The sequence below is a fragment of the Dama dama genome, chromosome 26 (genome assembly GCF_033118175.1).
Source record: "Dama dama isolate Ldn47 chromosome 26, ASM3311817v1, whole genome shotgun sequence".
NCBI lineage: Eukaryota > Metazoa > Chordata > Mammalia > Artiodactyla > Cervidae > Dama > Dama dama.
Window position 1 is genome coordinate 56,050,737 of NC_083706.1, and position 68,452 is coordinate 56,119,188.

The 68,452-nt window shown below is 59.9% G+C and overlaps 2 protein-coding genes across 6 annotated transcripts; one reads left to right on the plus strand and one right to left on the minus strand.

Moving 5' to 3' along the window:
- Positions 1–270: 270 nt before the first annotated feature.
- KIF25 (kinesin family member 25) lies at positions 271–27,711 on the plus strand. The gene is made up of 9 exons (XM_061130245.1): positions 271–290; positions 3,102–3,138; positions 16,497–16,571; positions 19,110–19,259; positions 23,532–23,708; positions 24,855–25,027; positions 26,066–26,260; positions 26,624–26,779; positions 27,512–27,711. Exons 2-9 carry the CDS (start codon positions 3,134–3,136, stop codon positions 27,649–27,651), a joined length of 1,071 nt encoding a protein of 356 aa, XP_060986228.1. The 5' UTR covers positions 271–290; positions 3,102–3,133; the 3' UTR covers positions 27,652–27,711.
- A 4,828-nt stretch (positions 27,712–32,539) lies between these two features.
- Positions 32,540–46,875, minus strand: FRMD1 (FERM domain containing 1). 5 transcript variants are annotated; one of them, XM_061130526.1, is made up of 14 exons: positions 46,781–46,875; positions 46,328–46,431; positions 46,032–46,144; positions 41,592–41,682; positions 40,809–40,888; positions 40,441–40,523; positions 39,451–39,637; positions 38,859–39,014; positions 38,543–38,608; positions 38,373–38,441; positions 37,593–37,767; positions 36,962–37,273; positions 35,647–35,729; positions 32,542–35,391 (listed from the first exon to the last, which is right to left on the minus strand). In XM_061130526.1, the coding sequence occupies exons 3-14, from the start codon at positions 46,098–46,100 to the stop codon at positions 35,188–35,190; spliced, it is 1,575 nt and encodes a 524-aa protein (XP_060986509.1). In that variant the 5' UTR covers positions 46,101–46,144; positions 46,328–46,431; positions 46,781–46,875; the 3' UTR covers positions 32,542–35,187. The 5 variants fall into 5 exon arrangements, with proteins under 5 accessions (XP_060986507.1, XP_060986506.1, XP_060986505.1 ...); XM_061130525.1 differs by having other exon boundaries at positions 46,032–46,147; XM_061130523.1 differs by lacking the exon at positions 46,781–46,875 and having other exon boundaries at positions 32,541–35,391; positions 39,455–39,637; positions 46,328–46,702.
- Between the last annotated feature and the right edge of the window lie 21,577 nt (positions 46,876–68,452).

A 68,452-nucleotide genomic window follows, 5' to 3' on the forward strand; every position in this document is an offset into this window, starting at 1 on the left:
GGGATGGTCTGGGTAACGAGCCGCATTTCAGAAGTCTTCTCAAATCCCTGAGAGATTAACCTGGGGTGCTGTTACACGTTAGTGACTTGATGCACACAACCCAGTGGTAATCATTTGCCACGTGAGCAAATGTAAGAGTGAATAAATGGTCCCTGGGTTCCGCGTGCTCCCAGGCTCATGGTAAACCACCTCCTGCTTCAGGAGCTGAAGGGCAACATCAGAGTCCACTGTCGGATCCGCCCTCTGCTGCCCTTCGATGATGAGGCTCAGGAGCCGGTCTCACAGAACAGGTAATCTGCTTCTGCACTGTGTGTGTGTGCATGTGCACGTGTGAGTGTGCACACATCTGTATGTGCATATGTGTGTGCACATGTATATTTATGTGTGTGCCTACATGCATGTGTGTGTGTGGTATGTGTATTATGTACACATGTGTGTGTGGTGTTGAAAGGTTATTGCTGAACCACGAAAGACGCCAGGATTCTTGACTTCTGGAGGAGAAGAATTCAATCTGGGGCCAGAGACAAGGCTTGATCACGCAGAGCTTTTGTGTGATGAAGTTTTATCAGAGTATAGAAGAGATAGAGAAGGCTTCTGACATAGACATCAGAAGGGGGCAGAAAGAGTGCCCCCTGCTCGTCTTTAGCCGGATGTTATACAGCTACTAGCAGGCTGCTAATTGGAGAAAGGAAATGTCTCAGAACTCAGAGTGGCACCAGGCCCCTCACTCACAACATGCTTTGAGCTAACATTGGCACAAGATAAGTCATCCCAGGCCATAAAACAATTGACATGAATCTTGAAAAAAAGGCAGGTTTCCATACAAATATTTAGTTTTATTAGCATAGATTAGGAGAACAATGTATGAGTGTAACACACTGGTTTGTCAAGTCCGTTCTGACCCTTTAGGTGGGACTGACTTGAAGACAAGAGTCTAGGGTAAATACATAGTACATTAACATAGCTTGAGACAAACATTTCCATAAGAAAGATGCATTGGTTACCTCAAGATTTGAGAAAAGTTAAGTTCAGGTGGAACCAGGTGTCATTATGGCAACACAAAATTTTAAGAGAAACCTCTTTTTAAATTTGTATAGAGAAGGGGAAAAAATATAACACTAGTTTGTTTCCTTCTGCCGCTTAAGAGAGAGAGAAAAACTGTGACACTTGCAGCCTGTTTCCTCCGTTTGGAGGCTCCTAGCCTTCCTGCCTGTTACCCTTTCAGTGTGTATGTGTATTGTGCACACACGTGTGGTGTGTATGCATATTGTGCACACACATGTGTGGTGTGTGGTGGTCTGTGTATGTGTATTGTGTGCACATGTGTGTTGTGTGTGGTGTGTGCACATGTGTGTTGTGTGTGTGTTGTGTGCACACGTGTGGTGTGTATGTGTATTATATGCACATGTGTGTGGTCGGTGCATGTTGTGTGCACATGTGTGTGTTGTGTGTTGTGTGTACGTGTGTATGGTGTGTTGTGTGCACATGTGTGTGGTGTGTGCACACGTGTGTGTGGTGTGGTGTCTGTGTGTGTTGTGTGCACACGTGTGTGGTGTGTGTTGTGCGCACATGTGTGACATGTGTGTTGTGTGCACACATGTGTGTGTTTAGGGACGAAGCACAGAAATGGCACCCCCCCCTCCTATGTTCTGGTCTCTGGATGAGGCCCTCTTTTCTGGATGGAGCTGATTTGCCAAGATGAGTGATTGGCAGTCGCTCTGGAATGTGCCTGAACATGGCCAAAATACCTGAGCAAGAAAGAGAGGGGTCGCAGGAGCCCGCTGCCCAGGCGGCCGTCGGTGGTGCAGGCCAGCTCTTGCTGGTCCTTGCCCTCTGATTCCCCCCAGAGGCCCCTCAGAGATCAGGGGGTGGTTACTGCTGACTCAGTACTCCTGACTGAGAGAAAGTGTCTGTGGTGATGAATGACACAAAATTACCTTAAATTCATTTCCTTGAAAATCATAATCCTGACTTTTCCTTCTCTCTCCGATGAAACAAATGCCCCGTGGTCGTCTCCACTGGGCGGCCCGTCGGAGCAGCTCCCGGCTCTGGGCCTCACCCGGCCCGTGTCCCGCTCAGCCCGCAGTGGCCCCTGCTCCACTGGGTCAGGCCAGGCCCACCCGGGGGCTCGAGGTGACCGCTCCCGCCCGCCCCGGTGACTGCGCTCACCTCAGGGCCCACCCCGTGCCCTGCCCACACTTGGTTCTTCTGTGAAGGCCCGGTCCACTCTCTCCTCTCTGCACATGCTACAATGTCGCGCTTGGCTTTGGAGGGCCTTTAGAAAGCCCTGGTCAGTCCTGTGGTGTGAAACAAGTCTTGGCAGTGGGGCGTGCCTAGCTCTGCAGTGCGGTCCAGCAGCCAGCGGTCCTGAGACGTGGTGTCTCCGTGAACGTGCTCCTGGGGTGGTGTTTGCAGGTGGCCGCGTCACATTCTTAATCTGCCTCTGTGCGCCCTGACAGGGTCACTTCCTGCCACACGTGGTCCTGTGACTAAATGAATTAAAGTTAAGTGATCTGGACGCGTAGCTGCTCAGCTGCTCCGGCCGCGTCTCAGGCGCCCTGCTGGACAGTTCATCATCGCAGAAAACTGTCAGACGGCACTGCCTGGGGATGCCCAGCCTGGCAAAGCTTCCCGAGAGGCGTCATAAACCATGTCTCCTGTTCTTCTTTCATTTACAGTTACTTACTTTTAGCTCTGACACGTGTCGCCTCTCTCTGGATTCACGATCGCATTCCAATACTGCCGCTTCCGAGGGCAGAGACCTTGGCAGGCCTTTCTTTCTGTCTCAGTCACCCCCAAGCTCCTAACCTCAGGCTGTGTGTGGGGGAGGTATTTACACATAGACGTATCTGTCACACAACACAGCTAGAGAATGCAGAAGTACCAAAGAGGGCGGAGGTATGCGAGGAAAATGTGCCAAGATAAGGTCAGAGGGAGGGAGGGGGGGTGGAGGTGAGGAAAGGATAGAAAAATGGAGACCAAGATGCAAGATGCCAGGGACCAGAAGAGAGGGAGCTGGAAATGAGCCCGAAGTCTGAGAGACTGGGACGTGCGGAAGGAGCTCCATCATAATGTGTCTTCAATGTTGTTTTATCCCTCAGCTCCGTGTCCGGAGGCGTGGTCCACGCAGTCGATGACGTGAGTAAATTCTCCTTACACTTTGTATCTGGGAGCGTTCCGTTTGACGGTTCACATATCCCACACTGAGTGGGTCAGAGGCTGAGTGAATAAGAAGCAATCTCCTCCTTTTTTATGCTTTCTTAGTTACTGTTTCTGTTTCTTGATTCTATCAGACGTGGGATTTGTGAGGCGTTGGGTGCCTTTCCCATGCTAGCCCATAAGTCTGCTCGCCTGCAGCTCTAAGGGAGGGAAGCCACCCCCCTTTCATTAATTCTCCAGCCCCCACGTCAACCCGTGCACGCTGAGTCCTAATATCTGCAGCACAAGGAAAGAAATGCACGTATAAAGCAAATAGAGGTAAGCATGAACTTAGTGTACATTTGAAACAGATACCTCTGTTATGAATGCATGCATGTGTTTTCCCTTTAAAGCCCCATTTTCCTTATATTTGAGCTTCCCTGGTGGCTCAGCTGGTAAAGAATTCGCCTGCAATGCGGGAGACCTGGGTTCAATCCCTGGGTTGGGAAGATCCCCTGGAGAAGGGCTACCCACTCCAGTGTCCCGGCCTGGAGAATTCGATGGACGGTGTAGGCCATGGGGTCACTCATGTCCGACTCTCACTTCACTTTCTCTGCTCACATTTATCTGTCGAAAAGGCCGAGAAGCAGCAGTGGGTGCAGGGCAGTGGGGTTCCTTGAGCGGTCGTGGGTCACGGGTCCCGACGAGCCCGGGGCAGGGGAAAGGGAAGGGTCGGGACTTCCTGTCAGAGGACTCAGAGCCTATTTAACAGAGCGCCCATGGGTGTCAGACGGATCGATGGAATTTAGGAAGTGAAGGACGCAGATCAAAATAACATACTCCCATGAAAACCTTCAGTTCATAGCTGTTATTATTTTTAGATCTCGTTGATCAGCTTGTGAGAATGCTGCGTGTTGGTCGTTTATTCTAAGACATGATAAAGAAAGAAGGAAACCTCGTGTGGCCCTTCCTGATGAAACACGTTTCAGGGCAAATGCATCACTGATGAGGGAAAGTTCTTCTTTATGGGAGATTCTAGTAAATAAACCCAGAAAGTGAAAAGCATCAGTCACATCTGACTCTTGTGACCCCATGGACTGTAGCCTGTCCATGGAATTTTCCAGGCGAGAGTACAGGAGTGGGTAGCCTTTCCCTTCTCTCGGGGATCTTCCTGACCCAGGGATTGAACCCGGGTGTCCTGCATTGCAGGCGGGTTCTTTACCGTCTGAGCCACACAGAAACCCAAAGATGCTGGATGAGGGTCCTTTATCCTGCCTCATCCAACTTTGTGTGTGTCTGAAAGTCTCCGTAAATAAAAGTTTTAAAAGATGTTCTAGCTGTATTATGACCATCACAAAATGAATTGCTCCAGTTTTAGCTCCTTTATTGATCATTTTCAGTGAACATGAAAGTCCAGGCCCTTTGGAACAGTGACCTCTTGGAGGGTGACCCTGGGTTGCATCGATTGCTGTCAATCTCGGCGCTTGTCCGCCAGGCCCGTTGTCTGAATCAGTCTTATTGTGATAACATATTGTAAACTTGAGCAACCCTTTTTGCTTTCCTTTTATTTTATTATTTTAAAAATAATCTCCTTTTTTTTTTTTTGGCCTCACAGTCAGGCATTCGGAATCTTAGTTCCCTGACCAGGGATGGAACTCTGCTCCCTGCAATGGAAGCACAGAGTCTTAACCCCTGGACTGATAGGAAGTCCCAGCTTTAAACTTTTTAAAGTAGTTTCAGTTAACGGAGTGATACCTTAATTTTTTAAAATAAAGAAACCATGAAAATTGTTGTAGCTGATTATAAAATTCCATATAAAATAAGCATTTTAAAAATTCCATGCTTTTCAGTACTTTTCCTTCTATTGTTCGGTGCCTTGTAGGCTGCCTTTAGGATGAGTGTCATGGGGTTGAGCAGACCAGCTCATCCTCATTATTAGGAGTGTGAGTAAAAGGGAGTCCTCGGGACCACGCCACTGCCCCCACCTCTGTTTCTAAGTGGTTAAGTTACTGCCTTTCCTGCGTCTCCCCAGCTCTGAGGGCATCTGGTCCATGCGGGGAGTTTCCTGTGGGGGGACATCCGCCCCCAGTGACGGGGCTCCCCCCTGTGGCTTGCTTACATCTTCATCCTCTCATGGTCCCCGCCCGTCCTGGCAGATTCCACTGAGTCTTCACACACGGAACTTCGAGGGTTTAGGAAAATGTTTTACCCATCAAGATGAGATAAAATTTCTTTCCATTGGGTCATTTCGGATTGTGCTTTAGGAAAGCAGCAGAATCCAAGTCATTTTTTCAACTTCACTTGACCCGTCTGTTAAAGGACTTCCTGTCACTGAATGTGCTGAAGACGCGAGTGGTCTGCCCTGCGACCCTGGAACTCTGGGCTCCCGCGTTGTGCTTTTATTTCCAGGAGTCTAACGAGGGTTTGCGTTTGTCCTGGTCGCGTAACGCAGCTCTGCGTTTCTTTTTTCTGGCTGCACTGGGTTTTTGTTGCGGCTCGTGGGTTTAGTCGCCCTGCAGCAGGTGGGATCTTGGTTCCCGGACCAGGGATCGAGCCCATCTCCCCTGAATTAGAAGGTGGACTCTTCACCGCTGGACTGCCAGGGAAGTCCTTTAGCGCTTGATTTTGATTTGCGATCCGATTCCACATTGCAGGGTTCTGGATTCAGCCTACAAATAAAGCTGGAAGTGTTCTGGATTCAGCCTATGAATAAAGCCCGTCTCAGACGGGAGTCGGCTTCTGTGCCAGCTCTGGGTCGCCAGGGCTGCCCATTGCGTCTTTGGTTTGGTTTGTTTGTTTGATAATCAGATGCAGAGGAAGAAATGCTGGCTTGGCCGGGAGTGTGAGATGGCCCATTTGCGTCTCAAACACAAATGCTCCAGAGCGGCTTCTCATCAACCCTCCGATGGCTGTCAACCCCACCCCGCGCTGCCTCAGGGCCTGGCACACGCCCTTCCATCCTGATGCCCCCCCGCCCTCTCCCGGCTCATCACCTACCCATTCTCAGCACGCAGTGTGAGCATCACGGCCTCAGGAGGGCCCTTCCTGCCGTCCGGCCCAGCGAGGACGCTCTCCCTTGCAGTCTCATCGCATCTGTGTTTCTCTTTGAGGTTCTTTGTGGTATTTCAGGCAGTTCCATGGTGAAGTCCGTCTTTGTCTGAGGTTCTTTGTGGTATTTCAGGCAGTTCTGTTGTGAAGTCTGTCTGTGTTGCCAGACTGCTGGCCCAGGCAGGCGCACGTCCCTTTTGTTCGCTAGAGGCTCCATTCAGCTTCCGGCTTGGGCAGTTCTCCAAACATACTTATCGTGAGGGAATAAAAAGGTGAAAGCATGTTTCTAGCTTGATTTGTTTCTGGGCAGATTGTATTCAGAGACTGAGATGGTTTTTTGCCAATAATTGACTTAACCCAGGTTCACCGTGGGAATGAAAGTGGTTTCATAAGCCCTTTGCATACAGGACAATGTCTCTTAAAAAGTCAATTAAGGAGTAACACTGCAAGGGTGTCCCTGGAGGCTCAGTGGTAAAGAACCTGCTTGCCAACACGGGAGACACGGGTTTCATCCCTGGTCTGGGAGGATCTCACGTGTCTCAGAGCAAATAAGATAGATTAAAAAAAAAAAAAAGTAACATATTACAAATATGACAGACTGATCACGGGTTGTTCCAGGCAAGGGGGAGGAAAGGAAGGAAGTGCAGCGGGAGCGGAGGTCAGCCTTGCTGTCTCCAGCGAGGCGGCTCCCCAGCCACGCGCTGGTCCAGCTCCTCCAAACCCGCCTGTCGGACCCGCCGGGTTCTGGGTCCCCGTGCTGTCTGCCCGGGGCACCTCCCCCAACCCCACGGCTGAGTCTCGCCCGCGTTCAGGGGCGTCCTCGAGCCTTTGATTCTCCTCCGTCGTCTCCCCTCTCCCCGACTGTTTGTCTGCCCAGCAGTCTCGGCCCAGGGCCTGGGCGTCTCCCTCCGTCCACCCGACAGCGAGTCCTCTGCCGCCCAGCGCACCGCCGTGTCTTCTGCGCGTCTGAGTGGACCTCGGGACCCCAGGCTCGGCCGGGCAGCTCGACCCCAGGAGGCGGGGGCCCTGGGGGGGCCCTGGGGGCGGCAGCGCGAGGATGCGGAGGGCGGGGGTCGGGGCTGCGGGCTCTCCTGGAGCCTCTGACCGAGCCGCTGTGCCCATCCGCCAGGGACGGCGGATGACGCTCCGCTCCTCCCTGTAACCGACCGGCTCTCAAGCCGAGAGGCGGCTCCTGGCGTCCTGAGGCCACCGGTGAGTCCTGCTGAGGTCGCGAGCCTGCGGAGGGAAGCGTGTCGGTGGGTTTTCATGCGCTGCTGGCCTCCTGGGACCTAAACAGTCCGTCTCCGCCCACCGGGAGCTGCTTCAGGTCCCGCACCGTCCAGGCCCAGGGAGGACCCTGTCGCTGCCGTGGATTTACCCCCGGCTCACGTCCAGCCGACCCCACCCACCCCCTCAGGGCCTGCAGGTCGGAGGGAAGCCTGTCTCTCACTTTTATAGTGAATATTGTGGGTCTTTGGTTTTGCTATCTGGTTGCTCTGTTTCTGAATGTGGAGATTTGAGATGATCCAACATCCGCGCCTGCCTATTTATTTTAACAATTTCCGAGCTCCTCTGGATCTGTCGCCTGGTTTTTATTTTAACAGTTTCCGAGCTCCTCTGGATCTGTCGCCTGGTTTGAACCAACCAGCCAGGAAGTCGTTGGCTGGCTGCAGGTGTATTTTACCCTCGTGGTTTTGCTGAGACTCAGCCACATCGGGCAGGAACCGTCGGTGTGGGGTGCCCGGCACGGGCGAGGTGACAGAGGCCGTCTTCTTGGGGTCAAGGTACCCCGTGTCCCCTCCTGGGAGAGGTTGTCACTCCAGGTCTGCAGACACATGGCCCATCACAGGAGAAGGAGCAGCACCCCCAAACACGAGGCTGCGTGCTGCACAGGGGGACCCCCGATATCTGCTGTGACATCCCAGAAGTGTGGGCTCACTCTCCCTGCTGCAGGGGGCCAGGGCATGACTCAGGACCTCTGACCTTGGAGAGAAAGGTGTCCAAGGCTTAGAAACCTCCCACACAGCCCGACGGCGGCCAGGGTGGGGGGGCGGGGGGGGAAGCGGCGAGGGAACCAGAGGCGGGTTCCTCCTGAATGTGCCTGACTTGACCCCTCTTGGCCTCAGATTTCTTTCTGTAAGATGTGGGAGCTCAATTAAAATTTGCTCTTAGCTCTAAGACTAGATGACTGAGTCGATGACTAACAATTTTACACCCCATACGCTTTGAAAGCTTACTGGGGAAATGGATGCAAGTGAAATAGATGATAGAGCAGCTGAGTGTAAGGGAAATGGCCGTTATTGATCACTGACTCTGAGTGTGCTGTTCCTTTGGAGCCTCGTAATTCCGCGAGGCAGGGACGATGAAGTGGGTTCTGGAGATGAACCCTGGTGTTTGGACCCGAGAGGATGTCTAGGGCTCAAGGGCATGAGGATGTGGAAAGGAGGGGTTACTCTGGACGCTTGTTTGCGAGCAGGAGGGGTGTGCGGTGTCGTGAGGGGGCGACGTTGGACAGGCAGGAGCCAACACGGACGCAGTGTCTGTGAAGATGAAGCTCTGCCCTTGGCGTCCTTTCAGATGCTGTTTAAAATCCAGCGATCACGCCCTGGGGTGGCTTCCTAAGGGGTCGTGGGCATCTCCCGGGGGCAGGCTTTTCTTTATGGCTTTGTATGGCCCTCAGATGGGAGCTGGAGCTTTGGGGTGAGACTGTACACCTTAGCAGTTCTCACTCGTTTTTCTGTGTGGTTAAACCCTAGGCATCTGTAGACTTCAGCCAGTCTTCAGACGGGGGGTATGTCTGCCCCGTCCCTCCTGGGGCACCGGGGTTTCACTCTGGCTGGTGCTAAAGGAGCAGCCCCACCGTCAGGCAACAGGAACGCCGCAGGGCGGGGCGCGGGGCCAGGCTGCTGGGCAGGCTCCAGTCCGGGGGCCGGGGTGACAGGCAAGCAGCTTTTGCCTGCAAAACCTAAATAGGCCACTTTTTGGATATGTATTTATTTTGCATATATATACACACACACACATATTATATGTAGGCGATACCAGCATTACTAAAATAAATATACATACACACTAATATTGGGCTTCCCTGGTGGCTCAGTGGGTAAAGAATCCGCTTGCCAAGCAGAAGATGTAGCTTTGATCTTTGAGTCAGGGAAGATCCCCTGAGACGGGAATGGCAGCCCACTCCAGTACTCTTGCCTGGAGAATCCCATGGGCGGAGGGGCCTGGCGGGCTGTGGTCCGTGGGGTCGCAAAGAGTCGGACACGACTGAGTGAGTCAGCCGCCACGCACGCTGATGTCAGTTGGTGATGCTGGCAAGACGACGTCAGTAAGGCTTTGGGCACGCCCCCCCGGCGTCTCTGCTGTTACGGAAATGTCAGGTGCCCGCGGGTCTCGCATCCCTGCAGCCCTAGGGTTTTCACTCCTCCCCTTCTATGCTGTGTTCTCACGACTTGCGTTTTGTTGAGAATCGGAACCGGCTCCAGCGGCTTGTTCTTCCTTTGCTCGAGAGAAACTCAGGTTCCTTTCCTGCTAACAAATTGCCTTTGCTTCTCTCCGTGCAGGATGTTGTGTAAGAAAATAGTTTAGCCAGATCAAAAGCTGATGTGTTTGAAAAACAATCCACCAGTCATAACTGAATTAAAACGATATCTGAGAAAGATTCCTTTAGCCACGGGAAGTCTGACGCCGCCTCACTTGAAAAGAGCTGCCGGGGCTGGCTGACCCCGGTCCGGGGCAGAGGAGGAGCGATGTGTGTGTCTGTAGACTTGACTTGCTTCTATCAGAGCCTGGCAGGCTTTCCCTCTTAAAGACCAGAGAGTGAACTTCAGCATCCTTGGGACAATGTGGTCCGTGTCTCAGTGACTCATGCCACGGAGGAAAACTGAGCCACAGGCCGTCAGCAGACAGGGCGGGCTGTGTCCGGGCAGAACCTGCTTACATCAGTGGCCCAGGGGCCGCGCTCTGGCCCCTCTGCCCAGCACTACCAATGCAGCTTTTTTTGTTTTTAACTCTTTTCTACTAGGAAACCGTCCTGGTGGACTGCACCCGGCCTGGCCACCCTTTGATTAATAAGACATATACGTTTGAAAGGTAAGTGCTTTTCGAGATGACAGGTAAAGTTAGACAAATGGAAACTTTGCACCAGGGTTTGATTAATAAAAGGCACAATTCATCCTGTCATTTCGACTGGTCACAAAGGGCAGAGGCAGGTCAGTGGAGAAAGGTCAGTCTTTTCCGCAAGTGATGCTGGAACCGCTGGACGTCCACGGGCAGAAATGAAATGGATCTTTGTCCAGATGCCACAGCTTTGGCAAAAATTAACTAAAGTGGAAACTACGTGTCAAGCCTGAAACCACACAACTTTTAGAAGGCAGCACAGAAGAAAGTCTTTGTGACCTTGGGTTAAGCATGGGATTCTTAGAAAGATGCCAAAAGCGTGATCTGGAAAAGAATCAGAAGTTAAATTTTCTTTTTTGTTTATGATACTGTTAAGAGGATGAGGGGACAAGCCACATACTGGAGAAAGTATTTGGAAATCACATAGCTTACAAAGGACTGGATCCAGAATACACAGACAGCTCTGGAAAATCAGAGAACAGACAGCCCAGTGAACAAGTGGGCAAAACATCCAAACAGACATCACTCCAAGGACAGAGACTCAAGTTACAGTTACTCGGGAAATGCCACTGATAATCCAAGTGGCAATGGCAGGCAGTGCAGTAAACCCCTGACCACTTGACCCAGCGACCCTCCCCCAGGTATTCACCCAAGACAGTCACAGAAATGTTTACACACATGTTTACACAAACCGCAACACTGGGTGATTACAGCTGCTTCACTCATAACCGACAAGACTGGGGACAAGCCGGTGGGAGGTGGAGCCTGAGGGTCCCAGGGATGGAGTGCAGCCCAGAGGGAGGACAGACCACCGTTGTGGGCAGAGGAGGCCGGACCCAGGGGGTCACTGGGATTCGTTCCTTCACAGACGTTCTGGACAAGACAGAACTCTAGTGGCTGCCGGGAGGTGATGGAGAAAGTGTCAGTCACTCAGTCGTGTCTGACTCTGTGCGGCCCCGTGGACCGTAGCCCGCCAGGCTCCTCTGTCCATGGGATTCCGCAGGCAAGGATACTGGAGTGGGTTGCCATTTTCTTCTCCAGGGGCTCTTCCCGGCCCAGGGATGGAAGCCGGGTCTCCCGCATTGTAGGCAGACGCTTTACCGTCTGAGCTACCAGGGAAGTTCTGTACTTGTGATGGGGGATCCTGATTTAATCAAACAAACCATTAAAAAAAATCATGCTGCACTGACTCTATTCATATCAAAGCTGTTGTTCGGTTGCTAAGTCGTGTCTGACTCTGTGACCCCATGGTCTGCAGCACGCCAGGCTCCTTTGTCCTTCACTGTCTCCCGGAGCTTGCTCACACTCGTGTCCACTGAGTCAGTGATGCCATCCAACCATCTCGTCCTCCTTCTCCTCCTGCCCTCAATCTTTCCCAGCATCAGTCTTTTCTAATGAGTTGGCTCTTCGCATCAGGTGGGCAAAGTATTGGAGTTTCAGCTTCAGCATCAGTCCTTCCAATGAATATTCAGGACTGATTTCCTTCAGGATTGACTGGTTTGGTCTCCCTGCAGTCCAAGGGACTCCTAGGAGTTTTCTCCAGCACCACAACTTGAAACCATCAATTCTTTGGCACTCAGCCTTCTTTACGATCCAACTCACATCTGTACGTGACTGCTGGAAAAACCATAGCTTTAATTATATGGACTTTTATCGGCAAAGTGATGCCTCTGCTTTTTAATACGCTGTCTAGGTTTGTCATAGATTTTCTTCCAAGGAGCAAGCATCTTTGACATCACAGCTGCAATCACTGTCCACAGTGATTTTGGACTCCAAGAAAATAAAATCTGTCACTGTTTCCATTGTTTCCCCATCTATTTGCCATAAAGGATGGGACTGGATGCCATGATCTTAGCCTTTTGGATGTTGAGTTTTAAGCCGGCTTTTCCATTCTCCTCTTTCACCCTCATCAGGAGGGTCTCCATTTCCTCTTGGCTTGATTTCAGATTAATAATAATATTACCCGGGAGCAAGAGGGTCACTTCCTAATAACAAAGGAATCCACGTTGAGAGGAACCACAGCCCTGAAGGTGGTGACAGAGCTTCAAATGTGATAGAGCCTGGGAGAGAATCAGGCAAATCCGTCAGTGTAACCAGAGACGCTAGCAGTCCTCTGTCAGTACTGGACGGGTGGGGATGCAGAACTCAGCGCGAATGTCTGCCCTCATGAACTGGGAGGGTAGCCGTCTCCCCGCCTCCCTCGGGTGGGGTGAGGGGACCTCAGGGTGGTGGTCCCCGTGCTGTCCGCTCAGGGCTCCTCGGAAGCAGCTGCGTTCCGGCTCCAGGGTCACGTCCAGCCCCGGGGCTCTGAAGCCCCGCCTGCTTTGGGAGGCCCTGACTCCGCCTGCCCTGCGCCAGGCGGGGCCTGACCGCCCCCTCGTGGGCACGAGCAGGTCCCACTTCACCAAGCTAGTTCGTGCACCTAAGGTCACTTGGCCTTCGGGGGGCCCCTGGGGAGAGCGAGGCAGGCGCAGACCCCAGCCCCGGGCAGGCCCAGCGTGGTCAGGTCTTTGCATCCCACCGGCTGGCGCTTGGATGGGTGGGGAGGGTGGGGGAGTCGCCGTGGCCCCCCGTTTCGGCTGGGGGCAGGGACAGCGGGCAGCTGGCAGTGGGCCATCAGCTCAGACGTGAGCACCCGCTCGTTGGCACCACGCTGGCCACGTGAGGGCTTTGGATGGAAGGGGAGGTCCGCGCTGTGGGACTTGGGCTGAGCCCAGAGAGAAAGGAAGCCATCTGTGAAACGCGCTGACGGCTCGGCGAGGAGGAAAAGCTGAGGCTGAAGCCTCCACGCTGGGCAGTCGGGCTCGGGGCCTGGCGACCTCACAGGTGGCGGAGCACGGGGGTCTGAGCAAGTCACAGCACGGCTTTTCACGGGAGGAGTAAATGTCAAAATGGTTTATTTCCATCTGGAGGGAAACCTCAACAGTTTCAGCACTGAACTCCTTTTTTCTTTTTTTTTAAATATTTATTTCTTTATTTGGCCGTGCTGGGCTTTAGTGCACCACGTGGGATCCTTGGTCTTCATTGAGGCACGCAGCATGTGAGAGTTAGTTCCCTGACCCGGGATGGAACCCAGGCCCCCTGCACTGGGAATGCAGGGTCTTAGCCACTGGACCACCAGGGAACCCCCACTTAACTCCTTTTAAAAACAAATGCACGCAGGGGAAAGCACTCACCTCGCCTTTCAGGAAACTATGGATGGACCCAGGGTCAGAAGAAAGTGGTCTCTCCTGGGTACAGCAAAATATTATTATCATTTTTAAAGTGATAGGAACCGACCCAAAATGCAGTGGGAAAAATCCGTCACTTTTGTTGTTTTGAGGCTAATGTGTGCAGCAGGCAGCAGGAGGCCTGTTTATCTGGGGTGTGTGTGTGTGTTTATGCTGCGATGCATCTGCCAACATACGTGTAGTACTGACTATGTGTAGCCGTCCCAGCGTTGCCTGAGCCCCTGTTACGGGAAAGACGCTGCATGGGGGACCACGGGGAGGGCGAGGCTAGGCCGGTCCCCGCAGCCAGAGTCCGGCTCAGGGGAGGGCGGGACGAGCAGAGGCGTGGGCCCTGGGCCTCCACAACCAGCTGACCGGGCGGAGCCAGGAGGGGAGGGTCCCCGGCCCGGCCTGCGTTCCGCCCCCTGCTCCGCCCACCCGTCCTGACCCTCCGCGTCCCCGGCCCTTGTGGGCCCCAGGTTGGCAGCTGGCCGTGGTAAGAAACATCACCTCTCTGTGCCCCTGGGGGTCGGGTCCGACGTCCTTGGTGTGACTCAGATGTGCTTCTGCAGTCTTCCTGCCTCTAGATGTTTTTCTATAAAAGTATAGAAAGGATTTCTAATATAAGGAATTGACTAGACGCTTAAGGAATGCTCTCTTATACTCTAAATTTTTTCTTCTCTATTTTTAGGGGCACTTTACATATTAAGGAAATCAACCTTTTGTCTGTGATTTAAGTTGCCTCTGTTTCTCTCAGTTAGTCATTTGTATCTTTTTCCTTGTGTCTGACAGCGTTCAGCCATGTAAAAGGTCTAACTCCGTTTACCATAGTCACAGTTGGGAGCCTCCTGGGTCACACGGGAATACGCCCACAGGCTCTGGTACCTGCACGGTCCGATTTCTTACATGGATCAGACCTCATGACCCACTTGGGACAGGACCTAGTGAACCAGGTGAGGTGGGGACATCTCCGTGGTGAGACTTCATAGCCAAGAGCACAGTGCCAGACGCCTGCTCATTCAGGTGGAATTCCGTGTCTTTCAGAGGTGGTTTATGATTTTCTTCATAAAGGGTTTAGACGTTTCTTTTCAAATTGCTGCCCAGGATCTTTTTATTTTCGTTCTCCTGTCACGTGTACCATCTTTCTCCCGTTACATTGGGGAGCTCGTTTAGTTAGTATACCTGAATGCTGTTGGGTTTTTGCACACAAATTGTACCACTCGCTACTTTACTAAACTCTCTGGTTGATTTGGTAACTTTCTCATCATTCAGCTTCGCATTGCTTGGATGTCTGGCCGAATCAGCTCTGAGCAGAGTCAGGCGATCTGCTCGGCGATCCTAGGGTCCCTGAGTCAGCGAACAGGCCTTGATACTATGCTGAGTAGCGAGCAGGCGGCGGGCCTGTGAGAGGCCTTTCCTCCTTGGTGAGAAAGACTCCAGTGTCTCTTTGAATAAGAAGTGCATGAAGCCTAAAATGTTTCCCATCCAGAAAAAGTTTGCCACCCATGAACATCTGTGAAGATATTTGGCCAGCTGCAATGATATTTAAGAACTGATGGGAAAAACAAGCTTGTCAGAACCCTGGAGAAATGTGTGTACTGCCCTCTTCTTGATGACAATAAGGAGTCAGTGTTCATGTTTAAAAGTGGGACAGTGGTAACACCGTGGTGACTTAAAGAGTCATCGTCTCTTGGAGGTAGGTAGTCAGCGTTTATGGATGAGCTGGACCTGAGCTGGCTGCAGAGGGCTCCAGGCGGGGGTTCAGATGAGGTCAGGAGGTGATGGGTGACTGTCGGAGCTGGCGATGCACAGACTGGGCTCATTCGCTGTTCTTCCTGCTTTTGTTATTTGGTGGGATTTTTTGGTGACAAGTTAAATAAGAGCTCAGACGGCCCACTGCTCTAAACGTCCTCGTTGTGCTCAGCGAGCAGCATTTTATAAGAAGGCCCCTGACGTGGAAAACCAGCCCTGCTTCGAGAGATGAACTGGCTCCCCTGGGCATTAGGACACAGTTTGAAAGTGAAAGAAGAGAAAGCTTTGGTTCCAGCTAAATAAAAGCCCGTGTTTCAGAAAACGAAGCTTAAAATCCAAGCTCGCTCGGTTCACACACGACTCAACCGTGGCCGCGTCAGCTCTGGGTGGCCGGCCCTGCCTCTCCCCGCCGGCGCTGTTCCCATCTTGTTCAACACTGTGCAGTGAACCACGGTTTCTGGAAGTCACTTCCTACTTCGGTTTATTCGTACATGTTTATAACATATAACCGCACTGGATCGCCTTGTCATAGTCAGCATTCCAGTCCCATTTTGTGTATTAATGTTCCGCTGAACCAACCTGAGGCCTAGGAAAACATTTTTAAGAGCATGAACATAAAAAGTATTACATATCAAATATTGCAGTAGTATGATTTTTACATCCTTGTCGTTGGACCCACTTAAGTGGAACTAACTTAGTTATGGGATAATTATATGATATCCTTTTTTTCTTGCTTGCTTTTTCTTTCTGCTTTGCAAGCATTTATAACTTTGCTTATGCTTATTACATTTTTATAACAGAGGAAGCAATTTTCATTCTTCTTTAACCTCTGTTAGCTTGAAAAGTAATAAAATTAATCTTTTATTGCTAAAAAAAAAGTGAATGTTGACTGTGTTGGGGTTCCTATGAGAAGTATGTGAGGATATTTTTCTCAGGTTTCTGTATTTGGATAATAAAGTAAACCTCAAGGCTTCCCCCGTGGCTCAGATGGTAGAGAATCTGCCTGCAATGCAGGAGACCCAGGTTCAATCCCTGGGTGGGAAGATCCCTGGAGAAGGAAATGGCAACTAACTCGAGTGTTCTTGCCTGGAGAATCCCATGGATAGAGGAGCATGATGGGCTACAGTCCGTGGGGTCGTAAAGAGTCAGACATGAGTGACTGACTCACACTTACTAACTTACTTACATTTTCTTCCAATAATGCATCATGTTCCCTTTGCCTCTCAGAGTTTACAGCCCAGCAGAATCTCAGAGAGTGGTGTTTGAAGATGTGTGTCCGCTTCTTACGTCCTTCTTGGATGGGTGAGTTCAAACATTTCTGAGATGGATTATCACAGTGGGAGGTCAGTGTAAGTAGACGTCATCCCTGCTACAGATGAGGGTCTGGCATCGGTGTCCAAGTATTTTGTGCGTGTGTAGAGCAGACCCACGGCCCGGTGTCCACGGCCCTTCCCCCGGAGGAGGCAGAGACGTGATTTGAGGAGCAACTGTTAAGGGAACTTGGGCCCTGGGTCCAGACGATCATCCTGTTACGTTGTGTGAAGAGCATGCATGCTCAGTCGGGCCCCACTCTTTGAGACCCTGTGCCCCGTGGCCCTCCAGGCTCCTCTGTCCATGGGAGCCTCCAGGCAGGAACGCTGACGATCATCCCATTAAGTCACGTGTCGTCTTCAGACTGAGAGGGCAGCTGCCTTCTCTCCGGGATTCTTAGCACATTTCAGCCCTTCTGTGAAGTCTGTTAAGAACAATGAAACCAAATCGAGGGGCTTGTCCCGGTGGGAAGGGGTCTCTCCCCGTGGACGCTGCTGCTGGCCTCCAAGGCAGTGGCCGTCACCCAGGGACAAAGGTCACTTTTCGGCAGTGCCGGGCACGGCTCTGCTGGCTTAGCTGAGACCCAGTAGACGTTGACATCAAGCATCCAGAAGAAGACATATTTGTGTTTGCCCAGCGCCAGTGAAATGAGGACTGTAATGACAGGGCTGGACCCAGCCACAGCGTGGCCGCCTCTGACCTCAGGGGTGTGGGGAGGCTCATGGCCCGAACAGTCAGGTCAGCTCAGAAGCCACGTGTCGCCAGCTGCTCACGCCTACCTGGCCCACCCGCTGGGACACGGATTTTCCTGTCCATCTGACAAAAAGAGCTCTTCCATTGAAAACGACAGGAGAATCTTTCTCTTGCTCTCTCTCTTTTTTTTTCCCCTAAGTATGCATCTTTCAAGTAAGCAGATTCCAGAAATAAAAAATGTCATCATGGTTAACATGGTCTCTGCCTGTTGTAAATATGAAACAGATGCGCACGTCGAGTCCTGGGCTGCATCTCCCTCTCTCCTTTCCTCAGCGGTCTGGAAGGTCCCTGCAGGCGCTCATCTGTCCCTGCAAAGGCACTCCCCTCCCCACCCCACCCCCAGACACGCGCCTCTCAGGGAAGGTGTGAGAGGTGGGATGCCTGGCGTCTTCTCGGTTCTGGGAGAAGAGAAACACAGGGTGAAGGCAGAGAGGCCCTTGATGGGTTTTCACCCTCGCATTTGGTTCCCGTCGTCTTTTCGATCGAGGGAACAGCTGCCCTTGGAGGAAGAGGACTTTCTGGATCGATGTTCAAGGCGTGAGCCCGTCAGAACACTCTTCAGAGTCACTTTACCGGAGCCACGGCCCTTGTCTGGCTGGAGGAGGGGAGGGTTCTGAGCGGACTCGAGCAGCGGGATCAGAACCTCCGAGGGTGGGGGCCTGCCTTCGGGGGGGTCTCCTCCCCCGGGAGGCAGATGGGAGTCTGGGCTCAGCTTCAGCCGCTTGTGGGCCAGGCTCCCCTGCACCTCCACGGCCATGCGTGTAAAGCTACACCGCAGACTTACTTCAAATATTCCTTCAGATGCTTCCCCTCTTCTCACTGACCTTCTGGGCTAACAGCACAGGTGGAAGAAAAATCCTTCAGTGGTCCCCATCCTCTGTGAAGGAAGCTGCACTAAAATAACCCCAAACCAGGACAGTGGGGGCAGGCCAGCTGGTCCCCAAGAGGCTCGGCATGGTCTGAAATGAGAACCCCAAGACCCTTCGGGAAACAAGGTGTAAGAGCACCTCACGACGTTGCCCACCTGGAGTCGGCACTGTGAGGAATCCTAAATGTAACGGGGGCGCTTCCCCGGTGGCTCGGAGATAAAGAGTCCGCCAGCCGATGCAGGGGACACAGGTTCAACTCCTGGTCTGGAAGGTCCCACGAGCCTCGGAGCAACTAAGCGCGGGGGCCACAAGTACTGAAGCCCGCGCACCCCGAGCCCGCGCTCCGCTGCACGAGAGGCCGCCGCCAGGAGGAGCCGGCGCTCTGCACCCGGAGGGGAGCCCGAGCAGAGTGAAGACCCAGCACGGCCAAAAACAAACAGATGAAATTACCTTTAAAAAATGGAATGGGGGAAGTATTTTTAAGACATCAAAAGAAAATATGCAAACTTCCATGTGCATTCTAGTTAGCCTGATTTTATGAAGATGAACTTAATTCAGGCGACTCCAGACGTTGGAATGAGTGGAACTTAGGAGGAGGGCCTGGCCTGGGAAGGACTCAGGCCGGCTGCGGGCTCCTCGTGGCCTCCCGTGAGGAGCTGCAGAGCTGCCTACGAGACACAGGTGTCCCGAGAGGCACGTGTGTGTACGCACGGATATGACCATCTGTGTGCACCCGTTCAGCCACGGGGGCGGGGTATGCCTAAGACAGGCGTGGTTAAACGCAGGCGGGCTTTTCAGGGAGCAGGATTCAGAGGGAATCACTTGCACGAACACTCGTCTCAGGGTCCAGTCACGGCGCCAGGCCCTCCGCCTGTCTTTCTGCCCTGAAGTCTGGCTTGTGTTTCAGGTACAACGTCTGCATCATGGCTTATGGGCAGACGGGAAGCGGGAAGAGCTTCACCATGCTGGGCCCGCATTGCCAGGAGGAGCCGGCCCCGCCGTCGGAACCCCGCGGCGACGCAGGCATCATCCCCAGGGCGGCTGGAGAGCTCTTCAGGTACCGTGGGGGCAGGGAGGACCAGGCCGGGGTGCGGCAGACGCGGGCGTGAGATGGGGGCCACGCCCGTCCTCCTTTAGGACACGGTCAGAACCCGGCCTTACCACCAGGGACGCTGAGAGTCCTTACGGCACATTCATCAGTAACGCTGACATTCTGACTGTTGCAAGTGAGGCAACGCTTCTCAAAGGGCTCCCCAGTCAGATAGCTTGTGTCAAGGGAGGCTGGGAGTGGGGTTTCCCTTCTGCAGCTGAGGGGACAGAGGGAAGCCTGTGGTCTCGCCCTTGCCTCCTGCCCCGGGAAGCAGACACGCCGGTCCTCTTCGTGGGCGACTGAAGAGGCTCATGTCCCACTAAGGGGCCCGGGAGTCATGGAGGCGCGTCCTCTGGTGGTCACAGTGTTGCCCCGCCCCGACCGTTGCTCTGAGGAGAAACCGGGAACGCTGGCCCCAGAGGCCCAGGCCGTCTCCCGAGGTCTCCTCCTGCGGGTCGTGACCTCCTGCCCCGGGGAGCCCGTGTGCGCCACCAGGCCTCGCTTCTGTGCGTTTTGTCGGGGCCGCAGGTGCAGACTGTGCGTGTGTCCTAAGTCCCGGGAGGAGGGCGTCTCCCGCAGCGGGGAGCCGCATGGCCGGGTGCCCTCTGAGCTCCCGACCCCTGGAGTTCAGGTTTTGTCTCCGTATCTCCTTACGTCATCCTTCAGTGTCTGAAAATCAGGGCGAAACACAACTCCCACACAAGCTCGATGATTTGGTGCCTCTTCAAACCAATCTTCTTTCATTATTAGTGCACAGAAAAGATGCATTTGTTAATTCGCTTCCACAAACCCTTTCAGGAAATAAACCTTGGTAAAATATCTCCCAGTTTTTGGTTGTTCTTGTTCTCCCCTTGACGCTTGTGATTTTCGGGATCAGACCATTTCCTAGGAGGTCAGACTGTCAGCCCTGGGGAGCCGCAGCCGACACAAGCGTCCTGCAGGTCGCCATGGGATGCAGCCCTCGAGGGCGGTGCTCGGGCGACCGTCAGAGCACACAGAGGCAGCCCGGGGACCAAGGCCAGCCTGGGGACCCCGCGCTGTTTCATCGGCCCAAGCAGGTGACGGCCACACCTGAGCTCCGTGGGCGGACGTCTGTGAACAGCAGAGCCGCTCTCGCAGACACAGGGCTCACCGTTCAAGGGCGAAGGCCTCCTGCTGGGGACGCAGGCCACGTGAAGTGTTTCTTTCTATTTCAAGAGACCGAGGCCTCGGTGATGCCCAGGGAGTCGCCTGGTCCCTGCCTGGGGCCGCTCAGCCAGCAGCTGGCTGGAAGCCGGGCGGCGCCGTGTGAGAGCCAGGCAGGACCGCGCGGCTCTCCTGGGCATCCAGGGAGAGGGACCCAGAGAGACGGGGCGTGGGTGGGAGGGCGGTGCGGACCGGCAGCCTCTGGGGGAGAAGCCCCCCGACTCCCCCGCCCACATATAAAGTGACTGCACCCATGCTGCTGAGATAACCTTCCAGACCCGTGGAGACGGCGTGGCTGGGGCAGGCCTCAAAGCATCACCTGGTGATGCCTCCCTGCCCATCCTACTTGAAGGGCCCAAAAACAGAGGAGGCAAGCAAATGAGCTCAGGCCAGAAACGGGGCCGGGACAGCAGGAGTCAGAGACGCTCACTCTAAGCCTCACACCCCCGCCATCCTCTCGTCTCCAGCAGGGGCCCCAGGGGGCAGGCAAAGCCCTGCCCAGCAGGGAGACGGGCCGACGGCATCCCTCTGAGTTTGCCTTCACTGACTCCTAGTGTGAGCCACGTGCCTGCTCGCAGGGCCGGTCCAGACCGAAGCTGAACTTGCAGACACACGATGTCCAGTGAGTCCAGCGTAGGTAGTGCTCACTTGACGAGTCACGGAGCTTGTCCCTGAGGGCAGCAAGCAGAGGCCGAGGGCCCAGGGCAGGACAGCTGTCCCCTGAGAACGCCGGAGGGAGGCTGTTCGGACGACACTGGGACAGTCAGCGTCTCCAGAGATAGGACACACGGCGTCGCCTGATGGTGGCCTCCCGTCAATGGGCATTTAAATCACCTGCTTCCAGAGCGGATTTTTCACGTTTTGAGTCTTGGGAGTGAAATGAGTCAGACCCTTTCCACTCAACGTTGACTCTTCTTCCGAGTGGGGGGCCATGGGCGCAGCTCACCCCCCAGGGCCCGCTGCCATAGCTTGCAAGAATAGGACTAAAGGTCCAGACGTGGAAAATTGTCTACCTCTTCAATTTCTAATCAGAGTGGACAAACCCCGGGAAGGAACGCGTGTAGCTGTGTTGGCAGCTGAGTCTGTGCCTGACTCCAAACCCAGCGATGGGGTTGCAAAGAGTCGGACACAACTGAGCGACTTTCACTTTCACTTTTCTACCTGCTAGACACCTCTGAGGGCTTCCCTGTTGGCTGGGTGGTAAAGAATCTGGCTGCAGTGAAGGAGACACAGTTTCGATCCCAGGGTCGGGAAGATCCCCTGGAGAACGGAATGGCAACCCGCTCCAGTGTTCTGGCCTGGAGAATCCCATGGACAGAAAAGCCTGGTGGGCCACAGTCCATGGGGTCACAGTCAGACACGACTGAGCACCTAACACGCACAGACACGGCTGGAGGCACAGGGAACATGAACCGTGCGTGTGAGAGCATTCAGCCCTCAACAGAGTGGAAGCCGTCAGGACCCGGGGCACACGTGGGGAGAGACAGACAGGACTCCGAGCCGGGGCACCTGGAGGGGCACTCGTGGGCGGGGGTCGTCACCTCCCTCCACCGCCTCTGGGCCCAGCGACCTCCCCACGGTGACGTCTCAGGAAGCCTGTGCATATGTTATATGAAACATATCACCCTCTGTTGGAGTCATTTGCCTACTGAGCACTTAGTTTCTTCAAAGCCAAGACTGAGGACTAGTTTTTAACATTGTTTGTGGAAATTTGCCACCAATTGAGTAATTCTTGTGGGACAAGTGAATCAATGCATTAAGCAAATCAAATAATTAAACAGAAGAAAAGCGTTTCCATGAGCTTTTGAGAGATGAGAAATCTCTCATCTGCTACTGTAGAGATGAGAAATCTCATTCCGGTTTGGGGCCCCTCGGAGAGATGGAGCCAAGTGCATCTTTCCTGACATGTCAGGAGGGGACGTACCATCTCTAGCTTATCTTCTCTTGGTTTTCACTTTTCAGACAGTCGCTTAGAGCTTTCTCAGCAAAACCCAGTGCTGAGAACTATCCAGGTACCCAGAACTCTTTGCCAGTGATTACTTTCATGAGAGAACTTAGCTCACATTTTCCTTCGTTGCAATCTTTTTGATTTCCTTTGTTGATTGTCATTAGACGATGCTAATGCCTGGTTTTATCCGTAGATGTCCCATGGATGCAGATGCAAAGCCCACCTATCAGGGCTTGAGCAGGACTTGCCCAGGCCAGGGCCCAGAGTGTCTTTACAACAAGAGAAGCACAGTCAGAGTTCTGATTCTGTCTGATTCTGACTGGCTTTCCTGGGCCAGCGTTAGAGACACGGTCATGCCCCAAGGAGACAGCCTGGTCCTTGGTGACCAGATGGTGTGGGGCGTGAGGTCAAAGGGACGGAGCGGGGACATGGGGTGGGGCAGGAAGCTGGGCTCAGTGGTCAGCGCTTCCTGGGGTGGGACCGTGGGGTTTTGCTCCAAGTGTGTCCTGTCTTTACTTTTAAATTGATCTGCAGTCTGCATGTAGTACTTTAAAACTTGAAACAAAATAAGATGTGTGGTGGTTTTCTTTAGAGTCTAGTGGGTTTTAGAGAGGTCACAGTGAGGGCTTAGTTGAAAGGCGCTTTAGAGGGGCATTGACTCAACATCATGGACTCAAGCTTCCTGAAAGGGAACAGATTTTAAAATAAACAAGCCTGGTTGCTGGGCCCGCGCTCAAAGCCTGCTTTGGGCTTCTGTGTGGGACTCAGCTTGGGCGTGGTGACTTCTGGGTCAAGACTGTGGGCTCTTCAAGCATCTTTACAGTGTATTTAGAGCTTGAGGGCAGAAAGCATTGATTTAGATACAACTTGGATGAAATAACTGTGTTCCCAAGACAGTCATTTTCTCTGCAGTTTAAAGAGGATGTTCCCTTCTTCCTGCGTGGCCGGTGAGATGGTGCCCAGTGGCCCTGAATCCTGAGTTTTGCAGCCCGTTTCTCGGACTCTGACCGCCTCATGTTGGAAGTCACTCTTTAAGCCCTGTCTCCCCAGGGTTACCCACGTTCCTCTGATGGTTTGGTGTCTTGTGTGTCTCACCCCTCCTCCAGGCTTATTTCAGAAGATGCATCACGGAGCCCGGAGGTGGACATTTCCATAGTGGAAGTTTATAACAATGACATTTTTGACCTTCTGGCTAACGACAGCTGTCGAGTGGCATCTGGGGTGAAGCGGCAGGTGCTGACGACCCAGCAGGGGAAGAAGGCGGTCTGCGGGCTGACCTACCAGTGAGTGACCGGGCGCTGAGCTCTGCGAGCGGCCGCAGCCTCGAGGGGACCCCATGTAGAACCAGGCGAGGCGTCCCAGTCAGCGCTCCTCCCGAGAGAGGGTTCACTGTGTTTATTTGCCCAGGGTGCAGTTCTCCACTTCCAATTTGCTTTAGAAACGATCTTTTAACGTCATAATGAAGACAAATTAGCCGGTGCTTTAAAATATCTTCTTTAAGAGATGGCGGGACAGGCGTTATCGCCGAGGCTCGGCTGAGGGACGGGCGTGGAGAAGCCCCAGGACCTGCCAGAAGCCCCTGGTTAGGCACTGGTGTACTTGGGTCCCTTGGCATATCAGAATTTTACCGAATACACCAAGGAATCAGCTTCTCCCCCAGAGCTCCATGTTGTTAGATTCATGTTCAGGAATCAGGTTTGCTTCGGGCAGCGGCCACCTGACCCATGTGGAGGAGAAGTCATGCAGGGTCAAGGTCATGCCGCCCATTCTGCGGTCTCAAAGTTAGCAGAGGAAGGGTCTTCAGACTATTCCTTTTTTTTTTTTTTTTGTATTGGCGTATAGCCAATTAACAATGTTGAGATAGTTTCAAGGGGTCAGCAGAGGGACTTGACCATACATGTGTATGTGTTGCAAGTTATTTCTAACATTTGAAAAAGCCTAAAGGAAGTCATACGTCTGACCGTGATAAGTTTACACGAGCTAACCCAAACTGCCAGATTTTCACTAATAGATGTCATGGTCAAAACGTTTTCTCCTGCAGATCAGAAGTTCTGCTTATCTCATCAATTAAAAGAAGAAAGTAAATTAAATTTGCATTTCGTAAATTTGATGAAATTTGGTTTGATAGGCAAAATATTTTAAAATCTCGGGGTCCCTGAGGGCACCATAAATACAAGCAGGCATGATGTAGAGAAGATTGGGAAGTTCCGCTTGGTTTGAAAACAGCTGATTACTTCAGGGTAAAGCAGTGAGAGATAAGATAAGTCAAACAGGTCCCGTGAAGTGAAACGCTGGGTTTCTCGCATTTACTCTTGTCTGAGGTGCACTGCTTCCCTGAGCCGGGTACACGTGGCCCCGGCCGAGGCGTGCGTGCAGGCCGGCCTCCCCGACCACCCCCGGCCCCTCAGTACCCGCGTGTGCACCCACAGGTCGGTCCGCAGTGCCGCGGAGTTCCTGACGCTCGTGGGCAGGGGTCTGCAGCTGCGGGCGAAGCAGCCCACCGCGGTGCATGCCGAGTCCTCCCGATCTCACCTGGTGATAACCGTGACCCTGGCCGCAGCCGCCTGCCCCCGTGGCCCCAGCGGGCGGCCCTCCACACCTGGTCAGTGCCCATGGAAGAAATGCACGGGGGACGGGAGGACTCCGCCTACCGCAGGCTCTGAGACACGCCCAGAGCCCGGGGAGGGTCCGCAGCCCAACCCCAGGAGCCGGGGGACCCAGGCCGAGGACGAGGGGGCCCAGCATAGAGACGGCGTGTCTTCCTGGGAAACGTGACGCGTTCATCGCGAACGACACTCTGACTGTGACCTGGGTTTAAGAAGGCAGACACCAGTACACACACACACACCAATTCCAGCTGGGTAAGAGAATCACGCGCGTTCCCAGGTCCTCACTGGCCGGAAGGTCCAGAGCAGCGCGCTGGCATCACCTGCGGGGCTGGTGGGAGCGCAGACCCTCTCCCGCCCCCTCCCCTCCCGCCATCGGGACCCCGGGGCACGGCTGGGGCCCTGGATGCACGCTTCTCCAAGTTCAGGGAGCCAGCGTCCCGCGGAGGACCACCCGTCCAGGGAGAGGGTCTCCCCTGTGCACAGTAATGAAGGCCACGGAGAAGCCCCGGGCCCGGGGGCCAACCCCCAAAGGGCGTCCACACTCCAGACTCAGGCAGGGAGGCGGAAACCATCCTGACCCAGCTTGTCGCAAGGCCACTTGAAGCCCAGGGCATTACCAAATCTTCCTCGGAAAGCTTGTTTAGTGTTCGTGGGACTAATTAGGCATTGCTTCCCGGGTGGCTCAGTGGTGAAGAACCCGCCTGCCAGTGCAGGGTTCCCTGGATTGGGACACAGCACCCACTCCAGGATTCTTGCCTGGAGAAGCCCATGGACGGAGGAGCCTGGCGGCTGCAGTCCACAAGATCACAAAGAGTCGGACTTGACTTAGCGACTGAGCATGCACACAGACTTTAATTCACATTTTGACCCCTCAGGGTCTCAGGGCCCTTTTCCTGTCTGTGTTTAAGAGGAAGGGTCTCACTTCTCGTGAGGTGTGGGCCTGCGGGGCGGAGCTGGGGGACTCCCGCCTGGGGGGGAGGCCCAGGGAGCTTGGGCACTGTCTCTTGTCTCTTGTCACGCCCCTGCTGCAGCCCCGCGGTCAGATCGGTCAGCGTCCACAGAGCCCTGCCGGCCTGGACCGCAGTCGCCGGCCACCGGGAGGAGGCAGAGCCTGCCCGTGCCCCGAAGGACCCGCGGGCGTGGACTCGGGCGGGCGGCCCCGGACCCCCTGGGGCAGGTGCACGCCACCCTGCAGCTCGTGGACCTGGCGGGCAGTGAGTGTGCGGGTGAGCGCGGGGAGCCTCGGGGTCCTGACCATGAGCAGACGGGGCTCCCAGGGGTGGCGTCCCCCCCCAGTGCCCTCTGAGTCTCGCCCCTCCCTCCTGGCGCCGTCTCAGCACCAAGACCCTGAGTGTCAGTTCAGATGCCGCTCCACGGGCTCCCAGCAGGGAGAGGAGCCTAGCCCCCCCAAGGCTTTCCCTGCCGGGGCCGCAGGTGGTCACGGGGGTATGTCCTGTGATAGGGTCTCCTCCAGTCAGCCTTGCAGAGGGCACTTTCCCCACAATGCCTCTGTTTTGCTTTTCTGATGCCTCTTGATGTCAGCAAGGATTCATGCGACTTTTGTATGAGGGGGTCTCTGCACTCCCCAGGTGTGTCTGGAGTGACGGGGCCAGCCCTGAGGGAGACTTCCTGCATAAACCGGAGCCTGGCGGCCCTCTCGGACGTCCTGGGCGCGCTGGCGGAGGGCAGAGGCCACATCCCCTACCGGAACAGCCGGCTCACCCACCTGCTGCAGGACGCGCTCGGTACTGCTGCGCCGCGGCTGCCCCTGCCCCTGCCCCTGCCCCCTGGCCTGCTCCTCCCGCCCAGGGGGCTGGCTGGCTCTGGGGGTCCCTGCCTCCCTCCCTCGGGACTTGCAGCTCCTGTTAACTCGGTCGTTGTCTCGAGGGTTGTCTGACCCGGGTCGCTGGGCAGCGTGCGCACCACCAGCCCCTCCAGCTGGTCCCACGTTCCCGGGGCGGCACCCGCAGGGCTTCTCTGAGCCGTGGGGCCACGCGGCTCCATCTCTGGTCTCAGGGTCTCCTCTTGCTCCGTCCACAGGACGAGGAAGGGGCTGCTCCCAGCTCTGCTGCTGCCCCTGATCCACGCCGACCGGGACCAGTGCTCAGCAGCATGCGTGGGGCTGGGGTGGCGGTGGGCACCCACACCGCACGCTCTCATCCCATGGCCGAGCTGCGGTTCTTCCCGTCTTAGGTCTTTTTCCAAACTGCCTCCCCTATTTCTGGCCCTTCAGGCAACGTGAGAGGGGGCTTCCTCTTCGGGGAGAGGCCCAGTGGCCCCTTCCCAAGGGCCTGGAGGGGGCCAAGGGCCTGCAGAGCAGCAGGCAGGGCCCCAGCCTCCCTGGGCGCACCCAGGCCCCTGTCTCACGCTCGTGTGGAGCCGCGGGGGCCAGGCCGACCCCTCCGGAGCCGGGCTTCAGAGATCCTCCTTTTCACTGGGGCTCTTCCCAACTGCACCTTGTCACTTCTTTCTCCAAGGAGGTGACGCCAAGTTACAGGTGATCGTGTGCGTGTCCCCAGGCCAGAGGCACGTGGCCGAGACGCTGCAGAGCCTGGGGTTTGGCGCCCGAGCGAGGCAAGTGGAGCGAGGCCGTCCAGCCCCCAGAAAACTCAGGTGAAGGAAAGGGGGCGTGCTCAGGGCTTTTCCCCCTTAAATGTGCTCCTGGCTTTTCCTTATAATGTACGTGCTGTAAAAATAAACACACTGAATATGCAGCTTGTGAAGCTGAGCCAAGTGTGGACAGACCATCGAGGCAGCTGGAGTCTGGGCAGGGGAGGGAGATGGGTGAGGGGGAAAGGAGGAGGGGGAGGGAAGAGGGTGGGGGTGAGTGGGGAGGGAGGAGGGGGAGTGAGGAGTGTGAGGGGATGAGGGAGGAGGGTGAGGGGGGAGGGAGGAGGGGGAGGGGGCAGGGAGGAGGGGGAGGGGGCAAGGGAGGAGGGGGAGGGAGATGGGTGAGGGGGAAAGGAGGAGGGGGAGAGGGGAGGGTGGGGGTGAGTGGGGAGGGAGGAGGGGGAGTGAGGAGTGTGAGGGGATGAGGGAGGAGGGTGGGGGAGAAAGGAGGAGGGTGAGGGGGGAGGGAGGAGGGGGAGGGGATGAGGGAGGAGGGTAGGGGAGAAAGGAGGAGGGTGAGGGGGGAGGGAAGAGGGGGAGGGGGAGGGGGCAAGAGAGGAGGGGGAGGGAGATGGGTGAGCGGGAAAGGAGGAGGGTGAGGGGGGAGGGAGGAGGGTGGAGGGTGAGGGAGGAGGGTGAGGGGTTGAGGGGGTGCAGGTGGGAAGAACCTCCTCCCCCCCGAGGGCTGCCAGATTTGGGACAGAAGGATCTGAGAGCCTGACGGAGTCCCGCTGTGGTTTAGATCTGTACCCTTTTCTTCACAGGAAAGTGATGCAGTGAAAAGCCAAGGGCCCCGGCAGAGATGCTGCAACTGCTTGGGGGCAGGTTGATGTGGGCCTGGGTCAGCGCCCAGCACAGCCAGCACCTCTGGGAAGGGAGGACACGCTGGCCCAGCCCGGGGGGCTCCTCTCCACCATCACCCCCAGTGTCTCAGGCTGGACCCCACCGGTGCTCCCATGACAGGAGGGTGGCGGCTGCTGGAGGGGACGGCCAGGGGCTGCTTCCCGCGTGTCCCGGCCGCCAGGACACGGCTCCCTGGGGACCAGAGGGGCCAGCGCTGGGGGTGGAAGGGGGCTGCCCAGGGGAACCGCAGACACCACCAGTCCTGGGCCTGCAGTGGGTTCTGGAGTGGACATGAGGCCCAAACAGGCTTGGAGCTGTCGCGGCCGATGGCGGCCCTGGTGGCCCAAACGGCTTCAGTGCGTCCTGCCTCCAGCCCGTCCCCGCTGAGCGTCGGGGAAAGCATTTCAGTCTGAGCCTGTCTGGGTGCAGGTGTGCCCAGCGGGGCCCTGACAGAAGCTACCACCCCGAGGATGCCGGGTGGGATGGGCCGGGCCCAGGGCGAGGTCGCTCACTGGCCTCTCAGCCCTCCTGCTGCTGTTCCAGGCTGTGCTTTCGCCCAGCTAGCGGCCAGCAGGCCAGGAGGCCAGGAGCCCAGCAGGCCAGGCCCACTCAGGGCAGCGGGCAGACAGACAGGGACACCGGGACAGAGAGGGCCGGGCTGCCCCGGGGACAAGGGGCCGCCAATGGCGGGGCCGGGCTGGAACTGAAGGGACCAAGTCTGCACTCGCGGTTTTTAATATGGACAATCAGCTCAGCGGCAGGTGGATCAGTGAGACAGGACAGTTTATACAGAAGAGCTACATGGACGTGCTTCTGTGTGCGGCATCACCAAGAACGTGGCTACAAAAGCAGAACAACACAGGAGCGTTTCATGTTCACTACTCAGGTATTCCGAGCAGTGTAGCCATGGAGACAGAATTTTCTAAAACGGTGCAAACTCAGTAATGTGACAAGTGAACTGGTGTCAACTTCCCTTGATTCACATGACGCTGGCCTTCCTGCCAAGAATGGCGCTGAAACGGCCGTCATGATCCTGCCTGACTTCCTGCAGGGCGGTGCCCCGGGCTCAGCATCCGCATAGTCCACACCCAGGAGTGTCAGGCGGGCTGTGAGCAGCGGGTGTGGATGGGAGGCGGGGGGCTTGAGGAACAGGCCTTCTTGGCACTGCAGACCCTAGGACCCCAGCCCCGCCGCGGTGCCAGGCTGAGACCCCACCCGCAGCTCTGAGACGTGCCCTGAAGGCTTCAAGGCTCGGCCCTAAGCAGGTGGAAGTGACTCCAGGGAGCTCGGTTCTCACGCGGCTCCTCGCCTGCTGGCCCAGGCTCGGAATCCCACTAGTGGGACCAGGCGTTGGGGGGGGATCGGAAGCCTCCAGAGGCAGGACAGCGGGCTCTGGGTTCGCCCACAGGACATGCGCTCATGGCCCCGGGCGGGCCAGCTGCCGGTCCTGCATCTGCTGTGGAGGGGGAGCTCGGGCCACGGGCGCCCCGAGAGGGGGACAGGCCACCCCGGGGCCCCGCGGGGCCAAGGAGCCGCCCACGGAACACGCTCGGTGCCGGGCTGCAGAGGCGGTCTGTGTCCCCGGGGGACAGCGCGGCCCTGGGCCAGGCTCTGAGTGACCCTCCCGGTGCTCCTCCACAGGGACACAGGACAGCAGATGCCTAGGGCAGGCGTGTCCACTGAACCTCCCATTAGACCCAGGTGCCCCTGTCCTGCCGTCCCGGGAGGGCCTGGCGCAGGGACGGCTGAGGGAGCTGCCCACCCTCAGGTTGGTTATGCATGCCTCCTGGATGCGCTCCCCGAGCGCCAGGCCGAGCTGCCCGCCCAGCACCCACGTCCTTGTGATGCACCCACCCCACCTCCCGGAGCCCCCACCTCCAGCCACGCCCATGAGCTTCCTAAGGCACCATGGCCGTTCCCAGTGGCCGAGGTCTCTGAATACTGGGTACGTTTCTACATTTGCTCTTGGAGGAAAGTGGGGTCTGTGTTCACAGGAGCCCAGCCCCATGGGGGAAGCAGGAAGCAGAGGGCGCTGGGACCCACCCCGGCTGAGACCCGGGGTCCTGGTGGGCCTGGGGGGCTGGGCCTGCTGCCTGACCTCACGTGAGGGTGACGAGGGCCTCCTAAGGGAGAGAATGGGTTCGGCAGACACACAGAGAAAAGCTTGACACCGTCAGGTCACAACTTTAAAACTTCTAAAAAGCCTTCGAATAGCACAAACAAGCACAGCATTCCACCACTTTGTCTGATCGCACCCCCGCCCTTTCTGGTGTGTCCTTGACGAGTCCTTGACCCAGGAAAACACTCTGCTTTCTCCTGTGTCTCCTGATGCTGAGGTTTGAGACTGGCTCCCTTTACCCCCACGGGAGGGCCTGCAAGGCCTTCTTGCCACTCCAGCCTGGCACCGGGGGTCAAGGTCCTCACAAGACATGACCTGGATCCCCTGGCCACCCCTGTGGCCAAGGGGTGATCCTGGCGGTCGCTGTGAACCCCACGGGTATTTCCCACCAAACTGTGATCATGGGGAGGGTCATGGAGCGTGCGCTGGGTGGAGACACAGCCGGCTTAATCACTTAACGGTTAAAAAAGTCCTGGTTCTGCAAATTTTTCCAAACGGTGTCACCACGTGAACATGCCAGCAGGGCCCAATGCCTAACCCTGCCGGCCTGGCGGTCAGCCCGCCCTGCCCTCCTGGTGCAGCAGAGGCTTCCCGCCTGCCAGCTCTGGGGAGTCTACAGCTCAGGAGCCCTGGGTGGGGGAGTGGCTGCCCCCAGAGTGCCCTGAGCACAGCTGCGGGATGCCTCCCGGTTCTCCCGCGGGGCAGCACCTTGGGCAACCGAGTCCCCTGGGCAAATGTCAGCATGCAGGTCCCCAGGCCCCAGCAGCTGGTGGCTGGCCCGGGAGTGAGCCCCGAGCAAGCCCTCGGCTCTCTCATGAGCATGACCCGCTAGTGTGACCTCTGCCTCCATCAAAAGCGAGCCGGCGGGGCTGGGGAGCTGTGGTCACGTCCGGCCGGTACCTGCTGAGCCATCTGCCCATGCTTCAGGGTCCAGAGGGAACCTGGGGGCTTCCCTGTCGGTCCTGACAAGTGTGGAGGGAGGCGTGGGGGAGCCCTTCCAGAGCCCTGGGGTCCGCACAGCCCTCGGGTGACCGAGTCGGCCCACCAGCAGCCCTCATGGCCCTCTGGGAAGACCACAGCCCGTCCACCGCTCACAGCTGTCTTCCTGGGTCTCTCCAGTATCTGCTTTGCCTGAAAAGCCTTTGGTCTAATTCAGGCAAAATGAAAGGACAGTTTTTCTGATGTCCTAAAGAAGCCTCCCTCCTCTCCTGCTCTAGCCCTGGCCTTCTGCTGCCCCCTGGTGGGCAGAGACGGAGGGAGACCGCTGGGGGACAGGCTAGCGACCAAAGCGAGGCCCGTCCCGGCCTCTGACCGTCCCGTACTTGCCCAACCACCACGGATGGCCTGCTGCTGAGTGGTCACTGGGCACAGTTTTCTGCGTCTCCACAAGGCCCAGAGGGAGCGCAGAAATAGGAACGGAGCTCTGGTGGTTTCTGGGTCAGCAGCGGCGCCTCCATCTGCGAAGACACAGGGTGCTGGGCCGGACTCCCTCGGCCCTGGCGCTGGCCATCCTCCGCCAGGCTGGGTTGGATCAGGGTAACAGAAGGGCAGGCTGGACGCGCTGTCCCCCAACAGGCCCCGCCCCGGGCCCCGCCCCTCCTCCCAGACACACCCATGCCGCAGGCAGCCCCGCCCTGGGCACGCCTCCAATGCTCAGACTCGGCCCCTCCGCCCAGACACGCCCCCTCTGTCAGGGCACGCCCCCCTCCATGGCCACGGCACACTTTCCCCAACAGGCCACGCCCCGGACACGCCCCCTCCGCCAGACACGCCCACTCAACCCAGGCACGCCCCTCCGAGAGCTGGGCAGCCCCGCCCCCTAGAGCCACAGCACACCTCCCCCAACAGGCCCCCGCCCCAGCCCCGCTCCAAGCCCCGCCCCGAATCCCGCCCCTCCGCCCAGACACCCCCTCCGCAGACAGCCCCGCCCCCAAGGCCTACATTGCGCCTCCCAACAGGCCCCGCCCCAACCCCGCCTCTTTGCCGAGACACGCCCCCTCCGCAGGCAGCCCCGCCCCCAGGGTCACTGTGCCCTGTGCTGGCCGCCCCACTCCACGCGCTGGGGCGGGAGCTCTAAGGGGGCGTCCCTCCTCTGCGCCGTGTCCACTCATCACGTATGCCTGCGTTCGTGTGCACACACGGGCACGCCTAGGGGTGTGTGTGGGTCCTGGCCCCAACCTGACGCTCAGCTCTGCGCGACAGCAAAGCAGTTCATCGGGCTGGGCTCGCTCCCACAAGCTCCTTTAAAGGAAAAAAGATCATCGTGGACTCCGGATCGGGGCAGATGTGACCTCGGGAATTCGCAGAGAAGCGGGTTTGCGGGTGCTCCGCCCCGTCCTCCAGGCCCTCGCCTCACTATCCTCGCCACCTGCTCGTGTGGCCACAGGCTGGGTGTCCTCAGGAGCCCTGTTTGCGGGAGCCCAGCCGGGCGTGTGGGCACCCCCTGCTCCCAGGACTGACGGGCGGACCCTGGTGCTGACCGCGCTGCGTGCTGGGAGGGCTGCCCCCGTGTGCCACCTCCCTGGGGCCGCACCTGACCTCATGGGTGACCCCCGCCTAGGGGAGAGGCCGCCCTGACTGGCCCATGCCATCCTGCCTGCTGGCCCCTTCAGCAACCCCAGACCACAGGTAAGGGCGGCTTTCTTGTCACACTTCAAAAAAGGAAACAGATCAACGTGAGCTCCAATGACGGGGCTGGCCTTCCTGACAAGCTCCTCAGGCCATGCAGAGTTTGTTCCCCATGGGGTGAAGCCCAGAAACCTTCACCAGGGCAACTGGGCACCAGTGGCCGCGCCTCCCTGCCCACCCAGCACAGGCTGTCTAGGTGCAGACACGGGCCAGCATCCAGCTCTTTATTTGTGCCCGGTGTGTGCACAAACAAGACTCCTTTCACAGATAGGACCCAGAGGCCCAGTTAAGACTGGGCTGCACCCTCTGCCCCCTGGGCTTAGCCTCCGTCTGTCCCTGTGTGGTCGTCACACATGGGCAGAACCGGGGGGACAGTGCCATCTCGGGCACAGCGCTCAGAACCACACAGGTCAGTGCAACCAGGCAAAGAGGGCAGGGGGGAGGCCGGAGGACCTGCAGTGGGTTAAGCCACACAGCCCGCACCCAGGGGCCTGTCACCTGCCTCAGGCTGGCATTGCCCGTGGAGTCCCACCTGTCCAGAGCGGCCCCCCAGAGCCTCTGTAAGGAAGGCAGGGGCCCATCTTGAGTCAGGAGGCAGGTGAGACGTGCACCAGAACGTCAGGGAGAACAGAACGCCAGCCCGAGACCAGTCCCTGCCCCAGCCAGGCCCAGCCCAGCCCCTCTGCACCTGCCTCCAGGTGGACGGCTTCAAGAAGGGCCCGCACACGCAGGACCCTCCGGGTGGGATGATGGGGGCCATGCCTTTGCCCAGGGGCAGCTGCCCTGACTCTAGCGGGAGACAGAACACCTGCGGCCCACCTCCCCAGCGCCCCTCACCCGGCGGGCCCAACCCCGAGCAGGACGCTGGGCCTCGGCCGCCTCTCAGTCACCCGCAGGGCAGCCTCCAGCCAGGGTCAAAGTCTCTTAGAGTGCTTTCCAGAAATCCCTGTGAAACTCCACTCAGCCGTTCAGCTGCCAGTGGAGAGGTGGTGAAGCCTGGGGGGAGGTCTCGCCCCATCTGCCCCCACCTCCCGTCTGGCCTCCTGATGCAGGGAGGGGGCGGTGGCCACAAATGGCCTGGGGGTGGTGGTGACCGGTGCTGACCTGACCAGAGGCCAGGGCTGCCGGAAATCCAGACGGCCTGAGGCCAGATGGACACTGGGGCTGGAGATGGGGAGGGGCCTCCTTCGGAGCCTGACTTGTGATGCGAAAGGAGGACGCTCAGGGTTCCCTTCTGGAACATTCCTTCCGTGCCCTCAGAGGGGACCGTGGCTGAGCCTGCCCCTCCCGCTTCGTGTCGCCAGATTCATGAGCTCCCCGGGACCATGCAGCCCCGCAGTTCCAGGCCTGGTGCCTCCTGTGTACACACGGCGGACAGGGTGGGGTCCGCCGGGGGTCTGGGGCGATGCAGCTGGGCTCACGCCTCCCCCAGAGGCCTGTCCAGCAGGCCCAGGACTGTGAGTGGCAGGCGCTGCGGACAGGGTGGTCTGGAGAGCCTGTGGCCAGTGCAGCGACCACGACAGTGACCCTGAGCTCCAGGCTCCTGGGAAGCTTGCTAAGACCCCTTCCCTGCAGGTTGGAGTCAGCCCACACCCCACCGAGTGCAGACCGGACCCCCAAACTTTGGCTTCTGCCTCCTGGAGGCACGGATGGAAGGCGCTCAGAGTGGCCATGGTCCCCACGGCAGGGTAGGTGAGGCCTGCTGGGCACCTCCAGGCCTGGCCGTCAGACTGGCCCACACATCCGCAGGGGAAGGGGGCAGCGCCAGAGGCCGCGTTCAGCATGGCCGGGGAGGTAGGGGCCTCGGGGGGCGGCTCAGATGGACAGAGGGACTGGGGGTGGGTGGGCAGAGCCCCGAATGGATGGAGCCGCACTGCAGGGACAGAGAGCCAAGCAGGTGGAGCGGGTGGCGTGGACAGAGCCCTGCGGTGGTGAAGCAGCCCCTGGGGGCGTCTACACCACAAACTCCTCCGGGAGCTGGTCCTTCCGGAGCCGGCTGGGGGACAGGGAGTTCACGGACGCCCTCAGCCCGGGGTCCAGAGCTCGGCCGAGGGCACGGGCGCGGGGTGCCGGGCGTGGGGCGGGCTCAGGGCGCGTGTGGTCCAGGCTTCGGCTATGCTGGTCCACATGTCCAGCTGCCACCTCGGGCTCCAGGATCTGCAGGCAGAGATGACGAGGAGCTGCCCCCTGTCTCAGTCCGGCTCCGTTTCCCTTCCTGCCCCCCTTAACTCACACACGCAGTCAGGAAGGCCCCCTACTCCAGGCCAAGCTCTCAGTCCCCCACCTGCCTTGTCCCCCAAAACCTCACCCACCCCCCCTGCCCACCAAGTCTCCTGTGGGCCCTCTGGGGGGCCCCTGGCCTGACGGGAGAGGAGGGAGACAGCTGGCTGCCTGGCCCACGGGGGGACCTACCTGGTGTAGGGTGGCCTCAGCGCTTGGCGCCCTCAGGCTGACCAGCGTGACCTGCACCACAGCCAGCGCCTGCCGCGGGGAGGCTGCCAGGGGAAGCGGGTGTGAGCAGGGCCTGGGGACAGCCCTCTGCTCCCGGCAGAGGGGGGCCCACTCCTGGGACCCACCTTGGAGGTGAGATTGGGCACATCTGTGGCTCCACGCCCCCTACTCCTCCTGGGGCCTGGGGTCGCAGAGCGGCGGGCTGTGACCTCGGACCCCCACCTGCAGGCCACCTGTGACCCCCCCCATGCGAGGGGTGAGAGCCCCTTCAAGAAACGATGGTTTCTGTGGGCGACCTGGGCTCCTCCCCTCAGATGGTCCTCCAGGAGCCCCCCGGCCCCTGCGCCCGCCTGCCAGTTCCCGCTGCCCATCCTTCCACACTGGCCACTGAGGTTGTCCAAGTTCTGATGTCCAGGAAGATGCCATGTTACTATTACTGACATTACTGCTCACGCTGGATCGCAGACCACACGCTCGGACAACGCCTCGGGGATGGAGGCCAGTCTGTCCTTTACCGGAGGACCAGACACTCAGAAGGTAGAGTGGACAGGACGGCTTGATCCAAACCCGCTGTGTGACCCTGGGTGACCCTGGGTAGCACTGGGTGCTCCTGAATGATGCTCAGTGAACCTACATGACCTGAGTGACTCTGGGAGGCCTTGGGTGATGCTGGGTGCCCCTATCTAACGTTCGGTGACTCTAGGTGAACCTGGGTGGCCAGGCCCTGAGGCTTACATCCATTCTCCAAGGTGCTACAGATGCCCAAGGATTAGCAGAGTCTGTGTAACCTTCCTGGGGTGACCCCTTCAGGGCCGCCCACTCCCAGACCTACTGCGGAAGCATCTCCGAGGACCATGAGCCCATGCTAAGCTGGGTGGGCGCTTGGTCCTGGAACTCCCACAAGCGGCCGAGTACAATCAGTGGCCGCCTGTCCTGTGACTTCTGCTAACCCTGGGGGCATCAAGAGAGAAAGCTGGCGGAACGCCTTCCTGCAGTGGGGTCTTTAACGAGGGACGCTGGCCGGGCCGGGCTCCCTACGAGGGACCGGCTGCAGGGGGCCGAGGGGCTGCCACCCGCCGTGTCCGCAGGGAGCCCGGTCCTCCCTGCCCCTCCCCGTCCGCCCCCTGGTGCAGGGACTCTCATGTGACCAAGTGTCCAGGAGCCAGGGTCATGCACACCCTGGCCCCCAGCGGTGCCCCCAGCGGCGGCTCAGCCGGAGTCTAGCCAGGCGGCAGGCTCCGCGTCCCCTGATCCCAGGTGTCCCCCGCGCGCCCACCTCTGCCGCCGTCGACTGTGCCAGGGCTGCTCCGGCTGCTGCTCGGGCTGCTGGGGGGCTCCTCTGCAGGGAGCGCGGCGACCCCCTCGGGCTCATCCACCGACATCCCCTCCGGCTCCGCGGGCCCCGTGCGCTGGGGGTTGACCTCGAAGCCCAGTGAGAGGGAGCTGCAGCGGATGCCAGCCGAGAGGCGCGAGCGGAGACACGGGGGGCGCCCGCCTGCCCCCGCGCGGTCCCCACTGCCTGCCGGCTCCGCGTCCTGGTCGGCGTCCGGCGCGTCGCTGACACAGGACTCCCGGTAGCACTGCTTCTCTGTGCGGGGAGGGGCGGCGGCCGTGAGAACAGCGCGGGGGGTGGAGGGGCCGCACGCTGGGGGGAGGCCCTGGGGTCCGGCCTGCCGCCAGGCCCTGCGAGCCGAGGCCTCCCCGGAGGCGCGGTGGGGGGAAGGAAGTGCCACCCGAGACCAGGGCCCCCGTGTCCACTGTCACTGCCCGGGCCCCCGGCGGAAGCTGTCACCCGGCCTCGGCCTCGCTGCCCCAGGGGCTACCGCGTCTCAGCCTGGGCGCACGCACACGGCGCATGCCCGTGCGCTCGCGCGCAGGTCCTGCGGCCGGGCGGGGATGGCACCCACCTTCCGCCTCCTCGAGCTGCCGCAGCTGCTGGCGCGCCCGCTGCAGGCCCAGGTGCAGCTGGTGGCTGGTGCGGAGCAGGCGCAGCAGGTGGCGGGAGCGCCAGGTGCAGCCCGTGCGGAACACGAGCCTGCGGGCTGCGGGCTGCCCGTGGGGCCAGAGCTCGAACTTCTCGCCCTGAGCAGAGAGGAGCCCCGGCTGTGACTTCACGAGGAAACCTGACGGCGGCATCGCCAGGCCTGGGGCTGGGAGGCTCCCTCCCGGTCTCTGTCTCACCGTCTGATTTCGCCTGGCGGGGGGTGGGGGCCTGAGAGTGGCTGTAACCTGGGGCCCTCTGTGCTGGGCTGGGGGCTTCTGGACCCCTGGGCCCACGGCGTGTGGGGCGCCTGAGGCCAGAGAAGGAGCCGATGGCCAGCCCGCGCCCAGCACCCACGCTCCGCCCCCCGCAGCGTGCCAGGCCAGCCGTCAGGCCTGGAAGTAGAGTCCGAGATGCAGGGTTTCCATGCCTCCCCGCCCCGACCCCTTTATTGTCCCCACCCAGGAGTCAGAAGCTCTCCTGGTGAGGAGAACCAGGCAGCAGGCCCCTCAGGAGGGCGAGGGCGCTTCCGGGGCGGGGTGAGGAGGGGGAGCTCCGCGGCCTGACCCCCCAGACACAGACCTCAGGCTGGGCCTGCGCTCGTGGTCGATGACGTTCCCAGTCAATGCCCTGCAGGAGGAGCGTCTACCAGGCTCCCCTGGGGGCAGAGGCCCACCCCCTAACCTTGACCCCCTCGGACACGCACCAGAAAGGCCAGCTTCTCAACGTGGGGCCAGGGGAAGTCGTAGAGAAGTTGTGGGGTGCGGTTCACTTCCTGCAAGACAGCAGGGTCAGCCGCGTCCACAGTCAGCCAGGGGAGGGGCAAGGCCAGCGCTGGGGGTAGGGCGGGGGCAGAAGGGGCGCCCCTGCAGTCACCTGGAAGACCTGCACCCCTCTGAGCGTCAGGCCCAGGATGATGGTAGGTTGGTCCTCCTTCTTATCCTAAAGGGACACGGATGTCCGTGAGGTCTAGGCCCGTGGACCTCCTCACTGACCCTCACTGGTGGATCGGGGAGTCTGCGGGCTGAAGGGGGTTCCCCAGGCCTCCTCCCACTTCCCCTCTGGTCTGGGCCAGGGTCGCGGTCCTGGGATGGCTGTGGGGACACTCCCCCTCCCCATCCTGGTGGGCCCAGGTGGCTCAGCCGATCCTGGCCCTGGAGGCGTGCCCCCCGCCTCCCCGTCCCGCAGGGACCTTGTAGAGCCTGAAGAAGTGCACTGGCAGGTCCTCCAACCGGCAGGCCTCCCGGATGAAGCGCAGCTCGGCCTCCCGGGGGCTCAGGCCTCGCTGCTCGCGGTGCAGGGCGGGCGCGTGTCTGAGGATGTAGGCACTGCCCCTCTTGGCGATGATCTGCAGGGGGAGCCGCCGGCCGGTCCAGCCTGAGCCCGCCCCTCTCCGGTGGACCCCGCGGCTCCGCCCCCCTGGACTCCTCCCACCCCGCCCCCCCGCCCCCTGTGGACACCCCGCCCCAGGGGATACCCTCGCCCACGTGGACTTCCCCCCCAAGTCCCCCGGTGGACCCCCTCGCCCCTCCCCCCAGGTGATCTTCCCGCCCCTGTCCCCGGTGGACACCGCCCTCCCATCCCCGTGGACTCACCGCCGCCCCCCCCCGCGTGGACCCCGCCCCCCATGGACTCCGCGACGCCGTGGATGCCCCACCCTCCCCGGCCCCCAGTGGACTTGCCCCACCGTGGACTTCCCCCGGCTCCGCCCCCCACCCACTCCCCTGCCCTTCACCCCCACTCCCCCCCTCGACCCCGCCCCCAGGAGGGAGAGAAACCCTCACCCACTGCGGGAAGTAGGCCTGCGGCTGGAAGTAGCAGCCGGCGTGCGCCGCCCGGCGGTGGTTGCCCAGGTCGGCCTGCAGCCCGTAGGCGGCCAGCAGGAAGTAGGCCTCCTCGCGGTGGACGCAGTGCGAGCGCAGCACGCGCTCCTTCAGGTGGCGATAGTACAGGTGCCGGGCCGCGCGGTCCCTGCGGGCGGCGGGCGGCCGGGCTCAGGGGCCGTCCCCGCGTCCCCCGGCCTCCTGGACCCCGACTGGTCACCCCCAGGCCCTCGGGGCCTGCGGCGGGGCAGGCACAGGTGGACGTGCGGCTCCTGAGATGCCAGGTGAGCAGGGCCCAGGGCCCGGCCGGCCAACCCGGTTTGCAGCCGCCCACACCCCGGGGTGGGTCCCTTTCCTCTGCTCACTGCCCGCCCCGTGGTGGGCAGGGCACCCAGGGCCAAGTCCACATCTAACACCACTGGAGCGACTGGCCCCATGGCAAAGGGCCACCCTCCCTCCGCCCAACCTGCCTGTTCGCCCCCTGAGACTTTTCCAGAACCTCACACAACTGGGCAGGCTCATGGGGGCCCAGCTCACCTGCTGGGGGGTGGTTCCTGGACCCAGGCCCTGCTCACCCCCAGGCCCGGGTTCCAGGGCCCCTGTTACCCCACACAGGCTCTGGGGGGTTCTCTCGGGAACGCAGCCCAGGGGCTCAGGAGGAGCCTGCAGGGTGCCTGCCCGGCGCCTTTCCCTCCGGCAGGGCACCAGCAGGAGGGCGGCCCCCCACTTGCACAGGAACCCTCAAGCCCTGCCCTCCCCCACCCCGCCAGGGAAAAGCCCCACCCCAGGGCATAAAAATGCCTGCCCTTGAAATGAAATGCACTTGTTTGTACCCCGGTCCTCACACGCCTCTGACTGGGAGGTCGGCTGCCCCCCACCCTCCCCTCCAGCCTCAGCGGCATCCTGACAGCTCGTCACCTTCTGGGAGGCGTGAGAACAGCGAGCTCCTACCTGATGAGCCTTCCGTTTTCCACGTAGTACTGCACCCCGAGGAAGGCCACGAAGGGGGCGCCCGGCCTGCCGCTGCCCTGGGGCTGGAAGCGTGGAGCGCAGGCTGCAGTGAGGCCTTGGGGTGGGGGCTGACCGCTGGCTGGGGCGCCGGACGGAGCCACCACCCCCATCCCCACAGACCAGCCTGAGCCCATGTGCGTCCTGCGGGGGGCTCGTGGCTTTCTGTCACTTTGTTAGAAGGGAAAGCAAGCGTCCAGAACACTCGGGGCACTCGCCTGCACCCTCAGGGCCGGCCCCATGCCACAACCCGGGGGATGGGGCCGCTTGAGGGCCAGCAGCCCCGCCTCCGGCCTGGCGCGCTGACTTACTCCGCGTGTCTCTCGCTTCCAGTCCTTGGAGAAGTATTTGCTGAGCTTCTGCTCCAGATCCATGAAGACGTGCTCGTTGTCTACAAAGAAAGGCAGGGCCTGAGCACAGCGTGCTGGGGCTGTGAGAGTGTGTGTGTGCGTGCACATGAGTGCCACTGTGTGTGTGCACCAGTGTGAGCGTGTAAACACGTGTGAGTGACTGTGTGCATGAGAGTATATGCGTGTAAGTATGTGAGTGTGAGTGTGTGCGTGGTGCATGGGTGTGAATGTGTAAGCATGTAAACATGTGAGACAGCGTGTGTGAGTGTGATATGTGTGTGCACGTGGATACTCAAGGATGTGTGTGTCTGAGTGTGCATGTGAGTGTGCGAGTGTGTATGTGCCTGTGCCTGTGTGTGCATGTGTGCACCAGTGTGAGAGCATGTAAACATGTGAGTGTGTGTATGTGAGTATAATGTGAATGTGAGTGTGTGAGTGGTGCATGGGTGTGAATGTATAAGCATGTAAACATGTGAGGCGGTGTGCATGAGTGTGATCATATGTGTGTGGATACTTGAGTATGTGTGTGTCTGAGTGTGCATGTGAGTGTGCGAGTGTGCATGTGTCTGTGCCCGTGAGAGCACGTGTGTGCTCTGATGCGGGGAGGAGGAATCGCCCCATGCCCCTGGAACACGGCACGGGGGGGCACCAGGCAGAGGCCTGGGATCATCTGCCCCGAGCACCGCCCACCCCTGCCCTGGGAAGGGGCCGGGGTCCCGGGGTCGCCAGGCGATGCTTGCTTACTTCTGACCACACTGAGGCCAAAGAAGTGGGCTTCTCTGATGCCGGTCCGGTCGCACACCTGCTGGAAGAGCTCGCGCCCCGTGGCCTGCACCTGTGAGGGGGCAGGAGGCGCTCAGGGCACAGCGCGGGGCAGTGCCCGCGAGGGGGGTGAGGAGGAGGGGCCCCACCAAGCAGAGCTGGCGGGCAGGGCCCGGCTCGGCGGGCTCCCCACCCAGCGGGGTTAGCGCGCAGGGTCCCCAGAGGCTCCCAGGCTGACGACAAGGTGTCCCTCCCTGCAGTGGGGCTCCTGTGAAAGAGGAAGGGGATGCCGACTCCAGAGAGAGCCTGCCCCTCCAGGGACAGAGGCCGGGCGCCCCCCACGCCTCCTCACCCTAAGCCAACATCGCCAGGCCACTCCTGGAAGTGGGGCTGGGATCTGGGCACCCCTGAAAGGAGCCGGTCGTGTGGGGGCGGGTCTGTGACTCCCCACACCCCGCTCCTGCTGCAGGCCCGTCCCACTGGGTTCCAGGGCCCAGGCCGAGTCCCAAGCCCTGCCGCCTTCCGGCCCCTCCCAGCTCCGCGCAGCCTGTCCTGGGTGTGTGTCCACCCTGCACGGTCAGAGCCCAAGCGGCCCCTTCACCCGCGTGTGCCCAGAGGAGGGCGTGCGCTCACTCAACTGTTAGCCAGTCTGCTTTCCATTGTCCAAAAATGCTTCAGTCTGCCTAAAAAGTCCATTATACCAAACATCCCCCAGGATTAAATTTCCAGTGGTCTCACGAATGTCAGCGTTTTCCTGCTGTGTTGATTGGACAGAGCTCAAGGCCTTGATTTTGGGGCACCTGGGCGCTGTTCCCCGTGGCCAACATGTCTCCTGGGTGCCTCTGGGCCTCCGTCCTCTGCGTATCCCGGGCTGGTGGTTGGCCGACAGACGGAAGCTCCCGTGCGGGCCGAGTCCCTGGGTGGGAGGCTGGCTGAGGAGGCCGCAGGTGGTGGGCCCGTTCACCCCAGGCGGCCGCGGGGCTGGAGCGCAGTGGCCCTGGGTGCTGAGCATGGGGCCTGGCCCGGGGCGTCCGAGGACGCTGCTGCAGGCTTCCTGGGGAGGCCGTGGCTCCTGGGACTTCGGGACGGTCTGTCACCGGGGCACCTAACCGTCTTCAGTCAGAGGGGCGTCCCGCTTCTCACTGGTCCGTTACTGGGGGGCCGGTCTTGCCACTGTCCATCTGACTTGTTGAGGGTCGGCCCCTCAGCCTGCCATGACGGTGACTCACCCTCTGGGTTTTCCCAGCCATCGTCTCCTGACGCTCGGTGTGAAGCCGCCGTGAAGGTAAACACGGGGTCTGCCTGTGCGCTCAGCCCGGCATGCACACGCCTGGAACTAAGCTGGCCCCAAGTTGCGGGGCCAGGCGGGGAGCCTGCAGGAGGCCGCCCTGTGGGACCCGTCACAACTGAGTTCCGTGTCTGCATCCACAGGCTCACCTTCCTTCTGGCTGCGTGTCCTCCAGGGAATCTGCCCCGGAGGGTCCCTGCAGAGCCAGGGAGCAAGACTTGGAAAGTGCAGGGAGACACACGGCCCTGACTCGGGAATTGAGGCCCTCACGTGGGCAGGGCCCACACCCAGCACCTCCCTCCCTCCTCCCCCAAGTCCTCCTGCTGCCCCCTCCCCACGGCCAGCAGCAGCTCTCAGGACACAGTGAACCCCCTGAAGACCCACAACCAGCTCGCTGGATGGGGACAAGGGCTTGGGGCCTCGGCTCCAAACCAGAAGAGCGTCCCTGAGCAGAGAAGCCTTGGGGCACTGCGGTCCCTCCCGGCCTGCCCCAAGGGCAGGCCTCAGGGAGCCGGCTCTTCGCTAGGCCCCTCCCACGGTAAGTTCTGCTTTTTCACAAACCACAGCTATCCTTCACTGCCATCACCTCATGGCAGACAGATGCGGAAACAGTGGAAACAGTGTCAGACTTTATTTTCTTGGGCTCCAAAATCACTGCAGATGGTGACTGCAGCCATGAAATTCAAAGACGCTTGCTCCTTGGAAGAAAAGCTATGACAAACCTAGACAGTGTATTAAAAAGCAGAGACGTCGTTTTAACGACTAAGGTCCATCTAGTCAAAGCTATGGTTTTTCCAGTAGTCATGTATGGATGTGAGCGTTGGACTCTAAAGAAAGCTGAGCGCCGAAGAATTGATGCTTTTGAACTGTGGTGTTGGAGAAGACTCTTGAGAGTCCCTTGGACTGCAAGGAAATCCAACCAGTAAATCCTAAAGGAGATCAGTCCTGGGTGTTCATTGGAAGGACTGATGCTGAAGCTGAAACTCCAATACTTTGGCCAGCTGATGCGAAGAGCTGACTTGTTTGAAAAGACCCTGATGCTGGGAAAGATTGGGGGCAGGAGGAGAAGGGGACGACAGGATGAGATGGTTGGATGGCATCACTGACTCATGGATGTGGGTTTGGATGGACTCCAGGAGTTGGTGATGGACAGGGAGGCCTGGCGTGCTGCAGTTCATGGGGTCACAAAGTCGGACACAACTGAGCGACAGAACACCACCAACACCAAAACCCCTCCAATGAGGACACCTCCGCAGGGACCAGCCAGCTTTCTAGGCGCTTCTCTGCGCCTCTGAACTCGACTAAGACAGGCCCGTGAGGGGAGGGGTAAGGAAAGAGAGACAGAGTCCATCCTCCTCAGACGGGGCCTGAGATCTCGTGACGGCTGAGCACGCGAGACGCGTCCCTGTGGACGGCAGCTTCTTGGGCCCCTATCCCCCCGGGGCCCCTCCACCCCGCGTTCCCAGGACGGTGCAGAACCAGGAGCTTCCTCCTCACAGTCGGGGACGGTCATCAGAATCGCTCCGGTCATGGGCCAGGTGAGGGCTGCCTCTCCCTCCCAAGCACCCCAGCCCCGCGGGGCCTCCGGAGCACCCTCGTTCCCCCACGCCTCCACCCCCACCCCTGCAGGCAGGGGCAGCCACGCCTGCAGCAGCGAGATCGCACACAGGATCCGGGACTCAGGCTGCAGCCCCAGCTGGGCTCCCAGCTCCCCCCAGCCCTGGGCCTCGAGTTTCCCCCTCTGGGGAGTCAGGCCAACTGGGGTGAGGGCCCCCAGGCTGCACGTGGAGAGGGTGAAGGGAGGGGGCAGAGCCCGCCACATCAGGGCTCCGGTCAGTGTGGAAGGGGCCGCCCTGGGCCACACGGCGAAGAGAGGATGGGCCAGAGGAGCCTGCAGCTCAGACCCCCGGGAGAGCGGCCGCCCTGAGGGCCAGAGCCCCGGGCGCAGAAGAACCTGAAGGCGCGTCACTTCCGCTCAGCACCTGGGCCAGTGGGAGACCCCACCCCGACCACAGCCACGACGAGGTCCGGGCTGGAACCGCCCGCCCGTCACTGACCCCCTAGCCGCCCCCGAGTGCCGAGGGCCAGGCTGGACGCCGGAGGCCCCGCGGGCGGGCTCTGAGTCTGCCCCACCGACCTGCCCAGTGTCCCCACGCTGTTCGTCCTCAGGCCAGGCCCCACGCGCCCCGCACCCCAGCCACTCCCCGGGCCATCCTGTCTGGGCGCTGGGGGCGGGTTCTGGTCCCTTAGCCCCTTCCAGGGAGGGCGGAGCAAGCAGGGTCCCGCCTGCGTGCCCCCGGTGCTGGCCGCCCGCAGGGGCCCCGAGGACGCCCGCGGAGGGTCCCTGGGGTGGCCGGGGCCTGGGGCAGGCTGTGGGGAGGCGAGCTTTGTCCCCAGGGCTGCACTGGTCCTCAGAGACGACTGGTGACCCAGAGTCGGGCGCGGGGGGAGGAGCAGCGGCCTCTCGGCCTGAGACCAAGGGGCGTCTGCCGGGAGCCCGCGGGTCGCTCGCTGCCTCAGAGCCTCCGCCCGGTGCCCCCGCCCCGTGCCTGATGAGCGGGGCCAGGCGTTCGTAAGGGACGGTCCACACCGCTCCTGAGAGGACGGCCTGAGCGTGTGAGCCCAGGACACCGTCCAGTGAAGCCCCGCCCCGCGCCCCGGCCCAGCACCAAGGGGCGGCCCTTCGCAGGGAGGGCGGGGCCTCCAGGGTCCAGCCGGAGCCTGTGTCCGCGGGAGGCCCGCCAGGCGCGGCGGGGCTGTGGAGGGCGGGGACTGTGCGGCAGGCAGGGCTGGGAGGCGGCTTCGCGTGAGAGCCCCTCCCTGAAGACTCGGACAGAGACCTGGGCGGGGGAGCCTGGCCACTCGGGACGCACGCCGGAAGTGGACAGCGAAGGGTCAAGGGGAGGAAGGACCTGGGGCTGCGTGACGGCATCTGCTCTGAGCATCAGGGAGGTCTGCGGTCTGGGGAGGACACCTGCTGCGTAAACGCAGCGTGTCCGCTTCTTGGGAGGACCACCGCGGTCTGCTCCCCGGGGCAGGACCTCACGGTCATCCACAGACAAGGCGGGAGAGGCCTGACTCACCGCTCACCCCACGGCCCCCCGTCCCCGGGCCCTGCTCCCCTCCACGCTCACCCCCACGGACAGCCGCAGCCGTTCCTGTGTAGGCAGCAGCACCAGCACGTCCCGGAGCTCCGCAGTCATCCCGCCAGCCGCACACGGTTCTCGGGACCAGGGCCTTCCGTCTGCTACTGCGGGGAGGACTCGTCAGGGTGGGGAAGGGCTGGCAGCCGGCATGTCCCCAAAGGGACGGGGCCGCATGTCACCAGAGGGATGGAGCTGTGTCCCCAGGGGGACGGGGCCGCGTGTCCCCACTCATGGGGCTGTCTTCTGCCGTCCGGCCGCAGGCGGGGTGCCACACCCAGACTCACCCAGCTGCCGGCTTCCGGGGACGGGTGCCCTGTGAGCTCCTGGCTGGGAAAAATGCTGGCACTGGGGCCAGGACAAGGTCCAGGCTCCTAAGTAGCCGCGATGCCTGGAATGCAAATAAACACGCAGGCTGGCTCCACCCTGCTCCCGCTGACCCCTCTCCCCAGCGGACCACCTCCTCCTCCAGATCGGGGACTGAGCGTGGCCCCAAGGCCCTGCGTGGACCGCAGACCCAGGGCCCCACGGGGAAGCCGGAGGGGCTGGAGGGGCGTCCCGAGGGACAGGCGCCCCAGGTCCCCATGGCTCCCCGCCTCCTCTCACACCTGGAGGGAGGTGAGCCCAGAGGTAGCGAGGCCAGTCCCCAGACAAGGTCTCCCCAAAGGCCGCCCTGGCCCATCAGGCCGGGGTCCCTGCCCCCTGCTGGCCAGGGGCCCCTGGAGAGCGGAGCTCCTGACCTCTCAGCTGCTGGGAGAGCACGGGGAACGGGACAGCCGCAGGTTATTTCCGTCCCCGCCTTCTGCCCGCACCCTGGGTGTCTGTCCCCAGGTGAGCTGGGGGGCCCTGAGCTGCCACATCTGAGAGGGACTGGGGGAGGCTTCCAGGCCACAGACACGAGGCCCCTGGAGGGCGGCTGGCTGGCCCTGGGAAACTTGGGTCCCGCTGTCCTTACGTCCGGCCCCACCGGGGTTGGAAGGCGTGGGCCATGGGCGGGGACATGCAAAGCCCTTCTGGGCTCTGTCTGCCCCTCGCTGCCCGCCCTGCGCCCGCCCGCTGTGGGGGTCACAGAGACTCTGAACAGCCTGCCGCCCTTTGTCTCCAGGGTCAGGGCAGCCCTGCTCTCCTCCGAGATGTGCGTGTCCCTTTAACCTGCGACTTGAGGATTTTTCCAACGGCTGAAGAGCCGGAAAGTGGATACTAACCCCTGACCCCTGCACCTGTGCCTGGCTGCCCGACTCACCGCCCGCGATGCCCTGTGAGCCACAGACCGTCCTGCCATGAGGAAGGACGGACGCGGGCGCGGCCCCTTTCCACGAGTGTCCGAGCAGCGGCAGCCAGGCACGCACACACACGGGAACCCCTGGGGTGCTGACAGGGGCGCAGAAGTGGGGCTTCTCCCAGGGAAGGCGCCAGGAACGGACGTCAGCCTCCACCGGGCAGCTAATGAGCACAGCCCAGGGGCTCTGCCCTGGGTTCTGGATCCTGGTCTTTGTCCTCTACCTTGGGTCCTGCCAAGAGTGTTTCAGAAATAAAGCTTCCAAAACACAGGCCCAAAAAGTACAGGTTTCACACAACGACGCAGGAAAACCATTCAGCAGTAAGTAGGAGCAAACTACTGGTTTGTGGACAAATGTCAAAAAATCACGCCAAGGGGAGAACACGATTTACACGAGTCCATGACATGTGCTAGAGGCCACACCCGAGGCAGAAAGCAGGTCCCTGCAGCCCGGCTGGAGGCGGGCCGCAGGTGGGCGATGTGCCCCGGTCAGGCGGTGGGGGCATGATTATGCATTTACCAACTCACTCTATTGTTCATTTGAATGTATTTTTAACATGTAAATTGTAGCTCAACAATGCCATTAAAATACTCTATACAATAGTAGAAAACCACAAAAAGTCATTCCATAGAAGGCACAGAATACAATGCAATTGTCTGCCAGGAAAAACGCTTCTAGCAGGCGTGTGTGCCTGTGTGTGCCCTGCGCGTGCATGTGTGACAGAGTGAGCATGTGCGTGCCCTGATGTGAGTGTGCCTGAAGTGTGCGTGTGCATGCCCTGTGTGCACAAGTGTGACAGTGAGCGTGTGCATGCCCTGACGTGACTCTGCCTGACAGTGTGCGTGTGTACCCTGCGCGTGCATGTGTGACAGAGTGAGCATGTGCGTGCCCTGATGTGAGTGTGCCTGAAGTGTGCGTGTGCATGCCCTGTGTGCACAAGTGTGACAGTGAGCGTGTGCATGCCCTGACGTGACTCTGCCTGACAGTGTGCGTGTGTACCCTGCGTGTGCAAGTGACAGTGAGCGTGTGCATGCTCTGTGTGCGTGAGTGTGACAGTGAGTGTGTGTGCGCCCTGATGTGAGTGTGCCTGAAGTGTGCGTGTGCATGCCCTGTGTGCACAAGTGTGACAGAGTGAGCGTGTGCATGCCCTGACATGACTCCGCCTGACAGTGTGCGTGTGTGCCCTGCGTGTGCAAGTGTGACAGAGTGAGCGTGTGCATGCCCTGTGTCACTCACCTGGCCCACCCCGTGTCCAGTGAGGACCCCGGTCCAGCCCCTGCGGCCCTTCTCACAGCGCTTCTTACAGCACTGCTTTTACTTCTTAAGGTGCTTCTTTTATTCCCACTCTTTCTGGAGGGGCAGTTGGCCAGAGGCAGCGCGGCTTGCTGGCTTCATCCATGGGGAGCCTGATGCAGAGAGGTCCCTGCTCCAGTGCCTCTGAAACCACACTGCAGACCCCGCTGGACTCAGGGATGGGTGCTTGCTCTCATGGCATGTCCAGGGCGGCTCCGAATTCCAAGCGGCAGACTCAGCCTGGGGGGAAGCACAGGGGTCTCACTGCTGCTGGGTGGGGGCCGTGCAGAGTGCTGGGGCCTCCCCGATGCGCCCCCGCCAGGAACTGAGGACCCCCGGCAGCCCTGGCCAGGTGACGAGGCGCCAGGGACCCCTGCCCCCGACACCCGACGCCCCGCCACCCCAGTAACCTGTCCGGCCCCCACAGCTCCGGCCCGGCCCCGCCAGCCAGTCCAGGAGCAGCCGCGAGTGAAGGGACCTGGTCCTGGTTGGATCCACTCCTGGACCCTCCCCGGCCGGGCCGGGTGACAGAGCTCCTGGGTCGAGGGCCCATTAGGGGGGCACTTGACTTTTCCAGTCCACACAGCTCTCAGGAACGGGGGCCCGGAAAGGAGGGCAGAGAAAACGGGGACACGGGGTCGGCGGGGGGCAGAGGTGACCTGAGAGGCAGCCCCCGGGTCACAGCCTCGCCTTCCTGGCTGAGGGACTGACCCCTGACGGGCGGGGCCCCTGAGGTCAGGGCGAGGTCACCCCCAAACAGGGCCTGGGTCCACATCCGGGACGGAGCCTCTGGGCGTGATCACTGCCCCTTGCTGCCCCCTGCCCAGGGCCCCCCGCCCAGCCCTCCTTCTCCCCCACCCCTTCCCCACTCAGCCTGGCTGTGCTGCTTCCAGAAGGCGGTCCTGGGGCCTGGACGGTCCTGGCCCGCCCCACGTCCCGGCCACTGTCCCTTGAGCAGCCCTTGCACACCCACCTGCACTTCCCGTCTCACTCCCGGCTTGGCGTGAGTGCGGCAGGCATGGACCAGGGACCAGGGGGGGCTGATGTGGGAAACAGGGTGGCAACCCAAAGCCCGACTCCCTGAGGCTGAGAAAGAGGACTTGGGGGCCAGGACAGCAGGGGGGGGGGGTTCCCCGAGGCTCTCAATTACTCCCCCCCACATCAGCCTGACCCCTGAGGCTGAGAAAGGGGGAGCTGGGGGCGCTGGGGGCCAGGACAGCAGGGGGTCTCCGAGGCTCTCAGGTCCTCCCCACCCCGTGTCGGCTCTCCTGGGGTCACGTCACGAGGGGCAGGAACACTGTCTTTGTCCCCCCATCTTGTGGGGTCTCCCCTCTGGAAAGGGCCTGTCGCCCTCTGCGCACGGGTTTAAATGGTGCAGCAGAGCACAGATGTGGGACCCGTGAGCTGGGACTTGGGGAGGGGGGTCACAGCACAGGGGGTCAGCAGAAGACAGGATTTGGGGTCTGCTAGGACCACCCCTGAAGGATGGCAGGTCTGGGGGCCCTGGGGAGAGCGGGCTGAGCCACACTGACCGGCCCCTCACTCCACGACAGGTGGGGGGCAGGGACACCCTTGTCCCCACATTGGGGATGAGGTCGGGCAGACGGCAGGGTCCGGGGCTTGTCCCAAGTGTGAGGCTGTCACTTGGGGGGCGGGGGGCCAACCGGGGTGTGCTCAGGCCTGTAACTGCTCCAGCCACCCCGCCACCCCCAAGTCACCCTCACCAGCCTGGTGAGGACGGCGGAGGACCCCCGGGATTGCCCCGCGTCAACCCCCAGCCCTCCTCAGGGCAACGCAGGCCGGGAGGAGGAAGGTGGCCGAGAGGACCCGAGTCAGCGGTTATCACCGGCAGTGGCCAGGCTCACCCGTGGCTCCAGCTGCCCTTCAGCCCGGAGAGCAGATTCTTAGAATTCCCTCCGGGCGCCTCCTCTCTGCTGACCTGGCCAGGACCGTGATTTAGAGCCACAGTGACCCCACCCTCCCCGCCCAGAGAAAGAAGCCAGCTGTGCATGGATGGCAATTTGCTCAACCTTGCCCAAACTGCGTGGAGCCGGCGGAGGGCGGGGGGTGGGGGCAGGGGCTTTGGGGGCGGGTCAGCCCGGCCCATGATCTGCGGGCGTCTGGCACATCCTCCGCTGCGAGCACCTGCCTTCTCCCGCGTTTAGCGAGGCTTAGCAGTAGTGTTAACTTGCTCAGTCGTGTCCGACTCTTTGCGACCCCACAGACTGTAGCTCACCGGACTCCTCTGTCCATGGGATTCTCCAGGCAAGAATACTGGAGTGGGTTGCCATGCCCTTCTCCAGGAGATCGTCCTGACTGTCTGCCGGCTGGACGCCTCTCTCTGGCTGGAGGCGCCGCCCAGCTCTCCGGAGTAAGCCCCTGCCCCCAGTGGGGCCCCCTGCCCTTGGTAGAGTGCCCTGGGTTTTGGCAAAAGGCTGCCATGTGCCAGGGCCTCACGCTGGGGTCTTGTCTGGTTTCAGAGGCTGCGCTGGGGGTGGAGCAGGTGCCTGGGCCCTGGTTCAAACCCAGACTGGCCGCTGGCAGTGAGAGAGTGGGGAGGGATCCCTGGGTCCCTGAGGCCCCGAAGGTCCTGGGCTAAGTGACCCGGTGGGTGTGGGGCAGAGGGGGGAGGGGCGTGCGGTGTACTTTGTGCTGGATGAACGGAAAGCAGATTTTTGCTGCTTCTGAACGGTCTGCGCGCTGGAGGGCACTTCTCAACAGTGCCCGGCAGGCGCGGCCCCTGCTCTCCGGTCCTGTGAGGCCTTCAGGAGTCCCACGCGGACTGCGCAGAGCCAAGGGCAGAGCCGGCCACTGTGGGCCTGCTCATCTGAAAGCAGGACTCTGCCCTGAAACCGGTGTGAGGGTCTCAGCGAAGAAGGAAAATTGCGGGACACGCAGTGCCCTCTGGGGAGGAGAGACGAGCCGCCCCCACGCCTGGCGGGCCCTTTCCTTAATCCGCTCGGGAGGAGTCTGCAGGGCCTGCAAAGCCATCCAGATCACTGGGAAACAAGACAAGCCCCTCCGCCTGGACGCCCGCCCCTCCTCTCCCTCCGCCCCCTCTGCCCCCTCTGCCTGGGCGCCCCCCCCCTCCGCCTAGGCGCCCCGCCCCTCCTGCCCTGCGCCCAGGACAGCAGCCTCGGGGGTCGCCTGGGGTCTTTCTCCCACCCGAAGCCTGGAGGGCAGCAAATGCTCACTGCGTCACCTTCAGGCCACGCCCCCACCTCCACCTCCCGGTCCACACCCCTCTCCTCCAATGTGGATTTGGGGTGCTCCCAGATCCTCCTCTCTCAGCTTCCCCCACCCAGGACCCTCGACACCTCAGCCCTGAGTTCTTGCTGGAACGGGGCGGATCACACACTCTAGCCGAGAATGGCTCCCACCTCCCGCCAAGGAGAAGCAGAGTCCTTGGCCTTTGAGCCCCTCCGAGGGCCAGCCCGGTCTGTTCTCTGCCCCTGGACCTTTGCGTGTGTGCCCCCCAGGACTCAAGGTCATGGCCGGCTGGTCATCCCCCGTGTCCCCTTCTCCCGACTGAAGAGAAGCCCTGTCAGAGGCGCTGGACCAACGCACTCAGCGTTACACTCGACCACGCCCGGAGCAGATGTCACAGTAGACCCCGACCAGCATCCTTCTGAGTTTACGGTTTGCTGACTTGTACGGGGTGGCTCGGACTTCCTGGACCGACCCACGGTTTCCACTGGCTCGAGGTCACAGCAGTACACGAGAGACATGAACCATGTGGACTCAGAGCCGCTTCGCAGGCCCTCCAGCGGGCTCGCGGGTCTCTCTGGAGCAGGCACAGCAGAGGCCACGAGGTGTCTGGGGCCCTGCTGACCGCGTGCGCTGGGAGCAGAGACCACGGAGTCATCTGGACCAGGCCTCCTGAGGAGCCTCTTGGAACGGCCGCCGCTGCCCGGATGGCCGAAGTTCCAGCGCTTTCTGCTTCTTCACCGGGGAAGCCGAGTTCTGGTGCGGGTGGATCCCACAGATGGGCCCCTCTGGGGGGCGGGTGGCATTAAACGAGGCTGCTTGTATGCAGTGACCCCAGGGCCCCTTGTTCAGTGTGGGACACTCCACACACCAGGTCGCCCCCCACTTGCTGGCAGGGGCCTCTGGCGAGCTAGGTGACTCCTAGCTCGTGGGCTGGCTGGTGGGCCCGGCGTACATGCCTGGACCCCACGGGGCAGGCCTGACGCTGTGTGGAGCCCGAGGCGGGAACTGGGCGGGGGCGGCATCCCTGGGGGAGGAGGAGTGGCCATTGCCTTCAAGGTTCCCAGGCTTCCTGGAGGAACTCCTGCCAGAGCTTCCAAAGCCCCAAAATAGACCCTGGAAAGCATCCTTCCTGCCTGCCTTCCGCCCTCAGCGATGGTGGCGCCGGGCAGGGGGGCGCCCCGACGTGCTGGGGGTGTGTGCTGCCCACGAGCGCTCTGCCTACACGGTGGACACCGGGGCTTCTATCCTGACACGCTCCTTCCGGAGAGAATCTGAGGGTCAGCCCAGGACACAGAGGCCCCCGGGCAGGAGAGGGTTCAGGGCCCAAGCTCCACGGAGCAAGAAGCTCACCCCCACAGCGGGGCATCTCCCGGGGCAGCAGGGGCTTCCCACATGGCGGCACCTCCCGGGGCAGCAGGGGCTTCCTACACGGGGCACCGCAAAGGTCTCTGTGCGTGCACGCATGCTGTATCTTCAGTCGTGTCCAGCTCTGTGTGACCCCGTGGACTGTAGCCCGCCAGGCTCTTCTGTCCATGGGATTCTCCAGGCAGGAATCCTGGAGGGGGTTGCCGTGCCCTCTTCCAAAGGGTCCTCATTACTGTTTATTTTGCATCCACCACGAGGACCTGCGAGGTTACTGCCTGGCGACCCCCAGGGCTGTGCCAGCCTGTCAGTCATGGCCCTTGGAAGAACACTCTTTATTCCATGATCCGGATCACGCACACGTGTGTGGGCCGTCAGGGAGTGCAAGGCCTCCAGCGGGCCTCCCATGATGGAGGGCGTGACTGCCGGCTGACCACCGGCTGGACCCAGACCGTCCATGCCCCTGTCCTCGGAACGCAGCTTCTGCCCACCGTCCACGCACCAGGGACCATGTTAGGGAGGTGGCCTTGCAGCAGCTCTGCGGGGCAGAGACGGCCGGGACGTGACCTTGACGGAGCCCTTTACGGCCTCTGTGTGAACGTGAGACGTGGGCGGTGGGCCAGTCCTGCCTGGTGCTGCCCACGGGAGCGCGGTATCTGAGGCCCTTGCTTATCAACTGCGCCTGCCGTCCGGGCCTCTCCGAGCCCTCCGTGTACGAGCAGGTCCAAGTCTCACCCAGCAAACTCCTGAGACTGCGAACCAACCAAGCAAAGCGTGGTCAGTGGTGGTGAGCGCGGCTCCCCCATCGCTGTTCCCTATCTGTGGGCGTGGGCTGGGGGCAGCGGGAACCTCATCAGGGCCCAGTCATGAATGTTAGCCGGCTGCCTGGGGACCCTGGGGCCCAGCACCCTGCAGGGGCCGACAGGGCTGTGCCCAGCTCAGGACCACACATGGCCCCCTGGCCGCCGGGCCCTGTGTGTCCTCCTGGCTGGCCCACCCACCCGGTGGGGGTGTTGCTGTGACGGGATTCTCAGATGTCACGATCAGTTGGCCTTAGGTAAAGCCGATGACCCTCCACGGCGCGGGCGGCTGCCCTCTAGGAGGTGAAGGCCAGGAAAGACCTGGAGGGAGAGGACGCCCCTCCCCAGAGGGCCTCCGAGGGGGGAGTGCCTGCCCCCCTCCCTGCTTCCTTCCGGGGCCCAGAGCCCCCTGGTCCAGGGGGATTGGCCTGGCGGGGGCGTGCTGCCCTGCCTCCTCCTGGGCCCAGAGCCCCCTGGTCCAGGGGGATTGGCCTGGCGGGGGCGTGCTGCCCTGCCTCCTCCGGGGCCCAGAGCCCCCTGGTCCAGGGGGATTGGCCTGGCGGGGGCGTGCTGCCCTGCCTCCTCCGGGGCCCAGAGCCCCCTGGTCCAGGGGGATTGGCCTGGCGGGGGCGTGCTGCCCTGCCTCCTCCGGGGCCCAGAGCCCCCTGGTCCAGGGGGACTGGCCTGGCGGGGGCGTGCTGCCCTGCTTCCTCCTGGGCCCAGAGCCCCCTGCTCCAGGGGGACTGGCCTGGCGGGGGCGTGCTGCCCTGCTTCCTCCTGGGCCCAGAGCCCCCTGGTCCAGGGGGATTGGCCTGGCGGGGGCGTGCTGCCCTGCTTCCTCCTGGGCCCAGAGCCCCCTGGTCCAGGGGGATTGGCCTGGCGGGGGCGTGCTGCCCTGCTTCCTCCTGGGCCCAGAGCCCCTCTGGTTAAGGTAGCAGGTGTGGGGGGCTCCCCTCCTTCGTCCTGGGCCCAGAGCCCCCTGGTCCAGGGAGCAGACCCCTCCCTCCTCCCCGGGCCTCTAACCCTGACTATGTCTCTCTCACCTACCCTCCCTCTCTCCGGCCCAGCTCCTCCTCACCCAGAATTCTACCGGAACCTCACCTCGGGGGCCCCCACCTCTGCGCCTTCTCCAGCACCGTCCCCTCAGCCTGGGACATGCTACCTCAGGCCCCAGCCCTTCCCACGGTCCTTCCCACCGTCACTGGCCTCTACCCCGCGGTCACCCTGGCCCTGACCCTGTGCCCCGCAGACATTGCAGCTCGATCGTGTCCCAGACTCAGTCTCCCGTGTCCGGGGCCGGTCTCCTGGCCAGCACCCCACGCTCCCTGCGCAGGTGCATGCCCCACTGCTGCACGGGCCCTGGGGGTGCACACGCGTGAGGCCCGAGGGGCCAAGTCACTCTCTGGGGGGCGGAAAACAAGCTGCAACGTCACCAGCTACCCGTGGCTTTCTTCATCAGAGCGTCGTCCGCTCACCCCATTCCTGGCGCAGGGCGTGCACCCTGCGAGACCCCCTTAAAGAAAGGACCGACTGTCAACATCCACTGTGCCGTTCACCTGCCCTGGCCCCTTCCCCTGGCCGCTGGGTCCGGAGGGCGGTGCCTCCAGGACATCTCCGGCAGAGGCCTGGGGAGGAGGAGGAAACAGCCGGGGGCGGGGTCCCCGAGGCGTGGGGGCTCGGCACCGCGCAGGCGCCTTGGGGGCGAGTCCTTGCAGACGCTCGGCCTCCCTCCCGTGTGTGCCTGGCGGTCAGTTACTGTCTCCGTCCTGCTCTCCGTGTCCCGACAGCTGGACCTGGGGGCCCAGTACCCACGGGCACCCTGCATACCTCTGCTCCTTCCCCCTCCTTACATTATGAGTGAAATAACCCGAAGAACAGCCCCCTTGGTGATGCCAGCGCCCTCGAGGCCAGTCCAGAGGGGACGCCGGCCGCGGCCACCGCGTGTCCCTCTAAGGGCCCCTGGGAGGGCAGCTGGGGCCCTGGGGTGCTCCATGGCAGGGCAGTGAGCGGGACCACCCGGCCGTTTCCGGGCCGTGTGGCGACCCCAGGGCTGCGGTCCCTGCAGTGCGGGACCAGGCGCTGGGCGCCCGGCTCTCCTCCCCGTCGGCCACCCGTCTGTGTTGTGACGGTCACGCTCGCCCTCCGCTTGCTCACTGACAGCCTCACGGAACAACCCCGCCTCCGCCAGCCCCCCAGGGCCTCCCAGCAGGAGACCAGGAGGGCGTGGAGCGCGGGGCAGCAGCGCCCTGGCGGGGGTTGCAGGACAGGGGAGGGGCCGAGCCTAAGGGTGCAGACCTAGGGATGGGGGCCCAGCCCAGGGGGCAGGGACGGGGGAGGGACGAGAAGGGGGCGGAGCCCAGGGAGAAGGGGCGGGGAGGGGGAGGAGCCCAGGGGGGACGGACGGGGAAGGGGCCGAATCCAGGGGAGGGGGCGGAGCCCAGGGGGAGGGACGTTGAAGGGGCGGAGCCCAGGGGGGAGGGACGTGGAGGGGCGGAGCCCAAGGGAGGGGGCGGAGCCCAGGGGGAGGGACGTTGAGGGGGCGGAGCCCAAGGGAGGGGGCGGAGCCCAGGGGGGAGGGACGTGGAGGGGCGGAGCCCAGGGGAGGGGGCGGGGCCCAGGGGAGGGACGTGGAGGGGGCGGAGCCCAGGGGGAGGGACTGGGGTGGGCCCCGAGCCCAGGAGGGCAGGGAGATGCGAGGCTCCCAGAGTCAGAGACATCCCGCCTGCCGCCCGCCCTCTGGCCCAGGTTGGTTCCGGCTCTAAGGACGGGAGGAGGGGAGGATTAGGGGACCTTGCCCCTCTCCTGAGTGACACGAGCCCTGGAACGTCCCTAGGTCCCGCCTGTGAGAGCAGAGACCCGACCACCCACTCATAATCCAGCCACGTTGCACACCCGGCAGAGGTCCTGTCAAGTACAAAGTGCCTGGTCGGCGTGCCAAGGACACACCACACTTTGAGGAAGCCAGTGACTCTGGGGAGGCCAGTTCTTGTACTTTTCCAAACCAACCACTTTCCTGAAAAAACTGAAGCCTGAAACAGACGGGCCAGGAGCGCAGGAGCCGGTCTGCCGGCCCAAGCCCAGGGTCAGCCCTCTGCCAGGGGGGCAGCCCCAGCCACGCCCACGACGACGCACAAGCGGCCCCTGGGGGTCGGTGGCCGAGGCCTGGGGGACACAGGCCTGCCCCTTGTCCGTACAGCTGGTGCTCAGCCCACCCTTGTTGAGAGCAGAACGGCGCAGAAAGGTCTGGCTGACTTAAGCTCCTGGGCAGTTACTGCTTCGAGAAGAAAGGCCCTGCTGGGAGGAGGGCAGGGTGCCATCAGCAGTCCCTGTGGGGCAGACCGGTCCTGGCTACCCTGGGGCTGGGGTCAGGTGACGGGCGACCAGGCCCTGCCATCAGAAGCGGCTGGCACCTGCCACCTGCCTTGTTCTGCTGCAAGGCACACTGGGGTCCCAGGGGCCCGTCTTCCGGGTCTTGGGGGCCGAGGGTCTCCTGAAGGTCAGGCTCACCTCTCTCATCCCCTGAAGGGAATGGTGCTGGACCGGCGTTCAAGAGGATGAGCAAGGATGACAGCAGCTCCTGGAAGAGCCGCACAAGGGTCCTCTAGCGCACGACACCCGCTGCCCCCAGCCCCGCCGCCACCAGGCCCAGCCCAGGGCCATGGACGGGGGCATCAGAACGCCAACCCCAGGCCCCCGCTCTGCCTAACCACACCCGGGTCAGCGGGCGGCCGGGGCCTCTGAGTCCTGTGTCACCAGGATCCTCTGCGTGGGAAAACACTTGGAAGTCCAGGAGGAAGGATCCGGATGGGGCCACGGTAAGCAGGGGTGACTGGGGGAGCCTCCTCTTGTCAACAAGCAGCTGGCCCCCACAGCTGAGACCATCCGCCTGCCTGGGTGGGGCCTTCCTGTGGGCGCCCTCCCTCTGCCTACTTCTGGGGGACAGGCCCGGTGCGTCCCTCCCCCTCCCGCCTGCCCCTCCCCCGCCGGGATTGGGTGGAGGTGTGCGGGGTACACTGTTTCCAGGCACATTTTAATGGAGGCAGGGTGACCAAGGTCCCACAGAAACGGGGGTGCAGGGCCGTGTCAGGGCCCAGCTCCCTGCTGACAGTGTCCTAGAAAACCCCTTCTGCTTTCAAGGAGACCTGGCAGGAAGCAGGGACACTGGCCCGCGGACCGCAGACCACCTCTTGTACCCCCGCGCTCGCCTCAGCCCCCACCCCACAGAGCCTGCCAGCCCTCCGCCGCCTCCCGGGGCCTGAAGGAGAGAGGCTCCGGCTGGCCCTCTGCTTGGCGACTTGTGCCCGAGTCCTTCTGTAGCCTTGCTCACTGCCAGCCCCCAGCACCCACGCACAAACCTCCAGGACCACCCAACCTCCGATCTGCAGGTACCCCACACCCCGTGCTTCCCTCTAGATGCTTCTGGGGGCAACAAGAGACAGGAACTCTGCCTAGAACCTGGGTGCCGGTCCTGCAGGACGGCCCTTTCCGAGTCTAGCCCTCGGGAGCAGGCTCGGAAAACCTGCATTTCAGGCCACCCCTGGATGGAGGGTGGGGGCCGGGGTACAGGGGGCCCAGCAGAGGCCGTGCTGAGAGGAGACGGGAGGGAGTGGAGGGCGGGCGCCGGGGCTCTTCCCGAAGGAAAGGACGGGCAGGCAGCGCACGGAGTGTTGTGCGCCCAGCTGGCCCGACCTGGTCAGTACAGCAGAGCCAGACCAACCCGGTCCCCACAGCAGGCCCGGCCCGACCCGGTCTCCACAGCGAGCCGGCCCGACCCGCCTCTACAGCAGGCCCAGGGGCTGTCCCGAGGCTTCGGCTCTGGACCCAGCTAGTCGCGGCGGAGGCGACAGCCATCGGCCAGGTCCAGGCCGGGACGGAGGAAGGGGCGCCTCTGGCGCCCTGACACGCTCACCTGCGGGGATGGGAGTCCGGGTCCAGGCAGGGCTCACGGGTCCGGGTCGGGGTCCGGGTGGGGGTCGGGGTCCGGATCCGGGTCAGGGTTCGGGTCTGGGTCCGGGTCGGGGTCCGGGTGGGGGTCAGGGTCCGGGTCCGGGTCCGGGTCAGGGTCCGGGTCAGGGTCCGAGTCGGGGTCCGGGTCCGGGTCTGGATCTGGGTCCGGGTCGGGGGGCTGAGGGTCGGGGCGGGAGTCCAGGTCCGGGTCCTGGCGACAGCGTGAACTTGGCCCCCGCTGGGCTGCGGTCCCGGCAGAACCCGCAGAGGCGGCGGTTGGGGGCGACCCCGGGGGAGGGGCCGGCGCCCCCCGCCCCGCCCGCCTCCTCCTCCGCCGGCCCCGCCCTCGCCGGCCCCCTCCGCCCACCCTCCTGAGGTTGCCCAGGCCCGGCCTCGCACCGTCGCGGTTGCTGCCCTTTGCCAGGGTTGCAGCTGCGCGGGGTCGCCAGGTCCTTGGTGCCCCTCTCCGGGGGTCTCACGGGCCCAGGCCCACCGGGGACCCAGTGGAACGGTCCCGCCTGCCCTCGGCTGGTACTGGAGGCGCGGCGGAGAGCGCGGAGCCGCGCGGAGGAGGTGCGGGGAGCCTGGCTCCCTCGGGGGACGCGCGAGGCCGGGTGCCGCCCGCCCGGCGATGCGCGCGGCTCCGTGCTCTGGGCACCGCGCTGGGGCCCGCAAGAAGGAGGCGGGGGTCGTGATCCGAAGAGAAGCAGGTGAGGGCTCTGCGAGTGCGCACCCGGAGCCCCAATGTCACCCGGCCCCAGCCTCGCCTCTCTAAACAGCTTCTAGAGTCGGCTTCTAGTATTTCAGTTACTTACTCTCATGAGTCCCCCAGTTAGAGCGTAAGCTCCACCAGGGGAGGTAGTTCTGTTTGCTGTTGAAACCGGGACACCGGGAGGAGTGGCTGGCACCTCATGGTTGTTTGTTCAGCTTCAGGGCCACATGCAAGCCAACCACTGGGGTGAAGGTTTCGGCTTCCCCGGGACTCTGCCAGTGCTCGGTTCAGACCTGGGTTACGTATGCCACAGATTCCTTTGCTGCTGCTCAGTCACTTCACTCGTGTCCGACTCTGTGTGACCCCATAGACGGCAGCCCACCAGGCTCCCCCGTCCCTGGGATTCTCCAGGCAAGAACACTGGAGTGGGTTGCCATTTCCTTCTCCAATGCATTAAAGTGAAAAGGGAAAGTGAGGTTGCTCAGTCATGTCTGACTCTTCTAAACTCCATGGACTGCAGCCTACCAGGCTCCTCTGTCCATGGGATTTTCCAGGCAAGAGTACTGGAGTGGGTTGCCATTACCTTCATTTGCAGTGTGATTTTTTTTTTTTTTTTTTAGGCTTTTGTCTAGTCTTCAACAGTATGTGAATGGAGAACTTCCAGATGTTCAAGCTGGATTTAGAAAAGACAGAGGAACCAGAGATCAAATTGCCAGCATCCATTGAGTCACAGTAAGAGAATTCAAGGAAAACATCTATTCTTGCTTCATTGACTACGCTAAAGCCTTTGTGCGGATCACGACAAACTGGAAAATTCTTAAAGAGATGGGAATACCAGACCACCTGACCTGCCTCCTGAGAAACCTGTATGCAGGTCAAGAAGCAACAGTTAGAACTGGACATGAAACAATGGACTGACTTGGTACCAAATTGGGAAAGGAGTATGTCAAGGCTGTATACTGTCATTTTGCTTCTTTAACTTTTATGCAGAGTACATCATGCGAAATGCCTGGCTGGATGAAGCACAAGCTGGAATCAAGAATGCTGGGAGAAATATCAATAACCTCAGATATGCAGATGACACCACCCTTATGGCAGAAAGCTAAGAGGAACTAAAGAGCCTCTTGATGAAAGTGAAAGAAGAGAGTGAAAAAGCTGGCTTAAAACTCAACATTCAGAAAACTAAGATCATGGCATCCGGTCCCATCAGTTCATGGCAAATAGATGGGGAAACAATGGAAACAGTGAAAGACTTATTTTTTGGGGGCTCCAAAATCACTGCTGATGGTGACTGCAGCCATGAAATTCAAAGATACTTGCTCCTTGGAAGAAAAGCTATGACCAACCTAGACAGCATATTAAAAAGCAGAGACATTACTTTGCCAACAAAGGTCCGTCTAGTCAAAGCTATGGTTTTTCCAATAGTCACGTATGGAGGTGAGAGTTGGACAATAAAGAAAGTTGAGCGCTGAAGAACTGATGCTCTTGAACTGTGGTGTTGGAGGAGACTCTTAAGAGTCCCTTGGACTGCAAGGAGATCCAACCAGTCAATCCTAAAGGAAATCAACCTTGAATATTCATTGGAAGGACTGATGCTGAAGCTGAAACTCCAATACTTTGGCAACCTGTTGTGAAGAACCGATTCATTGGAAAAGACCCCGATGCTGGGGAAGACTGAAGGCAGGAGGAGAAGGGGACAGCAGAGGATGAGATGGCTGGATGGCATCACCAACTCAATGGACATGAATTTGAGTAAACTCCGGGAGTTGGTGATGGACAGGGAGGCCTGGCGTGCTGCAGTCCATGGGGTTGTGAAGAGTCAGACATGACTGAGCAATTGCACTGAACTGAACTCCTCCCCACCCCCCACCCCCACTCTACCATGAGGGCCTGCTGACTGGGGACAAGCTGTTTTTTCACGATGTCGGTTTTCTACTGTGTATTCAGTGATGTGCTTAATTCTGCAAGGCAGAAACCAGTCTTCCCATTTTACAGAGGAGGACCCTGAGGCCAGAGCAGATCCACACTCTGGGAGGTGGCACTACTAAGCCAAGAGGAAGCAGGCTTTCCTGCAGCCAGAAACTTGTTGAATAAATTGATTAGCAAATCATTATAAATTATTCCCTTATGTTTATTTAACTTTAATATCTTTCAAGACTGTGTGTGTGTGTGTGTGTGTTTATGCACACGCGCTCAGTTGTGTCCAACTCTTTGTTACCCCAGGGACTGCAGCCCGCCAGGCTCCTCTGTCCATGGAATTTTCTAGGCAAGAATACTGGAGTGGGTTGCCATTGCCTTCTCCAGGGGATCTTCCCAACCCAGGGACTGAACCCGCATCTCTTGCATCTCCTGCACTGACAGGCAGATTCTTTACCACTGAGCCACCAGGGAAGCCCCTTCAAAACAGCCTTACCTCTCATGCAATTGGCCAAAGTGGAAATTGGCAGAGAAGGCATTATGCCTCGGCTAAGCATAGCTTCTGACTTTTGGGGTCCAAATCCTGTCTTTGTCACTTTCCTGCTATGTGATCTGAGGCTACTTAACGTCTCTCTGCCTCAAATGGGGGTAATGATAGAACTTAAGGAGGAGTTTGAGGATTAATTGAGTTGATATTTGTAAAACATTCAGAAAGTGCCTGGCATGTAGGGCCTCTGTGAGATTTGGTCTCTCTGCTCTTTTCTGCCCAGCAGATCCACGCACAGACACTATCATGTGTGAAGTGGAGAGCTGGTGAGAAGCTGCTCTGTAGCACAGGGGGCCCGGCTTGGGGCTCTGTGATGACCGGGAGGGGTGGGGTGGGGGGAGGAGGGGGCTCAGGACGGAGGGAACATTTGTATAATTACGGCCGATTCGCACTGTTGTATGGCAGAAACCAACACAGCACTGTAAGAATTAAACAAACAAGCAAAACCAACTGTGATGCCCGTGTGCAGCCCCGGGCCTTTGGTCTTACAGGGAGGGGCTGGCGGTCTTACCTGCAGCGGTGACAGAGCAAAGACCATCTCGGGGGGACGGCGCCTGGCACTGTGCCGGGGAGGGACACACGGGGGCCTTGATGTGGGGTCAGCATGCCCGGGGGGCCGCCCCTGGGCCCACAAGTCGGGAGGCCTGGACACGTGTGCTGTCCCTCCCGGGTGCTGCTTGGTGTTGCTTTCGTTGGTTTATAAGGTTGTAGGGGAGACTGCCAACTCCGGCCTTCACCCGGCCTCCGCGTCTGGAATCCCTGGCTGGCCGTCCGAATCCACACCCATTGCTGAGAGGCCTCGAGCTGGTTCTTGCCCGGGTCCTGCCCGCGGGAGAGACGGGGCTGAAGGCGTCAGGCTCCTAAGGCTCCGTCAGGAGGCGGGGGCTGGCTGGGGTCCCCGCTCCAGGGAACCAGCCCAGCATTCCCTCCCGTTCTCTTCTGGCCCCATGTTCTCCACACTGTCCCTGGACGCCCTGCCTGCATTTCTGTGTCTGAGGTGGTTTTGTGAGGCTTGGGTATCATTTCCAGTATCAGTGTTCAGGTCGGCAGCTGGCAGGAAGCTGCAGTGTAGCCAGGCCTCAGCTCGGGGCTCTGTGACGACCGAGGGGGTGGGGGGGGGCGTCAGAGGGGAGGCCCGCGTGTGCCCCCGGCTGATCCCAAGGGGAGGGGCGTGTGTGCCCCCGGCTGATCCCAAGGGGAGGCCCGCGTGTGCCCCCGGCTGATCCCAAGGGGAGGCCCGCGTGTGCCCCCGGCTGATCCCAAGGGGAGGGGCGTGTGTGCCCCCGGCTGATCCCAAGGGGAGGGGCGTGTGTGCCCCCGGCTGATCCCAAGGGGAGGCCCGCGTGTGCCCACGGCTGATCCCAAGGGGAGGCCCGCGTGTGCCCCCGGCTGATCCCAAGGGGAGGCCCGCGTGTGCCCACGGCTGATCCCAAGGGGAGGCCCGCGTGTGCCCCCGGCTGATCCCAAGGGGAGGCCCGCGTGTGCCCCCGGCTGATCCCAAGGGGAGAGGCGTGTGTGCCCAGGGCTGATCCCAAGGGGAGGGGTGTATGTGTGCCCACGGCTGATCCCGAGGGGAGGGGTGTATGTGTGCCCGCAGCTGATCCCGAGGGGAGGGGTGTGTGTGCCCGCGGCTGATCCCGAGGGGAGGGAGGCCCGCGTGTGCCCCCGGCTGATCCCAAGGGGAGGGGCGTGTGTGCCCACGGCTGATCCCAAGGGGAGGGGCGTGTGTGCCCACGGCTGATCCCAAGGGGAGGGGCGTGTGTGCCCAGGGCTGATCCCAAGGGGAGGGGTGTATGTGTGCCCACGGCTGATCCCGAGGGGAGGGGTGTGTATGCCCGCGGCTGATCCCGAGGGGAGGGAGGCCCGCGTGTGCCACCGGCTGATCCTCGTTGTTGTGGAACGGGAACCAGCACAACCGTGAGAGGCAGCTGCATTCCAATGAGAAAACTTAAAAAAATATACACGTGAACAGTTATTACACACAGTGACAGTTATCTTACATAATTAAAGAAGGAAATTAAAATGTAATGTTTGACCTTAAAATGGGACGCTGCCCTGGGGCACTTGGTTCAGCTCACCGCCGACCTGGAGATGCAACTCCCTGGCACGAGGCGATTTCTTATACGATGTTATACGATAAACACCTTCACTTTTTAGTTGAGAGTTCAATGATTCTCCCTCTCTCTAGAAAAAGATATAAAATTTCCATGCCTGGGGACGAGGAGGACAGGGAAATAGTTTTTTTAAATTATATATTTACAGAGAACGAATGTCTGGATGGAAATGCATGTTAAAAGAAGTGAGACTTTGGGAACTTCCCTGGTGGTCCAGTGGTTGAGAGTCCGCCCCCCAGTGCAGGGGGCGTGGGTTTGATCCCTGCTCTGGGAAGATTCCGTGTGCCCGGGAGGAACAGCTGGAGCTCTAGAGCCCACGCTCTGCAGCCAGAGGGGGCCAGTCCCCGCTCGCCACAGCCGGAGAAAGGCTACGCACAGCAGGGAAGACCCAGCACGGCCAAAAATAAACAAATTTTTTACTTTAAAAAAGTAGTAAGACTTTAGGTCCTTTCCTTGCCTTTTTTGTTAATAAATAGTTAGTAATAGCAACAGAGAATTAATGAGAATTAGCCCTGAAGCCCTCCTAAGTTGGGCTGGGGTCACGGGTCATGATCCCACATGACCAGTCCTTGTAGAAGACGAGACACCGGGACAGACAGACGGACGGACAGACGGGGAGGAGACGGTCGCGTGAGGCAGAGACGGGGCCGCGTGTCTGTCCCTGTGTCTCTCTGCGTCTTACAGGGACACCAGTCCCATTGGGTTAGGGTCACCCTCCTCCGGTATGATCCCGTCTTAGCTAATTCTCTGCAACCACCCTGTTTCCAAATGGGCCATGTTCTAAGTCCTGGGGGTGAGGATGTCTACATATCTTTGTGGGGGGGGGCACAATTCAATCCATGACATACCCCTGGAGCAAACCCCCATCGCTGCTTCTTTAATTCTGTGTCCCTCTTGACCAGTGGGTGTTCTCGCCAGGACAAGGGTCAAAGGTGAGGCAGGGCAGAGGAGAGGAGAGCAAAAGAAAAGCTGATTCCTGGGTGATTTGATTTCATCTCCACGTTTAAGCTTAAAGCAGGAGGTGGCCACACTAATGCCAGGAGCTAGATGCCCCGGTTCCTCCTGGACCACATTGGTAGTGTCTTCTGGGACAGATCTGGCTTCTGAGCCCCCTGGGCCAGAAGGTGATCCCCTAGGTCCCCTGCATTCGGGGCCCTTGAGCCCAGAGGCTGTGCTGGCTGCTCTGTGCTCCAGGGACCCGCGGTGTAGCTGCTTGTCACCTGGCGCCACCAGGAGCCTGGGTGAACGTCAGGCCTAGAAACGGCAGCCTTGTCAGCACTGTTGGACACCAGTGGGTGTCAGCGTTCAAGGGAAAAGGTCAAAGTGAAATCTAAGCCCGGCCTTCGGTGTCTCCAGTCTGGGGTGACGAAGGTAGAGAGACCATTTCACTGTCTCCTCGGTAAACAAACACTAACCTCACGTCGGGACCTGCGTCTGGGGTTTCACTGACCTCGGAGAACAAAGGAGATGGAGCCCAGCTGGAAACTCCCCTCCGGGGCTCAGAAGGTTGCTGAAAGGCATCCCTGGGAACCAGGGTGCTATGGGGAGCAGATGCCTCGCTGCAGACCCCTGGTTGCTGCAGGTCAAACTTCATTAAGGTCATCCCTTTAGGAATGGCTCCCAGGGGCACGTCCTTGTAAGCTGCCTGGCGTGTCTCTCTACCTGCCGGGGCCGTGCCCGCCAGCGGGGAGAGAGCAGGGAACACACTGCTGAGCTAGTGACAGGGCACCGCAGAGTGAGGAGGGAAATGGCCGAGTCTGTGCTGGGAAGTCGCTGGGGAGCCTGCTCAGATTTGTTGTAGAAAACGGAACTTCCTCCTGGTCTGTAAGTAAATTCACCCCTCTGTTAATGCTTAAATCTGGTGGAGTCTTGACTTAGAGACCTCGGAGCCCCCAGTGGATGGGGGGATGTCAAGCTAGAAAAGGCCAGAGTGCGAAGACCCACCAACCGCTGAGTGCAAGCAGGAGTCAAGGTGCTGTTCCCAGCTTCAGGCCGCGTGGACGCGGGCTACCCTGCGCAGTGAGGGAGCTAACTGCAGGGCGTGTCGTTTTGAGATGCTTCTTAGAAGCAGGGTCCAGCGTTCCTTTGGAATTTATTGATATTAGTGTAAATGAAGACTCCATAACACAAGTCAAAATCATACCTTTTTACTCACTCTTGTTTGTATCTGTTCTCTACTGATCTGGCATAATATTCTAAATAAAATTAATGTTACAGCAAAGTGATGCAGGAACCAAACTTTAATGCACTGAAAATCATTGAATGGACAAGAAATTATTTCAATGAAAAGAAAGTGATCATGTTTACAAAATGATACCATCAATATTGAAATAAAGATGGTGAGAACTCTTGACATTTCATGCCAAGTGTGCCAACAAAGAAAATAATAGAAAAAGAAAAAAGAATGCTCTTTCTACCTATATTCAGCCCATCTTTGAAACATAAGAAAACTTAAAAAATCATTTTTTTTCTATGTTAGAAGAAATGATAATTTTGAAATAAGGTTTTGAGGTACTGAAATAATTTTATGGCCTTTACAGTTTTCCAGATGACTTATGAAATCTGGAAATTAGATGAATTGACATTCCACCAGCTCAGAAAGTGTGTCTATACTGAATCTACTGCTGAACATGGAAGATGACATTGACTGGGGTGGGGGAGGGGCGGGTTGTGTATGAGAATCTGAAAATTTCAGGCTATTTTCTAAGGCTGGATGACTCCCATTAAAGTACTATGATCTGTTTGCAGCAGTGACTTATTGGATATATTGCTGAATAATTTTGAATCTCTCCGGACATATACAGCTATCATTTGCTAGTGGAAAGTGTAGCTTCTCAAAATTTACTTAAAATTTACTTAAAATTACTTAAAATTGTGATCCACAGTACAATAAAAACTGTCAAATCAAGTGCCCTTTTTGGAGAAGGCAATGGCAACCCACCCCAGTGTTCTTGCCTGGAGAATCCCAGGGACGGGGGAGCCTGGTGGGCTGCCGTCTATGGGGTCGCACAGGGTCAGACACGACTGAAGTGATTTAGCGGCAGCAGCAAGTGCCCTTTTATAAAATGCAATATTGAAGCTAGGAAGTAATGAAATTTATTTAAAACATTTTCTCAGCCAAAGCAAAACATATTTTTATAAATATTCTAGTGGCATGGAGTTTCTAATCATTGTGATTAAAAATTTTTTTATTATTTCATGTTTAACAAGTATACAATTATACAAATTGACTTTGTTACAGTAATGGTTGATAAATAAATAATATACTGATATGACAAGGTTTACTTGAAAAAGAATTTTGCCTTTTAAAATTCACACAGAAGGATGGGCTGGTCACTACCCTGAAACAAACAATATTATAATCTGAATCAGAATTATTAAAGTGGATTGGCCAAGGATTTAAAATAGCTATGTTAAATATATCAAAGCAGATAAAGAAGAGATATCAATATGAAATAAAACCAAGAAACCGTAGAAAGGCCTGACCCGGAGAGGAAAATGCAGCTGCTGTAACAAGAACAGGTAGATAACATCTCTGGGGGGCGGGGGGAGACCCGTCCCAGTCCCTGGGGTGGGGACAGGTCCTCTACCAGGCCTCCCCAACACCAGCTGGCAGCCTGAGGTTCCACTCAGTGCTGGCACAATCTGAGCCGCTGAACAACAGTCTGCAGACGGCGAGGGTAAGGGCTCAGTCCCAGGAGACTCCCCCGCCCCCCACGTCAGACACCAATTCCGAGTCCGGGTCCTCACCTGTGCTTCTGACCCACAGGATATACATCTGAGGCTCCAAGGACCCCTGTTCTTGGTTTCTATTAATTTGCTTGAGTAGCGCAAGCTTTCAGGAAACCGGCTAAACCGGTGTGACCAGTGAACTCAGGAAACTCACTAGATTGCTAGGTTTATTAAGAAAGGCTTAACTCGGAAGAGCCAGAGAAGAGGGGCTGGGCGAGGCGGGGGAAAGGGCTTCGTGCCGCCCAGGTGCCCCACCCTCCCAGAGCCTGCGTCCAGGCGGTCACCAACCCGGACACTTCCAAATCCGTCCTTTTGGGTTTAGGAGCTTCCTTACACAGGCAGGATTCATTCAGTCATGGGCCACTGGTGACTGAATTGGGTCTCCACCCACTCTTACTGCCCGGACTGAAAGGTCTAACCCTCTAATCACTTGGTTGGTTTCCTGGCAACCAGCCCACATCCTTAGAAGCTTTGCTAAAATCACCTCATTTGCACAAC

Coding starts and splice junctions, on each gene's coding strand:
- FRMD1 (XM_061130522.1), bottom strand. CDS start 46,626: ATGGGGACCTGGGGCGCCTGTCCCTCGGGACGCCCCTCCAGCCCCTCC. Junction 38,609..38,858: donor ACTTCTTCAGGCTCTACAAG/GTCCCTGCGGGA, acceptor GTGTCCCTTTAG/GATAAGAAGGAGGACCAACC. Junction 37,768..38,372: donor TTGAGAAGCTGGCCTTTCTG/GTGCGTGTCCGA, acceptor CTCTCTGCTCAG/GGCGAGAAGTTCGAGCTCTG.
- KIF25 (XM_061130245.1), top strand. Junction 23,709..24,854: donor GTCTGCGGGCTGACCTACCA/GTGAGTGACCGG, acceptor GTGCACCCACAG/GTCGGTCCGCAGTGCCGCGG. Junction 26,780..27,511: donor CCTGCTGCAGGACGCGCTCG/GTACTGCTGCGC, acceptor TCTTTCTCCAAG/GAGGTGACGCCAAGTTACAG.